General features: G+C 47.9%; 1 protein-coding gene and 2 long non-coding RNA genes across 5 annotated transcripts in view; 1 reads left to right on the top strand and 2 right to left on the bottom strand.

Moving 5' to 3' along the window:
• The window catches only part of TNC (tenascin C), a 73,287-nt gene extending 56,596 nt beyond the window's left edge, over positions 1-16,691 (top strand). Inside the window, 9 exon segments of the mRNA XM_034664389.1 lie at positions 2,101-2,220; positions 4,052-4,195; positions 4,956-5,086; positions 8,320-8,452; positions 10,038-10,189; positions 11,118-11,214; positions 12,134-12,295; positions 14,222-14,385; positions 16,119-16,691. Coding sequence (XP_034520280.1) covers positions 2,101-2,220; positions 4,052-4,195; positions 4,956-5,086; positions 8,320-8,452; positions 10,038-10,189; positions 11,118-11,214; positions 12,134-12,295; positions 14,222-14,385; positions 16,119-16,229 — 1,214 coding nt within the window. The 3' untranslated portion in view covers positions 16,230-16,691.
• A 15,277-nt stretch (positions 16,692-31,968) lies between these two features.
• LOC117803013 lies at positions 31,969-40,651 on the bottom strand. The gene is made up of 4 exons (XR_004626552.1): positions 40,525-40,651; positions 39,340-39,557; positions 38,402-38,517; positions 31,969-33,067 (listed from the first exon to the last, which is right to left on the bottom strand). It is a non-coding gene; the product is annotated as an uncharacterized LOC117803013 (long non-coding RNA).
• Positions 40,652-54,876: 14,225 nt separating this feature from the next.
• Positions 54,877-65,015, bottom strand: LOC105236048. 3 transcript variants are annotated; one of them, XR_004626551.1, is made up of 4 exons: positions 64,782-65,015; positions 61,754-61,836; positions 60,755-61,016; positions 54,877-56,216 (listed from the first exon to the last, which is right to left on the bottom strand). It is a non-coding gene; the product is annotated as an uncharacterized LOC105236048 (long non-coding RNA). The 3 variants fall into 3 exon arrangements; XR_004626550.1 differs by lacking the exon at positions 64,782-65,015 and adding an exon at positions 64,414-64,591; XR_004626549.1 differs by lacking the exon at positions 64,782-65,015 and adding an exon at positions 63,054-64,253 and having other exon boundaries at positions 54,879-56,216.
• Between the last annotated feature and the right edge of the window lie 6,376 nt (positions 65,016-71,391).

Below are 71,391 nucleotides of genomic sequence, written 5' to 3'. Positions count from 1 at the left end.
TCTGCTTCCTTTGCAGGGGGCCATAGAATCGCATGACGTGATTTATGTAAAACATCTGTAAATGTAAATGACTGTGGGCATTAATCCCCCTCCTTCCCTCCCTGCGCCTTGAGGGAACCCTTTCCAGCAGGTGCATCCCAGAGACGGGTAATGGTGACAGCTATAAAGTGACCACTCCCGATTGGGCAGCTACTGTATTCCAGGCACTGTTACTAAACCCTTCGCATTTAAACCATGAAAATGGCTACTATCGTTCCCATTTTACAGAGGAAACAACTGAGATCCAGGGACATGAAACACCTTGGCCAAGGCCACCTAACTAGTAAACGCTGAAGCAAATTTGAACTTAGGTCAGTCTCACTCCAAGCCCTGTGTTCTTCTAAAATAGAGGATTATTTTCCTATTCTAACCTGATTTGTACAGCATACTGTCAGGAGGGGATATAATGAATTGCATTGAAGGAGAATGAAGTGGAAAATTTCTGTTCAGGCAGCCATGTCTCTGAACAATTTATCCTTTGATAGTCCAGCAATTATCCAGTCTAATCCATTAAGGGATCCAAAGAATGGGCCTCATAGGAAATTTTAAAAATATCCTGGTAGTCGAAAAAAGTTGATTATATGCAATTATAACATCCCGTCTGAACCCAGAGTCCTGTCCGCCCTGCCACACAGGCCCTTATTTCCCCCGTAGAAACCTTTCATTCAGGGACTCTCCAGTTGCAAAGGCTAGAAGCCCTCCCTCCCGAGGCCCATTGTCCTGGGCATTTAAAGGAGACTCTGTACAGACAGGCTGAAGCAGGAAGGAGCTGGGAGTAGACCATGGGGGCTCCCAAAAGTACTCTGCCTCCTCCTGCTTCTCAGGCCAGTCGTCACATCTCTTCGGGCTCAGGAGCCTTGTCTTTGAAATGAACTGATGGCAGCTGCCCTCCAGCCTCCCAGGGCCGTTGTCCTGGAATAATTGAGTCATAAATGCAAATGCAAGAGGATAATAGTCCTATTTAAGTTCGTTTCTGAGAAAGGGATGCCGGGTCATCGCAGGGGTTTGTTAAACGGGCCAGCGCCCTTTGTCAGTGCAAGTCATTTGGGAATCATATCGAAGACTCCAGTAATGTTAATAGTCATGTTAGTAACAGCAGCCGCCGTGAGCGAGCGCTGCCCCAGCACATTTCACACACGCACCGTCTAGTTCATCCTTCTAGCAGCCGCTCTCTGACACCTGAAGAAATGAGGTTTGGAGAAGGGCACACAGACGCCAGGCAGAGAAGCCACAGTAGAACTGGGGACCGCCAGCCTCTGGGGCCTGGCTGCACGTTGCCCACCAGCCACCTAACCGGAGCTATGGTTCAAAGCCCAGAAGAGCCTCCTGCAGCCTTGACTCTGGGGGGCTCCCTGTTTTTCTAAGTTCTTTCCCTGGGACAGTGATATGAACTATAAGAATAACCCTCATCATGTGTTCAGCCCTTGCCGGTGTAGATAGCTCCTTCCCACCTATACTATCATGTGAGCATCCGGATAACACTGAGGATAGAGCCGGGCAGAATGAGGATCCCCATTGTACAAGTGGGGAGAGAGAGGCCCGAGAGAACCCAGCCAGCAAGGAAGGAATCATGACTCAAACCCAGGGCGTCCTGGCGCCAGACTCAGGACGCAGAACTGTCCGTGCACCAGGCGCCATGTCCCAACACCAGGCACCATGTCCCAACACCAGGAGCCGTGTCCCAACACCAGGAGCCGTGTCCCAACACCAGGAGCCGTGTCCCAACACCAGGCGCCATGTCCCAACACCAGAAGCTGTGTCCCAACACCAGGCACCATGTCCCAACACCAGGAGCCGTGTCCCAACACCAGGCGCCATGTCCCAACACCAGGAGCTGTGTCCCAACACCAGGAGCCGTGTCCCAACACCAGGCGCCATGTCCCAACACCAGGAGCCGTGTCCCAACACCAGGCACCGTGTCCCAACACCAGGAACCATGTCCCAACACCAGGAGCCGTGTCCCAACACCAGGAGTCCAGGAGCAGTGAGAGAACAGCTGTGGTCTGATGTCTGACCCCACGACTGCCTAGCTCTCCAACATTTCATCATCTTTCTTTGCAGCTCTGGATGGCCCATCTGGCCTGGTGACAGCCAACATCACCGACACGGAAGCCTTGGCCATGTGGCAGCCAGCCATCGCCCCTGTGGATAGTTACGTCATCTCCTACACAGGGGAGAGAGGTAAGGCCATGTCTAAGACCCCCCCAACCAGGAGGAGTGTCTGTTGTACCAATCTCCCTCTTCCCTGCCACGTTTGGCCCAGGATGGCAAAAATACCTGGGTAGCTTGGAAGGGCCAGTGATGTCCTTGCGGCTCTCAGTATAGACTCGTGGGCTGAAGGCCGGGGCTGGATAGGTCGCTGCGGAGGGTCTGGCCAGAGGGTGGCAAGGGAGGCCTTCCCCATCCTCCTGTGCTTGTTACAAGCGAAGAGCTTCCATGTCGTGTTTATACCAAGGAAGGCTGGTAGGCCATTTAAAGGTAAACAAAGGGCACGTCTCCAGCCTGCATGCGTTCCCCCAGCCTGTCCCCCGTCTCCTGCTAGTCTCCCTGCCTATCACCATGAGCCTCCATCTCCGGGCAGCAGCTCCCGTCCCTTAGGAAGAAGGAGTTCAGAATCTAGAGTCTTAAACAAGCTATTTCAGGAGGCACTGGGCCTCTTGGAGGCTACGGAGGAGGCCAGTTGTAACAGATGTGATGGAGAAATCAGAAATTATTGCTCCTCGTCTTTGCAGACATCTGTGCTAATTAATTTACTTAGTTGGCCGACTAAACACGTGTTTGGGGCACAACACACCATGGCCACCCAAACATAAGGTCAAATACAAGAAAGAGAGGGGAGAGGGGAGAAAGAGATTGTCTTTGAGTGAATGAATTCATGCTTCTGTAATGCGTTACCCTAGAAAAAGACTCTACTATCTGAATCCCAAAGCATATGTAAGTTTCCTGTTTCACGGTTCAGAATTGTTTGACTTGCAGTGACAACATGAAGGGGCACCGTAACCGTGCCTGGGGCCTCTGAAAATCTTCAGTCAGCCCTGGGCCACTAGCTAAGAGAGTTCTTTCGGAGCATAGCACAAGTTGGAGAGTGGGGGAAGAGAGATTTGGAGGGTTATTCTTTTTACTCTTCTAGTCATTCATTCATTCATTCATTCACTCATTCATTCATCTCTTCAGTTCTTAAATATTCCTGATGAGCGAGCTCTTCCGAGTCAGGGAAGCTGGTGGTTGTACCCACAGTAAACCAGAGCACAGCTCACAGGGCTTATGGGATTAGTGGGCAGACCTAGAAAAGGGCCTGGTCCAGGAGAGGGAGTTTCATGGATGCTAAACAGAACGATCAACTCATCCCAGGTTGCCCAGGACTTCCCCAGTTCTAACACTGAAGTCCCACACCCTGGGAAACCTCCCAGTCCCCGGCCAGCCAAGGTGGTCGGTCACATGTGATCAGGAAATAAACGCACGCACCTGGCACCATGCTTTGGTTTCCACCATGGACTTGACCCAGTGGGTCTGAGAGGCACTAACCAGGCTCTAGTGTGTCTGCAGCTGCCCGAGTTTTGTGGTTCTCCAGTCTCGTGATTTAACAACATTTGCCAGATTATAAAAGGACATGAGAGTAAGTGAGAGAGAGGGGGAAGCCAGTAACGGGACACGTTCAATCTGGGCAGCCCGAGGCTTGGAGACATTAGCTGCAGCTCTCCTCCAGCTCTTCCTCCAGCTCAGCTGGGAGCTCCCCCAGCCAGCACCATGTGGAAACACCTCCTGACCCCCAGGCCCCTTCCTCCCAATTTGGTGCCTGGAAAAATCTAGTCTCCATATGATAAATCCTTTGTATACGAGGTGAGCACTCAAGAGAGAGAACAGGGTGTGAGTCATTTCAGAAATCAGACCTGCTTTTCTGCAGGGTCACTGAAAGTTTCTGCTAGAAGTAGGTGTGTGCACCGTGTGCCAAGTGTGCTGATGGCTCACACGGGAAGCGGTAACCATCTCAGCGTGCGTATTTCATGTTCAGTGCCAGAAATTACGCGCACGGTGTCCGGGAACACAGTGGAGTACGCTCTGACCGACCTCGAGCCTGCCACGGAGCACACGCTGAGGATCTTTGCAGAGAAAGGGCCCCAGAAGAGCTCAATCATCACTACCAAGTTCACAACAGGTACAGAGACGCCAGGAGCTGGAAGAAGCCCACCCACAGCCTCCATCTTGAACGGTCATACTCTCCAACCCCTTCTTTCTTAAGTCAGATCCTTGCAATGTGATGACATCAGCATCAGCTAAGTTCACCAATGCCCACTCAATCGGGACCTTGAGAAACACACCATTTCCTTTTGAACTGAAGTGACCTTGTTCTCCCCACAGACTAGGAAACGGTTTTAAGAGGAGGGCTTTTTTAAGTGGAAAACCAGTCCCCCTTGGCCCTCAACCCAGTATTTAATGATCGTTGTTCTAGGCAGGGAAATATTTTTAAGAGAAGGATTTTTCAGGCACTTTTTCCTAGATGTGCATTGGGTTTTTATACATTGGGATCTTTTTACAAACTGTAGCAAGCAGAGAAAGAGAAGAAGCGTCCTCTCGGTAGGGATGAACGCCAATATCAGCATTCATCTGTCCCCTTACTGAAGAGCAAGAGGGGTTGGGAATCACGTTCACAGCTGTGTCTTTCTCCCCAAATCCACCCAAGGCCAATCAAGAGTGTGTTGGGCTCAGGAAAATCCGGCCCTTAGGATGAAACGAACCACAGAGAATTCTGTCTTCTGACCCAGCCTCCTCATTTACAGATGGGGAAGGTCTGCCCAAGGTCATACAGATCAACGGTAGGGAAAGGACTTGAAGCCAGGCTTCCTGATAACCCAGCCAAGGGGTTTTTGTCCTAGAGTTGCTGACGTATTTGCTAACAAGTGACTTGTCTTCTGCAGATCTTGATTCTCCAAGAGACTTCACTGCTACTGAGGTTCAGTCAGAAACTGCCCTCCTCACTTGGAGACCCCCCCGGGCACCTGTCACCGGTTATCTGTTGGTGTATGAATCCGTCGATGGTACAGTCAAGGTATCTTGAAGTAGATAGACTCCCCGCTGCTGTTTGAAACTTGTACATGATCCTTAGGGGAGAGAAGAATCACCCCGGGGCTGTTTCTCCATCTCAGTGCAGCCGGGGAGCTGGAAAAAAAAAAAAAATTAACAGGGACTGGATGCCATGCCAGACCTTCTGGATCATATGCTCCAGCCCCCCTGTCTCATTGTAACCAGACTCCAGTTTTGATAGCCCGCCAAGGTCAAGAACCAGGACTCACAAGACTCGAGCACATTTTAGGAGCTGATGCGTGGTCTTTTCGTGTTTTATTGAGCAAAAGCCAAGGGCTTCTTTGGTATCTTTGCCGTATATACAGTCTCGCAGACGGCATCGTTCCATTAGATATTGAAACATACATCACCATGTTTTTAGGACAACTGTTAATGCTATTTACAGCAATTGTTATTTATATTCTCTACCCACTAACATCTTTTCTTTTACTTTCCAACTTGAAATAACTTTAGCCCTTCCTTTCACGCAAGTGAACTTGATCTCAAAACTTTATTTTCTGAACTTGTTATTGAACTTTCCATATTGGTCATGGCACTCTACGTTTCCAAGATCTTTTCCTGATTCCCTGCTCATCCATCTTTCTCTGGCGTGTTGTTATCCACATATCATCTCCTCTTTATCTCTAAGAATATATGTTACTGGTATTTTATTCTACAACCTACATAGTGTCTCTTCCAAGTTCCTTTTTTTTTCCTTTATGTTTCACTGCTGTTGTTTGGTTTGGGTATTTATCTTTCATGTTGGAGACTTCTGCCCAATGTCTGATGGTCCTTTTGTACTTGAGCCAAGAATGAAACAGCTTAGTGGGAGCTCCAGTTGCAGACATGGGGTTTGTCAACTAATGGGGCTCGCTGTAGAGTAAGCAAGTGCCCAGCAATTTTGTTGGGGGACTCCCATGTAGCAGTTCTGTAAGCCTTTTCTCTTGAGCTAGTCCTCCTCTCTAGAGGGTCTTCCAGCCCCTTCAAACCAAGCCACCAGGAGCATAGCCCGAGGAAGAGGCTGGGCCCCCACTGTGTGCATACCTTCACTTCTGTGTCCCGCGTAGCTCCGCTGGGCCTGGTGATTTGAATCCAGAGTCTTCTCTCTGGTTCGGTGTCTCCAAAGAGTACACCTCAGCCTTTCATCTGGACTGGGAAGGACAGTCATCCAGACTGGGGGTGGGGAGAGCTGGAGTCTGTTCCTTATTTATGCTGTTAAACAAACTTTTGTTCAGCCATGCCCCCACACTGGCCTTCAAAGGCCTCTTTGCTTTCGAACACATTCCATTCCTGAACTTGCTGGGCGCTGCGGCGTTCGTGAACCAGCTTCAGGCTGCCGACCCCCCCCCAGCTCAGCCAGCTATCCCCCAGCCCGCTGGGCTCTGCCCCCTCGCTGTCACCCCGCCGTACCCCTTCCCTCCCGTCAAGATTCTGTGGACACCACACACCCCCGTCTGTCTTGTCTGTCGTCCTTTTCATCCTCGTGGGCTTGTACTTTGTACCCCTTCACTCTCACTGTGGGGGCTTTCAGAAGAAAGCAGAGCTAAACTGGCATGTCCAGTCTGCCATGTTTCACTAGAAGCGGACACACATCTCTGGTTACCACCATGGCCCTTCTTTGAGTTGGCATAACAACGAGCTAACTCACTGTGTGCATGGAGGCGAGTCCCTTACGTAACTTCTCTGGGTGTCGTGTTCCCATCTGTAAAATGAGTCCATTGGACTCACCAGCCTTGCAAGTCCCTTCCCAGCAAGCGTTCTAGGACTGAGTTTTCCTCGAGTCCTGAGCCTCATTGCAGTCTTCCCTGATGGCCTAGAAAAGGGCTTTGCACAGCAGCCTAGAGAGCTGAGCGGTAATTGTATCCCCATGTCATTGAATGAACCCGGCTTTATACCTGATCCTTCCCCAGGGACCAGACCTGGGGGCCACATAAAGGTCACTGGGTCCCCAGTGTCAGCCTACTGACTTACCTTCCTGCATGTCCGGTCCCCGACTCTGTATGTTTCACTCAAGAAATCAGCTGGTGTAGGAGGAGAGAGTTCTGGACAGGATGTGGGGAGACAGGAGGTAAGACCAGCCCCTGCCACCAACAAATGATGGCTTGAGAGCGAGTCCATCAGCTGCTCTGGAAGTCAGCCCCTCAACCCTCATGGAAGAAGCAGGGTAACCTCACCTGCCCAGAGTGAGGATGCGAGAGGACCTTGCAGGGGCTTCCGCACTGGCTCATTATTGCCTGCACCTCATCGACCGTGTTTGCAGGTTGCAGACACCATTGGGTTGGGTTTGCTAGTGGTGAGGGTGAATTCCAATCCCAGACACCAAGGTCATCTGCTAAAAGGTGAATTCGCAGGCACTGGAAGCTAGAAAGAGGATTTGAAAAGGAGGAAGACCTCCCGAAAGCTGAAATGAATGTCCTCTGGACAGAGTCGCAGTGAGCAGTCCCAAACTATGGTGGGGGGGGGGGGGTTGGAAGAGGTCTGGCGGCCGAGGCACACACACGCCTCTCCTGGACATCTCTGTTCTAGAAAGAGACATGCAGGGTCGGCTCAGGCTTTCCCTGTGCCGTGCCTGCTGAGCTACTCCAGTCATCCCCTGACTCAAGAGAGCCCCAAACTGACTGCACCAGAATCACTCGGGAGCTTCTTACATACGCACCTGGCAGAGCCCCACTTCTGGCTCTTACGAAGCAGCCAGTCTGGGATGGAGCCCGGGTGGCATATTATTTTAAAGATTCCCAGAGGACTGTGAAAAAGAGCCATATTAGGGACTGCTGGTCTCAAAATCTGAACCTTTTGCCCTTTGTGTGATTCATGTTGCAACCAAGTTAAGCTGGGTTCACTTCATTCACTTGTTCAAAAACCTTCTGGGAATCCGCATTCCTCATCGAGATAAACTTCAGATTCCATAGCTTGGCGCTCAAGGCCCTTTGTAATCTGGTCTTTGTCCACTTCTTCCCCCAGTCCAGGACCCAAAACAAAGTGTGGTTCAGGTAGGTCATTACGTCCTACTCTGCCCCTTCTGGCCTCAGGATCTTTGCTCATGCTGCACTTTCCCCATCTCTGATGTCCCAGAAGTGAACATGGAGCCTGACACAGAGTGAGACTCAGTGGATTCGTTTGAATGAAGAAATGAATGGATGGGTGAATGAATGAATGTCTCATCTGTACCCTGAGGACTTATGTGGCAAAAAACTATTATATTCTTTCTTCTGCCCTTAGGAAGTCATTCTGGGTCCAGAAACCACCTCCTATAGCCTGGCGGAGCTGAGCCCCTCCACCCACTACACAGCCAAGATCCAGGCATTGAATGGGCCCCTGAGGAGCAAGCTGGTCCAGACCATCTTTACCACAAGTAAGGGGTCAGGGTGCAGCGGGGCCTTGAGATCGAACTTTGTGAGACTAGACCGTCCCTCCACTTCCCTGACTATGACGGAATTTTTCCAACAAATCTCTTTAAAAAATCAGTGCCTGCTACTCCCTGAGAGCCCGAGGAATATGGATGCAGGAGGTTGAGGGCCTCGTGGTGAAAGGGAAGGAGGGCCAGTAGGGAGACCCCTGGATACAAGCTCCATCTCCACCACTTGCTCTGGGTGATTTAGGAAAGTTACCACCACTCTGCAAGCCTCGGTGTCTCCATCTATACAATGGGATTCACAAGCATCCCTTCTCACGAGGACCCTGTGCTGTGTCTGAACTCCTAGCCCAGTGTGGGGCCGTGGGCCGCGCTCACTGGAAGCCGGGTCCCATTTTTTTCTCCTTCATCATGTCAGCCTTCACAAAGCCTGTCTGTGGTCGAAATCAAAACCAGTCCTGCCAGCAAGCTGGTAGGATCATCAGGCCCAGGTCTCTGCAGGGGAAGCTGAGGCTCCCAGAGACTCAATGACTCCAGGGTCTAGCACGAGCAAGAGGCAAATCTGGGCTCAGGGGTTCCAGGCCCCAGAGAGCAGCCCTGCGCCCTGCCACCGGGGGTCGTCTGCAGATGACAGATGTGCAAGGCGTTTCTCTGGTGCATGAAGAGGATGCACGCATTCCTGAGGAAGGCAGGACTGGGTCCCTGGACAGCCCTGACCGTGGGATACACGGAGTGCAGCCCCACCCCGCCTCCTGCCCTTCACACTTCACTCTGGTCACTCTGCACACCCCTGCTGAGGGAGCTGCCGAAGCCAAAGCCCCTTTGGCCAGACCTCACACCCGGTGCTGATTGTGCCCTAAAGATGCTCCCAGACCGGGGCCGGGAGATAAACCAGTACACAGCTCGTGACGCAGCCTCAGGTGAAGCTGGTCAGATCAGAACCCTCCATTCTCTGTTCCACCTGCTCAGCACGGCCCCAAGATTGCCCATTTCTATCAAGTTTTACATTTTTTTTACGGCACGTGATTGCACGTGGGGATTCCCCAGGCGTTCTTGTTTGGTCTCTCCCAGGCTCAGAGCAGTTAAATGACCTCTCCAGGGTCCCGAGGCAAGGGAGTGCAAGTTCAAGACTAGAATCCTTGTCTTTGGCTCCCAAATCCTCTGAAGAAGTTGGGATGCATGGTTATTAGATGCCCCGTAGAGTGCCCTGATCCACGGCGAGCCACCAACTGGTGCTAGAGACCTGGCCATCCTGCCAGTACCTGGGTCTTCACCGGGTGCTGCCCGGCCGCTCGAGGTAGATCAAAGTCAGCCTGATACTCGCTCCTCACAGCGGCTCAGCTCTCCTCCCACTGATACCATTAGCATCTTCCAGGAATATAAGCAACTGAGCTGGCTGCCTTGTATCCATAACCTCTAAAGCCTCATTGCACCCCTGCGAGACCCCATCTTGCACATAAGAGAACAGAGCGGGGGAGAGGTTGAGCTGAATGCTCATAGGCATCTAGCCAATATGCTGCAGTCTGAAAGCTCCTGTCCCAATCCGCCTGCTCTCAGAGGGCCACTCTTCCTTCTTATCTCGCAGTCGGACTCCTGTACCCATTCCCCAGGGACTGCTCCCAAGCCATGCTGAATGGAGACACAACCTCTGGCCTCTACACCATTTATCTGAATGGCGATAAGTCCCGGGCTCTGGAAGTCTTCTGTGACATGACCTCTGATGGGGGTGGATGGATCGTGAGTATCCCGACCTCTCAGGCATGGGGTCCGGGGGCAGAGGGTGCAGCAGGGGCGGGGAGGAGGGCAGGTCCTCCCCGTGTTCTCAGACACCAATGTTTGGAGGTTTTGCAAGATAGTGCCTGTCATCCAGAGACGCTTAGGAACCATCTCTGAAAAAAACGAATGGGGAAGAAGCCAGGGATATAAACCAGGAGAAAATAATTTACTTGTAATTTATCTAATCTGATCCTCAAACAATTCTGTGATGCACAAAAATGTTGGTGGTCATGGAGCCCACTATGTGGATTGATGAGCATTTGCTATCTACCACTAAGAATTTTATGTGAATTATTTCAATCCCATTACTGTTCAAGCTGGGTAGTATTTTGTTCAATTAATAAACCGTTTCTTTTTTATTTGAGAGAGAGAGAAAAAAAGAAAACAAGAGCAGGGAGGGGGGCAGAGGGAGAGGGAGAAGCAGCCTCCCCACTGAGCAGGGAGCCTGATGTAGGGCTTGATCCCAGGACCCTGAGATCATGACCTGAGCCGAAGGCAGAGGCTTAGCCGACTGAGCCACCCAGGTGTCCCTAAACTTTATTTTTAGGCAGTTTTAGGTTCACAGCCCAAGTGAGCGTAACGTGCAGAGTGCCCACAGACCCTGCCCCACGCGCATGGCCTCTCCCCCATCAACATCCCACACCAGAGTGTTGCATTTAGAACAAGTGATGAGCCCACCTTGACACATCGCCATCACCCAAAGCTGGGTGGTATTTTTAATCCCTGTCTTTCAGTGGAGGTGGCCTGCCCAGAGTTACACAGCCAATTAGTGATGGACAGAGCTGGGGACTGGCTCTTTTCCCACAGTTCGATGTTCTTCCTCCCAGAAGGATGCCTTCTCCTTCTTCCAATAGCTAAAGCATGCCCTGATTCATTGGTTATATTCCAGGTGTTCCTGAGACGCAAGAATGGACGTGAGGATTTCTACCGCAACTGGAAAGCCTATGCTGCTGGGTTTGGGGACCGCAGAGAAGAATTCTGGCTCGGTAATGCAGCCCTGCGTGTGTGTGTCCCATTTCTGCCTTCCTTGTCATCGTTCTAACCTACAGCAACCCATGGGAGAGAGGAGCCTAGGAGGAAACAGTAGCTCTGGTAGTAGATACGGACTATCAACCCTTCCATGGAAAAGACTTTAAATTCTCTAGGTCATTACAAATAAAAATCTGATCCAGGGAAGGCCAACGACCAGAGCTAAAGGATGAGCATAGCCTGAAGTCGTTCACTGAACCTCTTACAGACTCGTCCTCACCGATATTATTAACTGTTTCTGTCCTGGGCTCCGGGTGCTGAGATGGGCCTTACAGCCATAACCTTGAGCCTCCTAGCACCTGGGCAAGGTACAAAATTGTGTCTTACAAGTAGGAAAAGAGGGATGAAGTCACGTGCTCACAGGAATCTAGCCAATAAGCAGTGGAGCTGTCCCTTGAAATCTCCCCACACAATACCACCAAGCCGTCTTCCGTCCATCCATCCAACCATCCATCCATCCATTCATCCGGCCGTCCATCGGTGCAGCTCGCACTTTCCCACCATCTCCCTGCAGGGGGCACTGTTCCGTGTTCCGGTGCCTGTGCTGGGGAATGTCCACCCAGTTGGCATCCACGGCCTCTCTCCTGCAAGGAGCTTTGGAGTTTAAAAGGAGCTTTCTCCACCTTACCTCCTTTGATCTTCACAATGCGCTAGGAGGTGGGCAGGGCAAAGATGTCACCCCGAGTTTACCTGAGGCTCAGAAGCGTCCTCTCTCGCCTGGCGTTGTGCCAGCGAGGAGCGGACCAAACCGCAAGGCCCGGTCTCTGCGAGGCGAACCTCTTTCTGGAGCCCAACCGCTGCTCCTCCCGGGTGGATGGAGTAGAAGCAACTGCCTCAGTCACTCGTGCTTCTGTAACCCTCACCTGTCCTCCGCAGGGCTGGACAACCTACACAAGATCACGGCCCAAGGGCAGTACGAGCTCCGGGTGGACCTGCGCGATCACGGGAAGACAGCGTACGCCGTCTACGACAAGTTCAGCGTGGGGGACGCCAAAACTCGCTACAGGCTGAAGGTGGAGGGCTACAGCGGGACCGCAGGTAGGGGACAGCCCCGCTCCCCGCCTCCGAGACCTCGAAAGCCTTCCCTGGGTGTTCAGCTCTCTCCTTCCTTCGTGAATCCATCCACTTATCACATCAACACATCTCTGACTCCTGCTTATTACTAGTCCCGAGCTGCAACTGAGAGGAGCTGGGTGGATACTTTGGTCACCAAAACACAGAGTAGGGCTGGGAATCAGAAAAAGCTGTCTCTTTCTTACCCATTTTTAGATACCAACTTTAGATGGATAAACAGTCTGTTGGGGGCCTGAAGACTCACCTAATCCAGTGCATCTAAGTTTATTTAAATTTCTTGTGTGCGTAGGACCCTCCGGGGATCCCGTTAATGGGCCGGTGTGGACACACCAAGATTCTGTGCTTCTTACGGGTTTCCCTGGCCGTGCCACTGTCGGGGATGTTGCTGGTCTGTGGACCACAATTTGAGTAGCAGGCCATCCACTCCTTCCCCCAGCTGCGTGCACCTTTCCAAGGACATCCCCCCCCCCCATGTGGCTGTCCAGCCGCAGCCCACATCCCCCCATGGCCAGAAGCTCACCATCTGCCAAGTGGCCTTCCGGTTCATGTCTGGTGCATAACGTAGCTCAGATCTTGCAAGTGGCATGGCCTTGAAGTGGCCTCTGGGTGATTTTCTGGCTCGACATGAGAGGAGGAATTACAAGGAAGCCACACGCATTCAGGCCTCTGAGGGAGCATCTCCCTTTTGCGGATATTCCGCAAGCATTACGCCCTTCCAGTTCTCACGGATGCTGTTCCAGGACGATGTTGCTATGACACAGATGAGGAAACTGAGACCCAGAAAAGTTGGGTGATTTGCCTGATGGGGACCCAAGGGGCAGGCTTGGTGGCAGACAGGCGTGCTTGGTAACGAGGAGGGATCAGTTCTAACAGTATAGCCATCCTTCCCAGCTTTGGGGTGGCGTCCAATTATGTCCATGAAAACAGAAAAGACAGAAGCTGTGGTACATTTCCAGCCTCTCTGAGCCCCGGGAGGTAACTTCCATTATGGGAAGAGTCTCCAGAGAAACATAGGCCGTCTAAGGAGAGACCAGGCTCTTTCGAGATCAGTGTGGCGGTAGTGAAGAGAGAGAGCCAGGGGCCAGAACTGTTTTCATTCTTGCGTCCCTCAGAGAATGCTGACATTTCATTACCTGGCAATCAATATCTCTTTGAGTGAAGTGGCTTCAGGCAAGAAGGATACTGTTACCGGGTTGGGGGGGCGGCCTGAGCATCAGGAATGCGGCCTCCACCCACCTCTCTGCATTTATTTCCAAAGCCCCCTCACTAGGGTAGCCCTGGGAGAGCTGCATCCTCGGGTGGCTGCCTGCTTTCCCCGGGGGGGCATCATGTTTCACCCATACCTCCCTGCTCTCGGTCGCTTCCTCGTTAAAGAGGCATCTGAGACGCTTTGTACCTCGCTTCAAAATATCAGTGCCGCCTTTCCCCCTCTGAGCTCCGTCATGTAAAGGAATGCAAAAACCGATAAAAGTAACAAGGATCGCAGCTATTATGCAAACCCCTCTACCTTCATATCCATTGATTGTCCCAACAGCACGCTGAAGTGGACGGAATCCCTGTGCTAATTCCATTTTCTAGAAGATTCAAACACTGAGGCTCAGCAAGAGGCTTGACAGGGGCCAGGTCATACGGGGCAGTGAGAGCTGGACCCTCCAAAGCCACCCACAAGGCTCTTCCTACCACATTATGCTGCTTCTAAAAGAAATGAGCCCTTGGGTTGGGGGTGGGGGACTCTCCTGCTCCCTCCAGTCCTGTGTTCGATACTAATTCTGGGGCCAAGGTTCAAGGGAGCCCACCCCAGGATCTTTCAGTCGCCACCCCGGGTCTGCCTTTCCGAGCCCACGAGAAAACCCCGGCTGGACTCCTCAGATCTGTATTTCCTCTCCGCAGGCGACTCCATGGCTTATCACAACGGCAGATCCTTCTCCACGTTCGACAAGGACACGGACTCAGCCATCACCAACTGTGCCCTGTCCTACAAGGGGGCTTTCTGGTACAAGAACTGTCACCGTGTCAACCTGATGGGGAGGTACGGGGACAACAACCACAGTCAGGTGAGCTAACTGCGAGGGTTGGGGGCAGGGCTCGGGACGCTGGTCGCGGGTGACAGGCGGGCAGCCGAGCCCCTCGGTCCCCGCTGAGACCCCGGGGCAGCGACCTCCGGGACATGGTGTCACATCTGTTCCCAGCAAGGAGGGACCTCGGGGACACTGCAGGTCAGGTAAAATCCTCGAGACGGCACCTGTTAACCCTTGAAGATTCCAGAAAGCTCTCCTCAGAACCTTTGTCTGAACTCCAGAAGGAAAGCAGATAAAGTGAAGGCCATCTAGCTGACGTGGGGCGAAAGTGGGGTGTTCTTTTCACCTTAATGATGTTGCCCCCAGGACACTAGCATTTCACTCTAGCATTATTGTGCCACCTTTGTTTCCTCGTCCCCTGCCGCAGAGTGACACAAAGTCCTCCTGGGAAAAAAACAAAAACAAAACAAAAACACCTGCCCAGAAGGAAACTTCTTTTTCCATCCTCCTCCTCCCAATGGGGGCTGGTGTGAGAGGCCACGAAGGAGTTCTGGGAGCCCCGTCCCAGCTCTGGCTCTGCCCCGGTAGCTGTGTGGACTCGGCGAGGTCACGTTCCCGCTCCGGCCTCCGTCCCCAGCGTAGAACGAGGAGGGCTTGCGTCCGGCCTGGCACCAAGTACTCCCCAGAACTGAGTAGTCACAGACACGTTTGCTCACGGGCCGAGCCGGCCATCCTCACGTCCCAGCCGCCCGTCAGAGTCAGAGACTGCCCGCGCTCAGTGGATGTCAAAGCATTAGAATCCTATAAAGGGTCTCTCTTTTCTTGCCTCGTTTCACCAGCCATTAACCCCCCTCACAGCCCAATGCTGCTTAAAGAGAAGAGGGGTCAGAAAATGAGGTGGTGGCCTCCTAGGAGCACTGCTGGAAGCCGACCCCCTTCCCTGCCGGGGCAAGGGGCCCTGGGGGTTTTGACGGGCAGACTCTACCATCTGTAGACTCTGGGAGATTCAAACGTGGCATTAGGGGGCCCGGACACAATATAATCTTTTCTTGGGCAAAAAAAAAAAAAAAACCTTCGGCCCAATTTCCAAGGGTACTTTTCCCTGTTGGAGATGAGGGAAGTCACATTTGCTTCGCACCTGCAACGTGCCCTGCACTACGATTGCTCCCTTACAAAGCCACTGAACCCTCGTAGCATCCTTTCAAGGTTGGCACTATCAGACCCTAAAGGGGGGGGGGGAAGATGGCGATGCTGAGGCCCAGAAAGCTTTGATGACTGGTTAAGGCCATGTAGGTCTCAAGTAAGAGCCTGAAGATTTAACCCTCTATGTCAGGTTGTAAGATTTTGTTCCACCTGTGTTCTCCTGCCGTTCCGGACAAACCCTTATTAAAACACCCCAGGGGAATCCTGGCAATTAGAGACTCCCCTCATATAGCTCGTCCATTCCGTAACCTCCAGTCGTGACCGGAATTCCTTCAGCACTTCCTCCTACCCACGGCAAGTTTCACGAGCCGCCATTTTGTGTCACGACGGCCCCTCAGAGCTCAATGCAAACGCAGGTGGCTTCTGACTGAAATTTAAAAGATTGAGTCAGATTCAGCCAGCAACTTTGAAAGTCCTCACTACCCAGATCAATATAGACTGAGCTATTGATCTACCAAATGGTCAGGTTGAAACAGAGCTCCCTTTGTTCCCGTGGACCAAGCAGCAGCGGTCGGGGAACGCCTTGCCTAGTGGAAACCAATCTGGAGGGCTTCTCTTTTTCACAGGGCGTTAACTGGTTCCACTGGAAGGGCCACGAGTATTCCATCCAGTTTGCGGAGATGAAGTTGAGACCCAGCAACTTCCGAAATCTTGAAGGCAGGCGCAAGCGGGCGTAAATTCCAGGACCAACTAACTGGCTGGGAGAGGAGTAGGGCCCAGAGGAAGAAGCAGATTTTACCAAAGTCTCAATACAACCCGTCCAACCATCAAGCCACACCCGGGTATCTGGCAGGAGATGAAGCTGACCGTGGATCACCGGGCCGATGGCAGGAGCACTGCCTCACCGACCCTGCGAGTACTTCCTTCGCACCAAAGACGACAGTCTCCACTGGTGTCTGTTTCGTTGTTTGAATCGGCAAACATCTTCCAGGGATGGCGTCACGGTGGTTGTCCTTCTCTTGGGTGGCTCTGGGAATGGGAGAGGGGTAGGCTGTACAGTGGTAGTTTGTGGTAGGACCAGCTGTATTTTACACAAAGCTGTATAAGTATCATTATTTTTGTTCGCGATGATTCGGTGTCTGTCATGGGAGGCCGTCCCCACCCCCCCTTTTTTTTTTTTACATTTCATGCAACAAAAACCAGAAAAGCAATACTGTTTCGATTTTAAGGATACGATTAATATTATTAATATAATTATAATGACGATGAAAACTAAGAATTTTTAAAGAGATCTTCCTTTCCAAAACACATCTGGACAGTACCTGATCGTATTTTTTTTAAAATAAAAGCACAAGTACTTTTAAATTTGGCTGTTGTTTTTGCCTTTCATTGTTGAGCCTGAATTCCACCAAAGCCAATGTATTTGAACAGAAGGAAGAATGCTGGGAAGGAACAGTGAGGAGGAAGGGAAGAAGGGAGGGGGGCCTACAGGCTGGGAAAGAAGAAAGCACTTTTTTGAACAAAGCTGAACGAGGTTGGAAAAAGTTAGCACTTGAGATTCAACTTCTTGCTCAGTATTTTCAAGACTAAGAGTTTATGGTTTCAGAGATGCTTTTATACCCCTCTTCTAGAAATTCCATGATATAGATGAGGAAACAGTTGTTATCCAGCAAGAATTAACATGCCCAGAGGCAGACTACCTGAGTTCAGATCTTGGCTCCACCATCCCCTAGTTCCCTAACCTCTCTGTGCCTCAGTTTCCCAATCAAAAAAGTGGGGGCTACTCACGCTTCTTAACTGCATAGCATTTCTGTGGAAAAAATAAATGTCATCCAGACGAGGACCTTAACGTGGTTCCTGGTGTAGAGTAAATGCCAATAAGGACTAGCTGTCTCTACGGCCGCTTTATACATGGCAGGCCGGGGTTCACAGGAGTGCAGTGACTTGCCCGCGGCCACCCACCCAAGTAATCATAGAACTGGGATTTCAACTCAGGTCTCCAGCAGCAGTGTTCTTGCTCTCCCTCGGGACCCTGATGAAAATCCCTCCTTCCCTGGGGCCATGTGTGCCGTGAGTTACGGAATGATCTTACGGAAGTCCAGCTGGATCTGTTAGGAAGATCTCCCCCTCCCACCCCGTGTCCCCCAGCCTCAGCCTGAATGCGTCTAGTGATGGAGGGAACTCACTGCCCAGCACGGCAGATCTGGTTGTACTCGGCAAAGGTTGAATATCCAGTTAGAACCACACATTACACATTTGTCTTTGAAAACAGGGTGCATTGGGGGAAGGTGGGGGTGGGGAGCAATTCCTAGTTGGTTCTCTAGGGGATTTTCAGCAAAGGGATTTATTTAATGAAAATGTTTGGGCTGATAGGCCTCATTCAAATGGAATGTGATGGCTCAGACATGAGGCCGAGAAGAACTTATGGCTCAGGCCAGATCCTCTGCTGCTGAGTTTATCTTGCTTTAATAAATGCTGTCACGTTATATACACAATCGGCTATCCCAGATCATAAGACTCATCGCCTGCAGTTCTGCCATAGCAACACTCGCCTGGCTGTGTAAACCCGAACAAACGGCCTCCCTGTAACAACCAGCCTCTAGCAGGAGGCTTAACCCTCTGCTGACGGCTCCCTTGGGAGGCTCTGCGCCCCGCTGCTGTCCCCTCCCCGCAAATAACAGAGGTAATGAGGCGGGTGAGGCACTTCCCAGAAGCCACGCCGGAGTCAAATTCCCCATCACACAGGAGTCCTTAAACTTGGCCCTGGGAAGGTTGCACATGCCCCCATGTGGGGATGAGCAGGCCTGAGGGCCCGAGCCAAGACACTCAGTGCTGCCCACATCCCGGTCCAAGCATGAGCTCACCAGTCCTAACATGGCCTTCAGGGGCTGACTCTGGCTTTGTCTAAGCAAACGCCTCCATCCTGAAAGGGCTCCTGCAATTCTCCACTGCCGCCTGTCCACCGAGAATGAATTCCCAGGGAGTCTGGCCTTCCCTTTGCCCTTCCTCCAGCTGCTCCCCTCCCTTCTCCCTGCTTGTACCCTTCGAGGCCACCCCACATGAATTCTATCAGGGGACCCCATGCCCTCAGGTTTCTGGCTGGCTATCAGAATGGGAAGTGCTGGGACACTGAAGGCAGGAGACTGGGGGTGGGGGTCAGGGTCCTTATTTTCCAGCCCCACCACTGTAGCATCACCAGGGGGCTGACAGTTTCCCTCCTAGGAGAGGCACAGTGCCTGTCCATTGACCGTCCCCACTCAGCAGTCTCTCCAGGTGTCAGATAGCTGTCTCCCCTCGAGCCCCTTCAGGCCCGAGGATGGTCCCTGCACCACAGCTGCTGCCAGACCCGGGGCCGTGCAAGGCCTTGTGGCTCTCCCCCACCCTGCCTGCACCTTCTGAAACAGTCCCCCTACCCCTGCTTCTCCCGGGGACCCTGACAGACAGGCCCACTCTCCGGGATCCTGGGCACCACTGTTTTCACTGCACTCAGGCCTCCGACCATGGAAGCCACAGGGCAAAATACTCTCTCCTCCTCCCCGTGGGAGTGGGGGCACCTAACTTGAACTCTGCCCACTGGACACCTGCAGGAGGACCTCTAGCCTTGAACAAGGAATGCAAATCAAAGAGCCAAGGAGGCTGGCTGCCCCATGGTCACCACAGTGTCTGCCCACACATCCCTGCCCTTTGGGACAATCCATCCCACCGTCTCCCTCTCTCAGCCTGCCCCTCCCATGCCATTTGCTGCCAACGCCAAGTACGGGGTGGGGGCCCCTGGTGGGTTGTGCTGATTGGCTCTCTCTTCTCCCCCAAGATTCTCTTTCCGCTTTCTGCTTAAAAGTCAGTACTGAATACCCCCCACAGGCCCAGCACTATGTGACCAAAATAACCACGGGCCCTGGTCTCTTGAGCAGCTTCCATGCCAGGGCAGGCCGGCGACAACCACCACAGCAGACAAGCAAACAGGGTAGGCTTGGGGAACAAAGCCGAGACACTCCGAGAATATCTAACAAGGACCTGACCCTGACCGAGAAGGGCTCCCTGAGAAAGGACATCTGAACCTCACTGACCTAAACGATAAGCAGGCATTAACCAGGGAAGAAGGCAGGATCTCTAGAGGCCCTGAGATGGCCAGGCTGTGCAGAAAGCAAGCTAGGAATCCCATCTTGCAGGTTCTTTTGGTCCAGGATGAGGATTTTGATCTTTTTTCCTAAATGCAATAGGAAGCTACTAAGGAATTTTAAGCAGGGGACGATTATGATCATATCTTTTCTCTAAACCATCTTTGTGCTGCGGCCTGCAAGCCGGGAGGGGCCGCAGGGGCGCAGGGGAAAGGTGATGGAGTTTGAGTGGCTATGGGGTCATGGAGATGGGGCATACGGTTCTGAGAGACGTTTGGAAGGAAAACCCATAGGAATTGGGGTCCCAGAGAGCTGCTCCACGTCCACGCCCCAGTTCCGGAACTGCTCTCAGTTCCTGCAGGGGGCGTCTTCTAGATGCAGCTCAGTAGGGGTGTGTGGAGCTGAAGTCAAGGCCCTATGAGCCTCAGGAACCCAGGGGGCTTTAGGGTCCCATAGAACTAGGCCTTGCTCCTCAGACTTTGGATTGGGGGAAGGGGGCAATCAGGGAAGGTCCTTGGAGGTTACTGTGATTAGAATAGAATTAATGCCAAGGCGAAGCTATGGCAGAACGCAAAGGGTGAAGGTGGTGGGGGGCCGGGGGCTTGCCCTGAAGGCTTTATGTCCTCTGAGTGCAGCTGAGAGTTGCCGATGGTGTTTAGGGCAGGAGTGACGAAATCAGCGTTGCTCTTTGGAAGGCTCATTCCCATACTAGAGAGGCATTTGCTCCTGCTACCTTGTCCTCTGGCCTCAGTGGGGTGCTGGATGGCCTCACAGGTGCCCTGCCCCGCAAAACCGCCAGGATTTGGGCGGGTGTGGTATACATGTGGCCAGCAGAGGGCTCCCTCCCCTTGTCCTCCTCCCTCCACTGCCAGTCCCACAAGCGAATTTAAAGCTCTTTACATCGGAAGCCAGGGATGTACTGTATGGTGACTAACATAATATAATAAAAAATCATTAAAAAAATAATAAATAAATAAAATAAATAAATAAAAAATAAAGCTCTATTAAGGAGGGCACGTATTGCATGGTGCACTGGGTGTTATACGCAAGTAATGAATCATGGAACATTACATCAAAAACTAGGGATGTACTGTATGGTGACTAACATAATATAATAAAAAAAAGTATTATTATAAAAAAAAATAAAGCTCAGGAAGGAAGCAGGAAAGGGGTCTCCTCTTGAGAATCACTCCAACCTCACCAAGACTGGAAAACAGATTTCAGTGTGTCTCAGAAACACACACACACACACACACACACACACACACACAGTCAAAATGAGCAGGTCCCGCGTTAGCCCAGTACGTTTGCAGCTTCAGGTAAGGAACTGTTTCAGAGCAGTGAATGACTTCTCTGAGGCTCGCTTGACCTTGAAGTGCCGGAGCTAGGACTGCAACCTTAGATCTTCTGACCCCTTAGGCCAAGTGCCTCGAGGAGCATCTAGCGGCGTACTTATTCCTTTATCCATTCTTCCATTCGGTACACAAGGAACACCCGCCTTAAGCTGGTTCCCTCATAACACTTTCCAGTTTGCAAAGCCAATGGGATCATAACTTCTTTAAAGTAACCCTCTTTGCAGTCAGAGCTGCACTTGAATCTCGTTTTCCAACTACTGAACGATCTTGGTCGAGCTGCTTTATTTTTCTGAGTATCCCTAAATGTTAGAATGAAGAAGATACAACCTGATGAGAAGTTGTGATGCTTTGAAAGAGAAAAATGGACAGCACCCAGCCTGGAGAAAATGCCAACCACAGATTTCTTTCTCTCAAGTTGATAGTTGTCCAAAGCTGAGCCTCAGGGTAAAATACTCAAGTCAGCCAGCAGATGGCAGTCTCCCCTGGGCTTTAGGAGAGCACGCAAGGAGGCATTCCTAGCAGTTGTGTTCACATGGCTGGAGACCCAGGCTCCTAGACGCCTCCAGGGAAACTGCCACCTTCGCTCCAATCCCCTGCTCCGTAAGAGGTTCAAATCCTGCCCAGGGGCAGCAGGGCATGGCAGGCTGTCTCTTCTGTTTCTGTCTCCCCCTCGGCTGCCCAAAACCTTGTGTCAACCACCACAAACCCTCTTGCTTCTCACCTCTTGCAAATGTACACTGGGGTGGGGGGATAGGAATATGGGGGACAAGGAGGGAAGGCTTCAGGCCCACAAGTCCAGTCCCCACCCAGATTCCGCAGGAACCACCACCGTTCTCTGGAATGTTCAAAGGCTCCACTGTAGAGATGTCTCTTCACTGACGTACTTTCCATTACGAATCCCCTATTGTTGGAAGTAAAGGGCAAGCCCACACTATTTCTACTGTCCTGTCGGCTCCTCTGGCTTGCTCGGGCCCTTCAGCCTCAGGACTTCTCCTTTCCTACTGCTTACCGTGCCAGCACAGAGTGAGGCCCTTCTGGAAATGGGACCTAGGTCCTGCTCTCATTGCTACTGTTTGACTGTCTCTCCTCAAAAGCCTGGCTTGGATGGTGATCCCGTTGGATCACCCTGAGCAGCGTGGGCATTGGAAACGTAGCCACGGGCCCTGAGTCCCCAGCCCTTGGCTCCTTGAGTCAGTCTTATACCCCCAAAGAGGTGTAGAGCGACCTTCGTAAAATGCTGAGTCACATCGCCTCATTCCACTGGCCCAAACCCTCCAAGCTTGCCTTCTGGCTTAGAGGGAAGCCCGAGACGTGACACTGGCCTTGGAAGCCTGGAGTGATCTGTCCATTGATACTGCTCGGACCGCCAGCCCGTCTCAGGACGATGCAGGTGCACTGGCCTGTCTGCAGTTCTTCGACCCCAGCAGAGCCTTTGCCCGGAATGCTCTTGCACACGCACGTGCACACACACATGCACGTGCATGGCCGGCTTTCTCACTTCCTTCAGGCAACCTCCCAATATCATCTGCTCCATGAGACTCTCCCTCACCGCCCCACTAAACACACACGTGCGCTCCACGTGTGCAAACCTGTGCACACGCACACAAGCCCTCCCCATCCTCCATACTCTTCTCTTTCCCCAGAACTCATATTTCCACTTGACTCACTGCTGTTGTACTTACTTACGTGTATGACTTCTAGAAATGAAGCTCCGTGACAACAGGGACTTTATATGTGTTTGCCCCCCAGCTGTATGTCCACACCTCGCACGGAGCCCGTTCTGTGGCCTCCCGGCCCTTACACGTTAACCGAATACACGACCAGACCTAGGAACACAGGCAAGCAGCCCTAACTGCCTCGCCTTATTTTCTGTTTAATTCATGGAGTGTCCGCTCTGTCCCCACATCATCCTTTAAAGTGGAAACAAACTCAGAGAAGTGATTTTTCTCGAAGTCGTCATGCAACCAGTATGGATTCAAATCCAGTTCCTGCTCACTCACATCATCACCACAGCAGGTCAGACCCTGACGTGCGGTTTAAAGGGACAGCAGAGGAATTGCTCTATCGAGAGCCCCAGGCAGCGGCCTCTCCTGGGGGGACAGGCTAGGGGCTGAGACTGTCTCACGGCCAAGGAGGGAGAAATCCAGCAGGATATGTAAATGGAAAACACCATAAATATCAGGCATTTGAAAGACGGAGCACAGTGCGTATCCAACCAAAGTCTCTTGTCCAGGGACTTTCCACACGTGGTCCCTTGGAGACTATCCTCCCAATTTTGGACAGAGGCTCTGCCCTCCCCCTCCACACTGAGAACCATCATTTCGCAAGGGTTGATGAATTAAGGGTTACATGAATTAACTTTTAAAATTTACCGAATTGGGAGGGAGACAGAGAAAAAGGGAGAGAGACACAGAGAGAAGAAGAAAGAGAAAGAGACAGAAACAGAGAGAGACAGAGGCAGAGGCAGGAACAAAGACAGAGACACAGAGAGAATTTTCCGGATGGTAGAAGCATCATCATAAACTAAATTCCCCTAGTCATGGGTTCAAGAGCTTTTCCAAAAAGAAGTATATCTATCACCTGACCATCAAGGCCTTCTAAGCAGTGAGCAGAGGAGAGACTGGAGCAGGCCCCAGGTGCGTGAGAGGTGTTTGGTCTACACAGCAGACCCAGCTCAGAAGAGGCTGAAGACTGCACTCCACTTGCACACCCTTCCGGGGAGCATCAGAGTTGGGCTTGAAAAAGCATCGATCTCCACCCGAAAGCCCAGTCCTAAGGCATCAAAGAACTTCCATCCGCATGCAGCACAGGGCTAGGTCCGGACGGAGCGGGCTCTAAGCGGCATGAGAGGCTGGCTTGCTCTGCTGTGTCCAACACTGCGTCCCCGGCACATAGCGCGGGAGCCCCGTAACTGCACAATTCCGATCTCTTTCTTCAGACAGCAGTTTACAAGAACAGCCTGCAAGTTCTCAGGAGGGGCTTTCAGGTCACACCAGACCCAGTGTGTAAGAGGGTTGCCCTCACTTAATAGACAGCTCATTCATCTGGCTGTCACCCTTAGAACGGTGCTCACTCAGACAATTAGATAGTGAAGAGACTGAAAACACCACGTCCTTCAGAGACAAACATGGGATAACGAGCAGGGACATCTCAGAATCTCTCCAAGCATGTCCTGGACGAGAGAAAGCAGACTCCTCCTGTTGGGGGACAGAAGGAAGAACTCGGGTCCCATGGTGACATCTTCATGGGAACAAATGGCACCGAAGTAAGAGAAGAGCTTGTCACGACCAAAACCATCCAGGGAGCAGGCGAGCTATCGGAGAAGCAGCGGGCTCCTGACCCCGGGGGGCTCCTAGGTCTCAAGGTTCACATAGTCACGGAAGCAGTGTTGTAATGTCCCTTCCTGCCCCCAGTGGACTTATCCTTCCCTCTGGCGAAGTTAGCTGTCTCATCCAAGCTGTTGAAAAGCTCCTGCTCCAGGTTTTCAGCCTCCGGCATGGGTCTCAAATGCGGCAAAAGGAAAGCCCATCACGACAGGGTTAAGAGACAACAGAACACAGATATATTTAAAGAAGGCAGCCCCTCCGGGAAACAGGACATAAACACAGTGTTCACTGTTCTCAAAGCCCTTCCTCCAGGGAACGCGCCGGGGAGGAGCCACATTTGCAAGCTGGCAAAACCCTAAATCTCCTAAAAATTCTAGGTTTACTGAGCTTCTTGGAAGCAAGCTCCTTACAGAAAAAGACACCTGCAGCCCCAAGCATGACCCACTGCCGGAGAATCTCACTGACTCCTGGGCGGAGATACTTGCTGCAAGAAATTGCTTGGGGTCAGATTCCACTTTCTAACTCCGCCTAGAAGTTCCAAGAGGCTGGCATAGGGGACATCTCTGGAAAGGAGGGATATCATGCTATCATTTGACCCCCAATATCGCTCTCTCCTTAACCCTTTCTCCCCACTTAATCTAAATGCTAAAAGCGTTCAAGGGGAATGTAAGTGACTTCATGTCCATCGTATGATACGTGTGTTTGATGGCAAGGCTGGAGATTGATTATGTCAAGACCGCTAGACACGGGGCAGGAAAGTGCCTTCCCAACCAGACTCCGGGTGTCCTGGAGGCAGGAATCAGTTTTTGTTTTTTTATTTTTTAATACAGTATGTTAGTCACCATACAGTACATCGTTAGTTTTTGGTGTAGTGTTCCATGATTCATTGTTTGCATATAACACCCAGGGCTCCATGCAATACGTGCCCTCCTTACTACCCATCACCGGGCTAGCCCATCCCCCAGCCCCCTCCCCTCTAAAACCCTTGGTTTGTTTCCCAGAGTCCATAGTCTCTCATGGTTCACTTCCCCCTCTGTTTACCCCCCCTTCAGTTTCCCCTTCCTTCTCCCACAGGAATCAGTTCTTAGCAAACCGTGTATCCACAGCACCTGGCGAGGAAGATAGCCCTATGCTAAATCGATGCATGAATCAATCGATCGATTGATGGTTTCGAGCTCTGGCTCTGCTCTGGAAATAGCTGTGTGACCTTGATGGAGTTGTAGAACATCTTGGAGTTTGAAATGTTTTCATCTATAAATCAGAAATCATAGTAACTACCTGGTATGATTTCCATAAATGCCATGATGCATATAAAGTGTCCCAGAAAACAAACTGAGGGTTGCTGGAGGGGAAGTGGGTGGAGGGATGGGGTAACGGGGGAAAGGCGTTAAGGAGGGCTCGTGATGTGATGAGCACTGGGTGTTATTTGCAACTGATGAATCACTAAACACAACATCCGAAACTAATGATGTTCTGTATGATGGCTAATGGAATTTAAATAAAAAAATAATAAAAGGTAAAAAAAATTAAAAAAAAAATAAAATGTCCCAGAAAGTGTGTGGCATATAGTAGGTAGTCAGCAAACGGCATGTTCCTTCCACTCCCTCGGACCATCCTGCGCACAAGGGAAATAAACAGTAAACATCTGCCTGGCTGATCAATACTTGGAACAAACACGAGGGAACTCAGTTACCTGAGCAGGAAGCCGAGGCAGGTGAGGTCCTGTGCCTTGGGTCAGGTGGCTGCTCCAAGGAAGAGGTTGGGGCAGAAGGAGAGAAGGAAATCCAAAATTCAAGGATATCTTTGCTAATTGTGAGAGACAGCTAAGATTCACATTTCTCTTTCATTTACACTGTGATTTCCTCTTAGACATCCAGCTGCTAAAGGCGAAGTCCTGGGATCTCCTGGAGGATTCGCAGAAGAGCCATGCCTTTAGCAGGTTCTCGTTAGTAAAGCTGGACATATAGACACGGTAAACTGTACCCAAAGCCATTTATTCTTAAAGGACCCACATAATAAACTCTTACTGCATCTAGTCCCCCTTCCCTGCCCCCAAGAATGTATTTCTGCAAACGAATGTGTATTTGATGGGGCAATCGGGAAGTGAAATGCATGTCACCCAGGGTGTCCCCTCACTGCCTTAGCTGCAAGGACAGTAAGGGCAAACTCACTGCTCACTTACTCCAATCATCGTGGCTCAGGTCCACGGCGGATCTATTCCTTCTAGTTTCTTCCACCCGTTCCTGTTCCCTTTTGCACCACAACGGGCTGATTTTGCTTTCCATTTAATCCACAAATCTTTCTGACAAAAAGGTAAGCGAGAAGAATATCAAAGATGTAAAATGGCACACAAATTCCCAATGTGGGCTTTCCTAGCCTGAAAACGGAACCTGAAATCCTGTGAGGTAAGCGATATCGTTGTACCCATTACACAGAGGAGGAAAACTGAGGCAGGGGAAGCTTAGGGAACTTCAACAGCACACTGTTGTGCTTTATTTAGGGGGATCAGAATGAAAACGGAACGTTTAATTTAGAACCTCGTCGTCTGGGACCCATGGAGACGACTAAATATGGTGAATACGCTACAGTTGGTCACGGTCGGGAGTAAACCCGATGTGCCTTCCACCTTCCACATTCCGCGGTCAGCACGGCAGAACCTGACAGTAGAAACAATGCAAGCCAAGAGGTTATTTATTGCTAGAAAAGACCCATTAAGGTAAAAGGGCGCACGCCCTCACGTCTTCTCTGCCCGCACGCAAGGCAGACACACCGCTCCGCCGGCTCCCGCTGACCTAATGCCTCTCCCAAAGTGCGGACAATGGAGCCGGGGATCGGGAGGAGGGAGCACCTGCAGCCCCAGCTCCTGCCCAGGGGCCGGAGGTGACTCACACTGTGTGCAGGCCAGCCGGTCCTGCCGAGCTGGTCGCATAGAGAAGTGGCTGCCCTCACCGGCGGCTTGGAAAACCGTGGTCCACAGACGGTACTGCCCAGCTGTTCTGCATTCCAGAGTCTCCCGAATTCCAGGGGCCACGCAGGCTGTGTTGCCTTTGCACCGAAACACGAAAAGAACCTCCTTCCAAGTCTTACGGCGGCATCGCCGCTAGGGTTTTGGAATGAGCGACCTCCGGTGGAAACGCCATCTTCGCGGGGGTGTGCATGGAAGTCACAGCTTCTCCCAAACTTTCATGACATCATCGATGTGGCCACCGTGGGAGGGGAACCCACATACACGGAAGTGCCCTTGACATGGCCAAGCAGGACCAGGAGGTGAAACTTGTCCTTTCCCGGGAGAGCCTCTTGCCAGCCCGACACTGTGTGCGGAAATCACAGGGGGCCTGCTGCGTCCTCCCAAGCACCCACGTCCTGCTGCCTGGTTCTCCAGCTCATTGCTTACCCGGCCTGCTGTGTCCGACTCTGACACCTTCTACCCCGACACCTGATAGGCAACCAAAGCTTTAGCAATTTTGGGGCCTGCTTTCTGGACTGGTGTTGACCTTTGACCCTCTTTCTCTGCAGTGAGCCCAGCCCCAGTCTGGTACTGGTCTTGTTTGAACAGATCCAACACCAGGTCACACGCACGAGCTGGTGGGCTTTAGGCCACACTGGCCAGGCTGCCAGAGAAGGCTGATGGAAAGACACATATCATGGGATCATGGGAAGGAGTGACCACAGGGAGGCTCCTTCAGACAGGATGGTGACATTGGCAGCTCGCCCGTTAGTAAGGCACAGGGCAACTGTTAGCGCAAAAAAGGCTAGGAGTGGGAAACAGCCTGCTAAGGGACATGGCCTCAGCAGACATTCCAGCGCCTTCCCTGGTCCCTGACGTCAGTGCAGTGGCAGGGTCACGTGCTCTTCTGCAAGCTCCCCTCTCAGCCTCTCCGCTTTTCTGCCTCAGGCCTTTCCTCAGACCCTGGGAAGCCACTCCCATCTCACACAAGGACATTTTCCAAGTGGGAGGTGGGACAGGCCCGGGGACCTTCCACCGAGGAAGGACAGGAATGAATGGATGAATGCCCCAGGTTCCTCTCCTTTCACGGAAGGAGGCACGTTCAGCATGCCTTCTCACGGGGCCCTGGTGGGACTAAGCCACAGTTGTCCACAGGAGGACCCGAACAGCACAGCCCATGCTGGCCGTCCTTCGTCCCTGTCTCACCCTGCTCTTGCCCTCACTCCTGCACCCAGGGAGCATCTCTAAGCTCTGGCCTCTGGCTCTGCTTTAGGCCAGATGGGCTGAGGCAGAAACTCGTCAGTTATAGTGAGACTCGGAAGTGCTGTAGAAGGTTATGTCAGTGAGGTTAGTACGAGCCAGAGGGTAAAGAGGCCACAGAAAGCTTTAGATTTCAGACTCCACTGCCTGGGCAAGTTGGTAGAGCGTAGCCCGGGAATCCTGTCAATGGGCCTTTGGGTGGCAGCGGCGTCTGGGGATCTGGCCTCACCAGATGGAGTCTTTGGGCCTCCCTCCGCTGAGCCGCCGAAGATTCAGGGAAAGGACCGGGATGGGCAGGGACACTGACGCAAAAGGCCGCTCACCAAAATGGGGCCACCAGGGAAGCCACAAGGTGAAGGTGTGACTCAACCCTTCTGCCAGTGCCCAGAACGCATCACCAGCACGTTGGATTTGGCATGAAAATAACCGCAGCTTTCCTGAGCGCTGCCTATTTTCAACTGCTAAGCAGTTTTCATAATGAGCTCATTGTGTTCTTAAAACAACCCTCTAAGTCATTCTCCCCATTTTATAGATGAGGAAAGTGAGCTCACTAGGCACTTGAACCAAGATGTGAATCCAGATTTCTTGGATTCCAAATTGCAGGCCCCAGCCAATCAACCACCCTGCCAAAATCCAATGGTGCTGCGGTCCAGGCTCAAGGTCAACAACTGACCTTGCAGATGTAAGCTCGGGGACTGCAGGCGGGAGGAGCTGGGAGAGGAGTCAGAATGCATGCATAGCACGGGTTCACCAGCATTGCCTGGAGAGCGATGCTGCCTGTCCTCAGACTCACAGTGACATTGACCGTGTCCTCTGTGGTCACATTGCAACTGTCCTTCCATTCGTGTACAATGTTTCTCAGATACGTCATCTACTTCCAGGGCCCAGAGAGAAAGGACTCCAGGATGGGGTCAGCAGGATGCTTAGCTGTCATTTAGAAAAGAACCTACAGCCATGCTTATATCTGCAGGCCACGCTCCCATTTATAAAACATATTCTAGTCCTTGCAATCACAATACCGAGGATGGGTAGAGCAGGCCATATGACTCCCGTTCCAGAGAGGAGCATACAGGATCAGAGAGGCAGGACAGTGTGGTAGAAATACCAGCCCCTGGCCTCAGAGTGGGGCATGCCTGCTCTAGCCCGAGCTCTGCCCCTGACCGGCCTCACCTCCCCACTGGTTCCCTATTCACCTTGGACACGGGCGTTGCAGGCTATGTGTTGGAGAGGAAAGAGTCCAAGGGAAGGAGCCTGATTCCCTGGACAACGCCACAGAGCAGAGATCAAATCCACCAGTGGCAGTGTTCCGTGACGTGAAGCAGCAAAGCAATTCTATAGCATTTGGCCAGAGGGCTCATGGAGTTCTTTCTTACAGCAGTTGGCTAACCTTGGCTCACGGAGCCCCTGCGGTCAAGGCAGTTTTCTCCTCTGACCTCAGTCCGGTGGATTCAGCAGCATTTGGAGCTTCCATCTGGTGCTTTCCAAGCTGGACTTCACTGACTGCACATTCTTTGGTTTCTATGATGTCTATTCCCAGAGACGGTCCTTGCCCACCGCTCTTGAAATCAGCGAGGCAGCAAAGCCAAGCACCACCCAGCTCTCCTCCCTGGTGGAGAAGAGCCAACCTCATCAGAGAATCCAAAAGCCAGATCAAACGGCACCAGACCCCGTCACAGAAGACCCTGTACTGACCTCAGCCGGACTTCTAATTTGCTATGTCACCCGGAGCTCATTTCCTCAGTTCTTGGTCTCGCTCCCCCATCTCGAGAACTACGGAGTTGCCCTCAGGGACACCAAAGCCACCGCTCACAGTTTATGATTCGAACCTGTACATTCAAGGCTCAAGAGCGAAAGACAGGGGTTAATTACTCAAAGCTGGGAGATAATTCATGACGGTGACTTCCCCAGACTCTAAGAGAACAAAGATTTTATGGAAAAGGACAGAGAATTGTTGAGGCAGATGTCATGTTTGTGAAGGCAAAAGATCAGACTGTTTCCATTCTGAGCCCATCCCGTTGCTGGAGGGGTAGCCAAAGGGAACGGAGAGGCCACGGGCTCAGATTTGGAAAGACCTCGTTCAAATCTTGCTGTTATTCCTAATGACGGCATGTTGGCAGGAGCTCGCCTCTCCGAGCCTCCATGTCATCACTGGCAAGGCGGCATCTCTCACAAAGTTGTGGTAATTACGTGAGACAGTGCAAGCAACATGCATTGTAAGCTGTGGCAGGGAGTTCCCTGTATTGTCATCAAGCCAGGGCGAGGGGGAGGGATGGAGGCTTTCTTTCATTCATGCATCTAATCATTTATCTCAACACTGTGTGTCAGGTGCTGAGACGAATAAAACATAGCCCTTGACCTCAAGGAATTCAACGTCTGGGTGGAAAGACAGATGCATATACAAGTTAACTGATGCCCTGGTGTGATAACTACCTCATGCATGTATAAGAAAGCCAGCACCACCCCTTCCAGAACATGCCCTAGAGAGACATCCATGGACAGCCAGAGAAACATGTACAGAGATGCCCACTGAAATTTTGGTTACAAATTTAAAAAGTAGAAAAAAACTAAATGTCCCTCAGGAAGAGCAAATAAAATGAAGCACACATAAATCATTAACACGGAGTTTCATTAAGATTGAGTGGGAAATGTAGTTATCAGGTTATACATACATTTGGTACCCTTTGGTTGGACTTTAAAACCACACACCAAATATACTGTATTTTTCACAGATGTGTGTCATTGTGTGTATAAAAGTATTTTTTTAAATGGACTAGAAGAGTCCACATCAAACTTATGAACCTGGTAGCTTCTGGGGAAGATAGGAAGGAAATGGGTCTGGGGTAAAGGTCAAAGGGAACAGTAATTACATCTGTAATGTTTTGCTCATGTTTAAAAAAACTAGAAACAATTATGATAAACCTTAGCATTTATTTGTTGCTTTAGATAGCATTAATTTGTGTGATGTTATGCTTTATACTTTTCTGTATTTTTTAAAATTATCAAAATAAAAGTAATCAGAATATAGCAGTGGGTTATACAAAGAATGATGAAAATGTCCTTCCCTCGGTTAGTCTAAGCTGACCTCAGAGTAAGTCCACGCTAGAGGGGGGTGTCCAGAAGACAGGATCAAGGCTGGCCAGTGGTCCCAGAGGCTCACGGAGAGTGTCAGTTGATCACGTTGACACTGTCTGGGGGTCAGCATGAAACTCTGGTTTGGAGAAATGAATAGCTAGTGTTCACTCCCGGATTTACCGCTTACTAATATAACAAGGTCACAACGGTAATTACACATCAATTCTGAAATCCATCACCATCTCTAATGAAGGTAGTTCCTCATGCTAATTCACAGATAAAAGGTGGACTTTAAATTCTATATAATTTATACTCTATTCCAGCCAATAGTTTAAACAAACTCTTGAGGAACTTCTCAGTCTCTCTGGGAGAACAAGAACCAATCTCGAAGTCACAGTTTTCTGCCTGCCATCCCCGACTCCCCTCCAAGATGGTGCCTGGGCGTGGTTTATGCAACCACACAATGGAAGGGCAAGCGTGGGGCCTGCAGGCACAAAGCCAGATCAACACTCGTGTCAGAAGCAACACCCTTGACCTACCCAATTGCACGCGGACCTGCTAGTGCTTGCACCTGAAGTCTGCAGCCAGTGAAACTTGAGGTCTGCTGTGTGTGTGTCTCTCTCTCTGCTTGGGTGAAGTTGGGCACTCCTTGGCTGATTCAGGGCCACGTCCTCGAGAACTTTCTGAGGCCTGGCAGTGAATCCATTCAGCTGCAGCCCAAGTGGTTTGTTATCTCTGCAGCCTTCTGTACAGAGCTACCTCAGTTCTGCTATGATGGATCTTTTAACTGGCACGCAGCTGTCTGCACACACAGGAACCAAAGGCAGCTGGATACGGCTAACCCTCCAAGCCTCTCTGGGCCAAAGAGACACCATGTTGCCATGATTACTTTGAGATGGCTGCCCTGATGGTACCATGTCCTTCAAGGTGGCTTTGCTGGGTAGCCCCCCAAGCAGAGAGTTTAGCAAGAACCACCCTCTGTTCTGGATGTTTCTTTCATTTATCTAAAGTGCTTTTCTTTTCTTAGCCAAATGCCCCCATAGGTTGTTTCAGTCCCCTCTTCTTTCCCCCCAGTTTTCTTTCCATAAAACCCTTAGCTGCTGTGATAGTTAATTGTACGTGTCAATGTGGCTTGACCATAGTACTCAGATATTTGATCAAACACATCCAGAAGTTGCTGTGAAGGTACTTTTCAGATAAGGTTAACATTTAGACTTTCTTCAAAGCAGATTGCTCTCCATAATGTGGGTGGGCTGCATCTAATCAGTTGAAGGCCTTAAGGTAAAGACTGATCTCCCTCGGGGAAGAGGGAATTCTGCCAGCAGACTGCCTTCAGTCACAAGCTTCGGCGTCAACTCCTCCTTGAATCTCTAGCCTGCTGGTCATCCTTTCCTTCTTTATAAGGTCCAGTTTGCAAGGCTGTGGTCTTACTGAGGAGGTCAGGTACTTCCTCTGGGATGAGCTTGAAGGAGGTATGAGGCTGCAAGGAAACCATGGCTAAAGGGGAGAAATTTACATTTGTTATTATAAATTTTTATGGCCATACAGTCTGTGATCTTGGACAAGTCTTTTGGCATCTCTGAGCTTCTATCTGTCTCACAAATTTGCTCAATTAATCATGATATTAGTAGTAGGATTAGTAGGAGTACTCCTTTAGGGGATCCTTCTGGTCACAGTGTGAAGCTTCACGGAGATCGTGAGTGTCAGTGTTTGAGGTTTTGCAAGGGTGGGGGTCAGATGATGAAGTCGGTGTTTGTGGGCCCCAGTTAGGGTTGTAGGGAATGGATCTGCGTGAGCTAAGTTTTAGATTGTCACATCATGGCTGGGTCACAAAATCCAGGCGGAGGGTAGAGCTGGGACTAGCATGTGGTCAGCTATGACAGGCCCAGTGATTTGGGGGCAGTGCGATCACAGCTGAGAGACAAGAGAGTAATTATCAGGGCCTTCCTCCCATAGCTCTTTGTCCCAAAGGATGTGAACACAGCAAGCTTGTCTTTGATTAAAAACAACAACAACAGCAACAACAATCCATGCAGAAGCCAGCTTTACCTTCTGCCCTGCCAGGTAAGAAGCAAACCTTCTAGCAACTTCACCCTTGGAGTCCGAGAAGGACGGGAAATTCCCCTGGAAGCCCAGAAAGAACCGAGGCCAAACTCTGGGCTTTTTCTGAGCAAACATTTTGAGAGAAACCAAAGTGATGATGATGTGGAAGTACGGCCGGGGCTGTCCCCTCGAACAGCAGCAAGGCTGATGAAAACACAGGGATTAGTACAGATGAATCATTGCCAGTCCTCTCCCTGACAGTGTGTGCTTGGGGCAAGCCGATAAATACCGGATCTCCGAAAGCGCTGACGAGTTACCCACCAGGCCTGGGAGGTAGATCGCTTTTGAAATTGGTGGGAGGAGAAAGCGGGGAGTGAAGACACGGAGGCGTACCCCCCTTCCAGAATTCACATTCTTCCTTTTGGTAAGATCATTTCCTACTCTTTCAGAAGTGTGGGTGATTCTAGAATCTAGATGAATGGTGCCCGCGATCCCAACCTTCCGTTCTTCCGGTGTGGGTGGGAATTCATGGCCTTCTGTGACTCTTGCCCTTTGACAAGCAAGAAGGAAATGCTCGGAGGCAAACTTCCTTGCTTTGGGTTAGTAACGGTGAGGCCAAACTAAAGGTCTTTGGAGCACGGCTTCGTACAGAATCTAGGGTGAGCCAGGCTTTAAAAGAGGCAATATTCCCTTTGGTCTCTTGCCCGTGGTGGTGGATACACAAACCTACACATGTGATAAAATGTGTAGAACTAAACACACACACGCACACGCACGCACACGCACGCACAGAGGAGTAGAAGTAAAACTAGGGAAATCTAAATAACATCCTTGGATCGTGTCAACCTCAGCATCTCGGTCTCAGGATTCTATCACACCACAGCTTTGCAACATATTAGCACTGGGGGAAACTGGGTAAAGAGTATACAGAATCTCTGTATTATTTCTTTTAAGAAAAAAGAAAACAGGTTTGGGACGCCTGGGTGGCTCAGTCGGTTAAGTGTCTGACTTGGACTCAGGTCACGATCTCAGGGGCCTGGGATCGAGCCCTGCATCTGGCTTCCCAGTGAGTGGGGAAGTCTGCTTCTCCCTCTCCTTCTGCCGCTCCCCCTGCTTGCACAAGCTCTTGCTCTCTCTCTCAAATAACTGAATAAAATCTTAAAAAAAAAAAAAAAGAACAGATACAGGTTTATTGAGATCAATTCACAGACCATACAATTTCCTCGAGTAAAGTGTGCAGTTCCGTGGCACGAACTTGTACATTCATCACCATAATTTCAAAACATTGTAATTATCCCAATCAAGAAACTCTGCTCCCTTTCTCTGTCATCTCTTAATACCCCCATGACCCAAGCCCTAGGCAACTACTGATCTACTTTCTTGTCTCTATAGGCCTGTCTGTTCTGGATATTTCTTATAATTGAAATCATACTGCAGGTGGTCCTTGGTGACTGGCGTCTTTCACGCAGCACCTACAGTAGTGTGCATCAATATTTTATTTTATTTTTTTAAGATTCTATTTATTTATGTAACAGAGAGACGGTCAGCGAGAGAGGGAACACAAGCAGGGGGGTGGGAGAGGAAGAAGCAGGCTCCCAGCAGAGGAGCCCGATGTGGGACTCGATCCCGGAACGCCGGCATCACGCCCTGAGCCGAAGGCAGACGCTTAACGACTGCGCTACCCAGGCGCCCCTATTTCCTTTTTTTGATGAACAAGGTTCCACTGCATGGGTAGATCACATGCTATTTATCTGTTCATCCGTTGATGGACATTTGGGTTGTTTCCGTTTGGGGGCTGCTAGGGATAATGCTAGTGGGAATATTCACGCACAGGTTTTTGTGTGGACAAATGTTTTCATTCTCTTGAGCATATACCCAGGAATGGAATTGCTGAATCGTATGGCAACTCTGTGTTTAACCTTTTGACAATCAGCCAGACTGTTTTCCAAAACAGCTGCACCATTTTACATTCCCATCAGTGGCGTGTGAGGGTTTCGATTTCTCCACACCCTCACCAACACTTGCTACTTTGGGTCTCTTGCTTTATTTTAACCACCCTGGGACAGGTGGAGTGCTATTTCACCACGGTTTTAATTTGTATTTCCCTGATGGCTGCTGAAGCTGCACGTGTTTTCATGTGCCTCTTGCCCATTTGTATATTCTCTTGGGAGAAACGTCTTTTCAAATCTTTTGCCCACTACTCGCATTACTCATCTTTTTATTACTGATCTCCGTATCAGTTCGTGCAATTGCACATGAATCTACAATTCTCTCAGGACAATTGTATTTTTTAAAGGAAAGGATATTGGGGAAGAATAAAAGACAATTCAGGGAAAAAAGAAAAAGGCAGAATTTCACCAAAGAGGATACACGGACAGCAACCAAGCGTAAGAAAAGGATGCTCGATGTCATTAGCCATCAGGGGAAAGTGAATTAAAACCACAATGAGATAGAGCCACACGACCATCAAATTGGTCAAAATAAAAATTAGTGACCAAACCCAATGTTAGTGAAGAGGCAGGGAATTGGGGTCACTTGGACATTGCTGGTAAGGGATATAATGTACCCCAGCCACTCTGGAAAACAGCCTGGCAGTTTCGTTGAAGAAATAAACATGCAACTGTCATACAGCCCAGCAACTGCACTCTTGGGCATTTACCCTTCAAACATGAAGACTTACGGGGGCGCTTGGGTGGCTCAGTTGATGAAGCCTCTGACTCTTGATTTCAGCTGAGGTCATGACCTCAGAGTCCTGAGATTGAGCCCCGTGTTGGGCTCAGGGGGGAGTCTGCTTCTCTCCCTCTTCTTCTCCTCTGCCCTCCCCCTGCTTGTGCTTGCACATGTTCTCTCTCAAAATAAATAAATAAAATCTTTAAAAAAAAATGAAGATTATGTTCACACAAAATCAGATGTCCTTCACTAGGTGAATGGTTAGACTTCGGTCCCTGCAGACCATGGAACTCAGTAACAGAGAGGGACAGACTGACTACTGATGCACTGAACAACTTGCAGGAATCTCCAGAGAATTAAGCTGAGTGAGGAAAATAATCTCAAAATGTTGCGTACTGTATGATTCCACTTACGTAACATTTTGAAACAACACAATTATAGAAATGCAAAACAGAAGTTTTGCCAGGAGTTGCTAGGAGTCAGAGATGGGATGGGGGGAGTAGGGCAGGAAAAGGAGGTGGGGGTGTCTATTAAAACGGCAACACGGATGACAGACCTATGGAAATGTTCTGCATCTTGATTATACCAACGTCAGCGTCCTGGCTGTGATTCAGGACTACAGTGTTACAAGGTCTTACAAGGGAGAAAGTGGTAAATCCGGTAATGGGGCGCATGCCCGGGATCTCTCTCTATTAGCATTTCTTACAATAGCGAATTTACAATTATCTCAAAATAGAAGCTTAATTTAGAAAAAGTGGGGGGGATCCTACGTGGCTCAGATGCTTAAATGGCCAGTGCTTGATATCAGTTCAGAAGGTCATGATCTCAGGGTCCTGGGATTGAGCCCCGAGTCAGGCTCCGCACTCAGCAGGGAGTCTGCTTGAGGATTCTCTCTCTAGCTCCCTCTGCCCCTCCCACAGCGCACTCTCTCTCTCAAATAAATAAATAAAATTTTTAAATAAATAAATAAACAGAAAGGTAGTGTCTTTGTGGATCTACTTATAGTTCTCCCAATTATTAAATTATTAATGTGTCATTTGGGGCAAGTTAACATTGTCAGTTTTCCCACCTGAAAAAGGGGGAGAATATCTACTCATGATGGTGGTAAGGGTCAAATAAAAGTAAAAGTGAAAGAACTTACTGCTAACAAAGCAACCGCTACTTCTACCATGGTAACTAGAACGTTCTCTGACATCAACATGCATCCCTTAGTGGGTGCCTCGATGTCAGAAATGCGCACTCCTCATCGTGTGACTTCTTCATGCATAAGGTAGCTACCATGAGAAAAGTGCCAGAATCCACCAGGTCATACTCAAGCATAAGTGAAGGTGTTGCTGACACGAAAGCGTTCGGGTGCTTCAAAGGACTCAAGATGGGAGGGAAAGAGGACAAGATCTGGGCACTCCCCAAGGCCCCTCAGAGTTCCCGACTTAGGAACTGCTGGTACCTGGGCGCAGGGACTTTTGACCTACCTGCCTGAGCGTGGATTTGCTCTCAACCCCGTGGTCTTGGGAAGGCCACCACTCCTCCCTGTCTACCCACCAGGCGTAAGCATACGCCCCTTACAAAGTTGGTATGAGGACTACCTACATGGCACGATTCAGTGTTTCCCAAACTCCGGTCACTCCCACATCTGCAACCCCATTTCTACCAAATTTGCTCACCATGACTATTGTCATTTATTTGCTATTTTTTTTCCTTCAATCAATTCTCTTCTTTGCTTAAATAACCTTACTTGCTAAAGGAAACAGAAGTGGATGCATATTTGTTCACATTTAACATCTTTGAAAGCAGGCATGTTTCTTCCCCTCGGTGATGTATGATGGTTTAATTAGTAGAATTATTTTTCCTTTCTTAATGGAATATAGAATAATGTTGTTGATATAATCAGCCACATTTTAGATTCTATTAAATAGGGAATGTCATTTCTTTAAGTAGAAAACCAGAGTTGCTTATTAAAAATAGAAGGAGCCATTTAAATAAATACATTTTTAAAATTACATTTTAATTTAATTTCAGCTAGAGTGTGCTGCCTGCAAATATCGTAGCCTGAAGTCTGCTCCTGGTCTATTAAAAAAGGGGAAATTTAGCAAGCAAAGAGGGTCACGAATAACTTACTAGCACCGGACTGATAGAATCTTCATGATACGATGCAGTACTAATCCCACGTGATGAAGAGTCTGGCCGTGCACCCCTAAAACTGTGTCCATTAGCAACAAGACCTGGACAGAGTCCTAAAACATTGAGGGGAGGAAGGAGAAACTGAATGAAATACACATCATAGCATCATATATATAAATTAAAAGCTTACCCATTCACCATAAATGCGACACATGCTCAAAAATATACACACATTTTTAGGATGGGTGTGGGGAGGATGGGAGAAGGGAGTGAGGGTGCAGGGAAGAAAAATAATATTATAAAATAAAAATTAAAACAAGAAAGCTGTTTGGACCAAATATCATACGATGCCCTGAGATAAAGTATTTGAGTAACTCAACTATCCATATAAAAAATAAATTATAATGTGAAGTTCCCATCAGTAACACATAGGTATACAGTAGGTTCTCAGTGACCATCGACTGCTTGCCTTTAGGGTGATCTACAAAGGCTTTCTAGAGTATCTTCGATAATTCAAAGTGGCACTGAATTCCCAGTGACTGTCCCTAGGTAGATGTTCCTTAGCAGACCCCTGAATTGGTCACCGTCCCCCCACCCACCCCCACACACATCCTGAACTCCTCTAATTCATCACCCTTCCACCACCAATCATCACCCCTCCTTCAAAACCATGGGGCCTCTATAGCCAGCATTGTCCCCTGAAACGGGCACACAGACCCTAATGAGTTGATGCAGGTAGACACTGCTTAGGAATGGAGTCCCTCCATCCCCTTGTACAGATGGGAAACTGAGGCCAGAGAGGGGCAGAACCTTGGAGGAAGCACACAGTGAATCAGAGGCAGTCCCATAACTAAGCCCAGGTCATTCTCCTTTCACATGTACACACATCCTCCCCTTCTCCACATAGGGTCTGTAATGTCCTTTATCTGACTCACCGATAAGCCAGTGGCAAGACCATCAAGATAGGATTTCCACCTTCGGGGGGACAGACATTCATGTCCAGGGTGCTTCTCACCAGCCACTGGGGCACCGAGACATCGGGAGGCCAGGAAATTACATCGAGGTCAATGAGTGCCCTCGCAGAGGAGACAGAAGTGATTAACAGCCCGTGGTGTCATTTCTTAATGCCATTATCACCAAGATGATCTAGTCTCTGGAAGAGAATAGAAAGTCAGGCCTGTGGGCTGCTTAGCAAGTTGGCCTCAGAGAGGGGGTGGGTGGCAGAGGTAGCAGAGAGGGGTGAGGTGGGCAAGGGCATGAGCCCTTTTATGAGAATTGTCTCCTATTCTCAAGGTATATACTACTATCTCCTTTCTACAGATACCAGGAGACTCAGGCCACGTGACTTGCCCAAATCCATCAAGCTAGTAAGGGGCTCCAACAGTGTCTGTTCCCCAGGCCCTGGTCCCTTCCCTACACAGCTTCCTTAGACGCCAGAGGAAAGTAAGGCGTTCTGTACAGGCTGAAAAAGAGAGCAGCCCAACTTTGAAAGGGAGAGTGAATCCAGAGGGATTTCACATGCCTCTATCAGTTGGCATAGGTCTCAAGTGAAGGGTGTGATTTCCACAAGTGGGTCGGGGCGGACGTTTGGGGCAGTGAGAACATAGTGCGCACGCCTGGTGCGCGGCCGCGTGTTTGGGTGGGAACGTCAGGCGAGTCACGTGGAACAGAGGCAGGGCAGCGTGGAGGACGGCTGCGCGCCACGGTCCTCGGGCTCGGGGGTCGGTGTGCGCCACAGCTGGCCCTGCAGAGCTCTGCGGGGGAGGGGGGATTTGAAGGTGGAGCACGGCTGGAGAAGTTACCCGCCATCCTCAGACCCTTTGTGGCTGAGGGAGGGAGGGGTCCAAAACACAGGTATGGGGTCAAATTGACCAGTCTGAGTCCTAACCCTGCCCTGAATTAGCTACGATCTTGGGCAAGAGGCTCATCGTCTTACCTAACACTTAGAACAGGCCTGGCACACAGTAAATGCTTCATGTAAGTCGATGATGGTGACGATGGTGACGATGGTGACGATGGAGAAGATGACAACAAAGGAGGAAAGGAGGGGGAAGAGGAGGTGGGGGAAGAGAATTTGTTGTGGTATAGAGCGGAGGGTGACTCCAGGAGTCAAAACTTACTGAAGAATAAGGAGTCACTAAGTCTGTGCAGCTAGTAGGATTCCGGAAAGGTTCTGGAGACATGGTCAGGAATCCCACCATGGCCAAGACGCTTGTCTTCTGCTTTGCGTGTTCTGTAATAATTCCCAGTACCTTGCTGCGGCTGTAATGAACACGCTGTGGCTGTAACGAACACGGAGCAAGAGACCCCACACGCTAATCACCATGCTAGGTGTTCGAGGCCTGAATATGAATTCGACCCAGCCCTGCCCTCAAGGAGCTTACAGTCACAAGAGAGGAGGCAGGGGAGGGCACAGACATATAGGCAATGACCTAAAGCAGAAAAGCCGACCAACTTGACTGCTAGGATGAGCTTCAAATGAAAAGCTGGAGAGCTGGGTGCTGGGGGTGGGGAGAGGCGGGGAGGAGGGGGGGGGGGGGAAAGGGCACTTCTGACTGGAGGTGGGGGTGGGGGGAAAGGGCACTTCTGCTCCGGGAAGAGGGAGCAGAGGCTTTGGCTCACTGAAGCTAAGAGAAGACTAGAAAACACAATGTAAAAAGAACAGAAATTGGGCAGTTCCGGGGTGCTGGGTAGCAGGAAATAACCAGTCGTTTTGACCAGGCCTTAGAATAAACATACAACTCTTTTTCCATCTTTGTCTCTCATGCTCAGGATTCCAAGTCCTGAAGTCCCTCCTTTGGTTTCAAGAAGGCAGAACATGAACTTCTATCCTGCGAGCAGGTTCATTGCCAGAAAGAAAAGCTGGTGCGTGTTGCCAAAAGAGCAGAAAAGAGACAGATTACCAAAAGCAAGTCCAAGCTCAGGGAGACACAGCTAGTCTCCCAGCCAGTCGCCTCTGATTCGGCTCAAAGAGCCAAAGCGCCCGCTGTCAAATCCTCCTGCCTCCCCTAGACATCCCTTCCACTAGGAGTAGTGGGAAGATCCAGTTCTGGCCAATGAGAGATAGACAGAATCCAGTGGCTGGAGCCCCTGGGTAACCTCTTGGAAAGGAAATGCCCCCTTCAGGATCTGGTCCCTCCATTCTTTGCACCCCAAAACAGTCGTGGTACCTGGAGGAACAGCATTCCCGTCCCCTGAAACAAAGCAGCGCTCTCAGGCTACAGCTGGAAGGGAGAACGAAGGAGCCCGGGTCCAGGACTCTGTTAACTACTTACTTTGGAGTGGAGACAGAATGAGAAACTCAAGCAGTCTGACTGCAGAACGCACGGGACAATTAGTTTGACAGGTGTTTGTGGTAGGGGCTGGGGGGCTGGCCACCTCCTTTCCTTGGAGCTCAGCGAGCAAATGGCAATGCAGGAAACCTAGCCTGACCCCCAGAATAAATCACAATTCCCCCATTTTATAGGTTTGTGGTTCCCCAGTCTGTTCCCTCTGGGCAATTACCACAATTAATTGTGCCTGTTTGTAGAATGCTGTGTCCTTTGCCAGATTCTGAGCTTTGCAAGGGCCCAGTTATATCTGTCTGTGTAGATCTGTGTTGTATCTGTACTGTAGCTGCGTTCATCTCTCTCTCTCTCTGTATCGTCGATCTAAAACCCTTGCACCCCCGATGCCCAGCACAGTGCCGTGTGTCACAAAGGTCCTCAGCCCTTTGCTAAGTCAGTGAATGAGTGAATGGCTGAATGAATGAATGAGTTGAATGAAAGCCCCGAGTTGAAACCATATCTTCAGGCTCCTCTACCGCCTTCATTTCTACGAAGAACAAGACATGAATGAATAAACGGGGGTTCCTCAGGTCTGCATAAGAGCACAGACAGCTCTGAAGATTCGGGGGCTGATTATTCAATGTGTTGTGTCTCCAGGGATTTCCTCTGAGCGTTGCCTGGCTTCTCAAAGTGCACAGAGTTCCTCTTATGTGGACAGCAGGTTGGTCCGGCCCGGAGTCTGGGGATCGGGCGAGGTGTGGCTGTTGAGGGTCACGATCGCTTCCATTTCCCCGATGGCCCTTCCCTCTCTACCCCCTCCCCCCGCCGCCACCACCGCTCCATCCCTGGGGTCGGTGGCAGAGAGCAACACGCCTTTCCGCAGCTCTGAATCAGGGCAGCTGGTGTATCATGCACAGTCAAAGCCACATCAAAGGCTGGAGTTGGGTTGGCGGGTCTACACTGAAAGCCCTCAGGACCCACAGCTCGGGAGGCATGGGGCTCCTGAGGCAGCCTCTGGCTCCCTGGGGGACCAGGTACTTTCCTGAAGAGAACACATCATTCAGCTCTTCCTGTGCTTTTACTGTAAACTCTTGGTTTATTACGCACCTAAGAGGAAGGACAGAGGGGAAAGAGAGACAGAGACACAGGGGAGCTTTGATCCGAAAGCAGCACAGCAAAGAGCAAGAGACATATTCAGAGCTCTGAGCCACAGCACCCCCCCCCCAGGCAGAGACTGAGGCCCAGACCTGGAAAGTAATTGTCCCTGGAGCAGGAAGCTCACAAGGCAGGGGTGAAAATCCAAGCCTCCTGGTGCTTTGCCCAGTGCTCTTTCCACACATCCGGACCGCCGCTCTTCCTGACTCCCCTTGAGAATCCAGGGCCTTCAGGATAAGGGACGCCCTCAGGAAGGAGGGGAGGTAGTGGTGTGTACTAAGGGCCACGCCGCTCATGGCCTAAAAGACACACTTCGATGTTCCTCCAACAGACCAGGGCCAGTCACTGCATCTGGCATCTTAGAAAACACAGAAATAAAAAGCCAAGGGCTGTGCCATCAAGGAGCTCTTAGTCCGATGGGGGAGACATGGACGACCCCGGGCCGACTGGAAAAAGGGTTCGCCGTATACAGAGGAGAGATCTGAGTCAAGTGGGAGAAATGCCGTGCACCAGGCATCGGCAAAGCTTCCCTGGCCTTTGGGGTGAGCGTATGTTCGCCGGGGGAAGAACGGTTACTGCAGGCAGAGGAAAGCACCTAGCAAAGGCCTGGACGTGGGGACGTAGGCGGTGCCATCCACACAGACCCCATCACACCTGAGAGGCTTAGCCTGTGCGTAGAGGCCAGTTGCAGAGAACTGACCGGGGAGGACATTCCAACCAGATGCCCCCAAAGCTGGGAGTCTGCCCTTGTTCATTTCTGAACACGCAGCATAGGGCTGGACCCAGAAGAGCTGGGTGCTGAAGGAACACCAGTGGGTCCTGACTGGGAAAACTTTGGGCCTTAATGTGGTGTATAATGTTAACAGCATTGTCTCCTACTACCTGGGAGTTTGTGCAGAAAGCACCTATAAGGCAATACCCATCAAACCTATCCAATGCCCCATATTCCAAAGCCTCGCAATTCTGTGTTAAGACTTGAGAACATTTGCCCAAGATGCCCCATGACCCACTCACAGGCTTTATGAAAACGTTTATACTTAATTCTTCTGAGGGAAAAAGTAATCGAAGCATTAGGCACTTTTTCGAGAAAGAATTTGCCAGGGTGCTCTGCTGTTCTTCACCTCCAGCTTGTCATAGGGAAAGGACAGAGGATGCCCTTTCCCCCACCTCAGCCCCAAAGAAGAGTCCCTCAAGGGGCTGCACAGAGAGCTTGACCTGCGGCCCCTGCAGTGGGAAGGGTTTGAACTCTGGCCGGGAAGGGAAGTACGATTTCCTGGGCCCTTCAATCTCAACTCATTTCACTCTCCGTTTATCTAAACTTGAACATACACAGAACCATTCCGAACGTCTCTGCACCACGCTTTTTTCAGTCATCCAAAAGACCTGGAGAGCTATCCTTGATGTTGCATTTACTTCTAGTTCATTCCGTTTTAACTGCCATAGGCATGCCCTCGTGGTTTATTTTCATGCCCCCTGCTTTATTTTCTAAAGCACAAACGGACTGCATGATCAGTGCAGAAAACTCGAATATAGGAAAGGGGTTTTTTTTCTTTTAGAGCCTGTCACGAAGAGCAGTCATTTGGACAAATCAATCTGGGTGCAGCGGGGTTGTTGGATCAGTGAGGGGGAAACGGGAGGCAAGGGGAGGAATCCTTGAGATAACAGCGTTTTGAGATGACAATGACTCGGTCATATAAGTGACGAAGGAGAGCCAGGCTTCAAACGCCCCCGCTCAGACGCCAGATGCCACACTTTTTCACATTATCATGGAACATATCCCCCGATCCAGTGCTGCCAGGACATCAAACAGGGTGTCAGATGGATTGAATGCATCGGAAGGGATGGATTTGAAGTTTATGCTAGTCACTCTTCTGCTTAGATATGGAAAAAGAAATCGCTTAGAAGAAATGTGTTCTGGGCTCCCTGAGTTTCATAAGTGTGGACGACACTGTGAGGCAAGAGGAAATCAGGAACAGAATCTTGTATTATTGCGTCAGAGCTGTTATTTATGGAGACTAATTGTCCCCAGAGCAGCTCGCTCGGAACAAGAGGGGTCAGTTCATCTAAGGAGGTCAGGGCAGTTCTCTCGGGAGCTGATGGCTCAGCGGACCAAGTTGCTGCTCCCTGAGATCTGAAGTGAGAAAGAACTCTAAAAGGTGGAAGGTGAGGACAGGAAGGCCCATACCTCATCAGAGGTTCAGAGACAAGCAACAGGCACTACAAATAAAGCTATCTTTAGAAAAGTGAGACACAAGCTAGCCCACATTCACAGTTAACACAAGGAAAGCTAGCTTGGGTATAGCACTTGGGGAAAACCGTAGCGATGTGGACAAAAATGCCCAGGCTTGTGGATGTGACCGAAGAGGACGATTCCTTCTGAAGACAGGGTAAGATCTGCAGCCTGGGCGAGGAGCTGGGCCAGCAAGCACCTCGCAGGGGGGACTGGAAAAGCCCCCTTGGAGCTCTGCAGGACTGAGCTACCACAGCGCCACCGTGAGGTGGGGAGAAGCAGGTGCTGAGAATCCGCTCTTCCCCAGGGCTTAGAATTTAGAAAAAGAATTAATCCTGCGTATAAATACCCAGTAATGAATTATAGAACTTTACATCAAAAACTAGGGATGTACTGTATGGTGATTAACATAATATAATAAATTATTATTTAAAAAATTAATCCTATTGGAATTGAGTAAGCATCTAAGGTTCTTGGAAAATCTGGAGAATTAGGGGAGTCTGAAAAAGAAAGAAAGAAAAGAAAGGAAAGAAAAGAAAGAAAGAAAGAAAGAAATACTACATTTCCGGCTAGCGGGCATGTGGGTTCACAAGCAGTAAGGACTGTGACCCTATTCAAATCCTGAGCATCTCAGGGATTTTAGAAAAATCTTTTCCCCAACCTATCAAAATCTGTTTTGACAGACTTTCCCTACTTTGTATTTCAAAAGCCAAAGAAAAGTGGGAAGTTACTGCCTCAAGTCATCCCACCCCAAATTAAGTTTTTTCTTAAAAAGGATATTTGGTCATTTTTGTTAGATTTCATGCATGTGTCATTCATTAACATTGGATTATGACATTCTTGGATTATTTGGTTCTTAAAATCAAAACGTGGAGAGTGGCAGAAGAAACAAAAGTCAAAAGCATTTAGCCCCAGGACCTAACCCACTTCTGGGATGATTTGCATAGTGAAGCATTTTGCATAGTTAGGCAAAAATTCTGCTTGTGTGGGAGAAATAAGAACACTAACCATTGAAGGTCTCATTTCTTCTTACCTTCTTTTGCCCTCTGCCCTCTGGCCATGCATAGGTGATGGAGAGAATTTATAGTAGGAAGTCTAGAACTGATGCTGTCCTATGCTCCAGCCGCTCAGCTGGCGTTAGGCAGAAGGGTATTCATGCAGCTGGGTGTGAATTCTTAGCTATTGGTGAGCTCTGTGACCTGGGGCAAATTGCTTAAACCCTTGAAGCTTGTGATGGGTACAATGACCAGGTGGACTTTATCATCGCGTTGGCTCTGGGTGTTCTGGCTCTGGTGTATCCTTGGTGGACACACAGTAAATAAATACCAGATGAAGGAGCTTTGCCTCCCCAGCTGCCTCTCCTCATTCCTCTCATTTCTGACTCCACCCTGGAAAATCCGTGTATGGATTACATGCTAGGCATGAAATGTTAATGATGGGTGGTGGGCAGCTGTGGCCAGCATTCCTAAGAACTTAAGCCTTCCTCTAGGTATGCTCTTGCTGGGCATACCCAGCCCCCACACAGCCCTCCCCACAGCCCTGTGGGAACCAGGCTCCAAGTGGGGGGGGGGCTCTCCAGGCCAAGGCGCTGTGAGATAAGGTGGAGATCCCCAAATGCCTCTATCTCTGCCTCAAGCAGTCCCATAGAGCTAAGTAGCTCTGACATTTACATTGAGTGTGGGCTGAATATCTTAATCTATGTTAATATCAGTCAATGAGACATTTGAAACGTTGAGAGGTATTCTCGCAATGCCCTGCCTTTGAACTGTCTCCTAGACATGTATATATCTGTTCTCGCCCTTGATTGCTATAACAAACTCACGAGGTTCCCTGGACAAGGTCCAGGTATCTCCCCTTTGCAGGTGAAGAAACTATTTTGTCAAAAGGTGAAGCATTTTGCTCATGGTCACAAAATACTAAGTAGTAGGGCTGAAGCCAACCCCAGAGGCTTCTTCTTTACAGGGACTTACTGGGTCAAGGGCTTTCTCAGTTTATACATCCGTCCATGTCCCTGGGTATCGGCCGTATGATTTATTTTAGTGCCTAGTCATTGTATCCTGTCCTATGCTCCATGGCTTACCTATCCCATCTCACTGCTGAGTGCATCTCCTAGTAGGCATGAGATGATTAAACAAACATGAGCGGGGGGTGGGAGGGGGAGCAGTAATTGCAGTCCTTTTCATTTTTACTTCAAAGTAAGTCTTGGTCCAAGTGACACACCCTCGAAGTCTGTAGTCATTTTTGCTAGTGCTCTTCTGAACCATGAAGAAAAAGGAGAATCTCCAGGACTAAGTCTCTGATTTCTTTGGCGCTCCCTTGAAGTCAATATCCTGGATCACTCACTATATTCTAGGAGAGAATTCTATTAACCTATTATTTTATCTAAAATCAGAAGACTAATTACTTTGGTGAACAGGAAGACATCCTCATGAAGATATTAATTTTAAATACAGAAAAGTACAAAAATGAAATCAGCCATAATTCCACTGTCTGTGTGTGTGCGTTTCTGTGCTTTCTCTTTTCTCTGCTTCTGAAACCTGTGGCCCTAGCTCTGTTCCACTTGCACTCACATGCCATGGGCAGGAAGACCATAAAACTTCCGGTTGGCTTCTCTCTACTCGTGAAGTGCAGTGCAACACCATCGCTTAGGAATCTTATCTGACCAGAGCTGCAGAGAAACTGCTATATCAAAATTTCCCCCTGGGCTTTTTGTAAGCATCATTGGGTCCATGCTCTCTGATGGTGCCCCCTTCTTTAAAAGACAGGCCCTAGAGGACTGCTTTTCCCCCAGAGACTTCCATTTATCGGGCAAAGCTGAGTTTTTACTGGTCACTTAAGGGAGAACGCCATCGTGAGGGAGTATCTGTGTGTCTCGAAAGGGGAGGTGACCTGTATAGTGTCTGGGGATCCAGATTTGAGCGTTTCAGGCAGATTGCCCTAATAGTTTGGGATTAGAGGACGTGGAAAGTCTAGTGTCCTGGGTGAATGTTGATGAGTCAACAGCTGTTCGATCAGCAAGAAGGTTTGCCCAGCTGAGCAATCCATTGTCCTGAGAAGGATGGCATTTGTCCACATGAGCACCCAGTTGTCCAGAGCAGGATAAATGGGTTTAATGAGATCCCTGAGGTTCATGATGAGGTCATTTGTTGGTCTGCAGCTTTATCTGCTGGGACAAGAATTTACTGGGACAAATGGTAAAGTCACCTTGGGCCTCAGCGTCACCTCCCGATCACTGAGCTCTAGGAGCACAAGTATCTGCATTCACTCTGGACACCAGAGGATGAACCAAGAGAGGAAAGACTGCTCCGTGAGGGATCTACTCCCATGGTGGAAAGAGATCTTGCTGGGAATGCTCCATGGAGGGACACGCCAAGTGTGCACACCGATTGAGTTGTCTTAGTGAATTAATCTTGGTGTTCATGTGAGAGTATCAGGGTGTGCTGGAGTGGGGGGATGTGCGACGGTGTGCATGGGAGTGTGTGTGTGTGTGTGTGACACAGAGACAGACAGGGAGACAGCTGGGGGAGGGGGCGGTAATCAGGAAGTATCTTCAGTTTGTACCTCTCACTGGCAAGAAGAGTTGAATAATCACCAAACTCGGCTAACCACAAGACTGGAGGAGGAGATGTGTGGTTTAGTCCCCAAGGGGACATTTGGCAGTGTCTAGAGACATTTTGGTTGTCTCATCTGGAAGAAGAGTGCCAATGGCATCTAGTGAGGAGACACCAGGGATGCCGTTCAATGTCCTGCAGAACATAGGACAGCCCTTCCCCCAGCTGCAACAAAGGATCGTCCAGCCCACAGCATCAACAACATCAAGGTTAAGGAAGCTTGAGCTATTAAAAAAAAAAAAAAAAAGATTCACACTGAGGACATAAGAAGGAGGGGAGAAGCAGGGGTCAGAAGACTGGAAAACAAGGACAGGGTGTCTGGGGGACCCTCTGGAAAGAAGTCAACTTTCAAAGGGGGTTAGAACCATATTGTATGCATTGTTAGTGATCTTCTTCGGTTCAACATTGTAGTGAGGCATTTCCCTGCATCACTAAATATTCTCTGAAAACATGGCTTTTAGTGGTTTAATAATATCCACCCATATGCCTAAACCGTAATTTTTTTACTATTTCCTTTATTTTTTACAGTCAGAGTAGTTCCATTTTATGGAAATGTCAGTAATAGAGCAAGGAACACTTGAATAAACATATCTTTGTGAACATCAGATTGTTTCCTTAAATTCTGACACATAAAATTGTTACATGAAAGGATGTACACATTTTATGTGTTTTGGATATGCGTTGCCAAACTGGCTTCCAGAAAGATTCCTCAATATACACTTTCAGCAGCAATGGTTGAGAGCACCCAGAGTTTACTTGCAACCCTTATGCTAAAGGTCACCACCATAGAGATACTTCCCCCTGACCCCTCCCCTTCCTTTTTCCAAAGAATGTGTCTGTTTACAAACATCGGACCACTGTGAATGTCTCAAGCTTCCAAATCTTTAATTCTCTCTTTTACAAAATTGTTGGAAGTCATCACAAGTCGAGAAAGCAATCATCTCCCTAGTCGTATCCTAGAAATGTGACTATTTTAGTTTTACTTTAAATTGAAGTGATTCATCTGAAAAGAAAAAAGACAAATTGGGAAGCCCTCCCCTCGAGCTTCCAAAATGGGAAAGGTAAGATCCAGAGAAAGGACAAGATGGATAGTTTCAGAGGAAAGGTGAAGCTGCAATCCAAACTCTTTATTCTTCTTGGTCCAGTACTATTTCTGCTGAGTCCAGCTTCCAAGAGATAATTTTAAAAAAAAAGAAAGAAAGAAAAAGAAAAAGACCTCAACATTTTTACAGGTAGGGCACTTGGGCTCAGAGGAATTCAACATCTTAATCTTGGTGACATACCTAGTAAGTGGCAGAGCTGGATTCCAGACAGTTCGACCTGACTTGTGTAGTTGGTATGGTCATCTGGTATGGTTGTGAGACCTCTGATGATCCAGAAAGCCAGTAGCTACTGTCACTTATCCATCGAAATCCTCGGGGGAGGAGGGGGGGAGATAATGTTTTCTTTCATTCGTACATGTATTCATATAGACTGTAATACTGTGTTAAACCTGCATGAATTAACAGAGTCTTTTTATAACAAAGTAATTTATGTGTGCGTACAATGGTACTATTTTTCTAGTAGCCGCAATCCAGAACTGCATTGGCTTCGATGGTGGCCGATAGCCACCTGTGGTTCTGGAGCCCTGGAAATGAGCCTGGTTCAAATTGAGCTGCTCTAAGTGTAAACTCGAAGACCTGGTATGAAAACAGGAATGTAAGCTATCTCTTGAATAACTTTTTCCATTGATTGCATGATTGGGTTACATGTGATATATTATTAGAATTAATTTCACCTGTTGGTTTTGCTGTCTTTGGCTACTAGAAATTTGAAAATGCCTGTGTGGCTCATGTTCTGTTTCTCTGGGACAGCCCTGGGTGTATACTGCTTGCTGATTCCATGATCAAGGCATCTTGACTATCACTCAGTGAGGAAGGCCCTGAGGGAGGGTGATTTGACTTTTATCATCTAATCTGTGCATAACACCTAGAATCCTGGATTGTGAGTTCTGGAAGGAACGCTTGGCAGAGACTTCTAATTGTTCTGCAGTATCCGTTCTCCTCAACTCTCAGAGTGAGGGAACTACAGGTTTTAGCTGGCTCTGTAGCAGCTAAGAATAAAAAGTGTTCCCCAGTCAACTTGGCAGCTGGATGAGGCCATATGACAAAGTTCCAGCCAACAGAATGGGAGTTGAAACGGTATGTGCAGTCGCCAGCTTGTATATTTAATCATTAGAGGTGGTGTGTTCTTGGCTCTTTCTATCTCCTGCTTTCTGGAAAAACAAAAGGCTCCTGGGTCCTTGCGGATTTCTTGAGTAAAGGCACTTTGCAGTACATGTGGAATGCGTACTCTTGATCAGTGAGCTTTGTGTGTTACTGCGTCTTCAAAGGTGGAATATATGGGTTGGCAACCAAGGGTCTTGAGACCTCTACCAAAGGAAGAAGGACATTTCTATCCTATTTAAATCACCGTTTCATTGAACTAATTTAGTCTTAATTAATGCAGAAGCTGAAGACCATTCCGCTTTAACACATCTGTATCACAGGGCAATCACATAACAGAGAGGACCAGAGGATCCAAATTCACACAGCAAACTAGCATGAGAGCTGGGTCTTGAACCCGCGGCTTCTAACTGTTTACCTTTCCATACCATGCATTGTGCTCTGCTTGCTCATCCAATTACAGTCCATAAAAATGCGTTCTAGAAGATCCAGTACATCAGTGAACTATTTGCTATTGTCTCCCAGAGATAAGAATCTCCATTGGCTCATATAATTGCTGTTTTAAACTGCTTCCTTAGCCGGGGGTGTACTGTATGGTGACTAACATAATATAATAAAAAAATCATTAAAAAAAATAAATAAACTGCTTCCTTAAAACCTCCATGATTTGTGTCAAGTACCAGCAAGGGACTAGCAGCTTCCTTGAGCAAGAGACAGCCATAAAATAAACTTAGCAATGGCATCTTGCTGGAGGCACCAAAACAATGAAATGTAATCTTCATATCACTTGCTTCCTCCCTGCCCTTTAAAATCCAGATAAAGTGGCTCAAATCCTGATCTCCGTACTCCATGGAAAAACAAAGGCTAAAGTTTCTGTGGATTTCCTGGGGAAGAGGGGGTAGGCAGGAGGCGGGGATGGCATTCTGATGGCTTCCATCTGCATTCCTGGTTCTGCAAGTGCTGTTTATTCTACATTTGCTAAGACCCAGACAAGAAATCCAGCTTTTCCTCAATTTCCACACACATACACACACGCACACGCACATGCATGCACACACACACACAGCATCTTGCATAGCGCTGATAGGCATGACATACTTACTTGAAGACTTACCTAGGAGAGGGGCACCTGGGTGGCTCAGCCGGTTAAGCGTCTACCTTTGGCTCAAGTCATGATCTCAGGGTCCTGAGATGGAGCCCCAAATAGGGCTCCCTGCTCAGCTGGGAGCCTGCTTCTCCCTAGCCCTCGCCTCCCCCCCCCGGCTTCTGTTTTCTCTCTCTCTCTCTCTCTAATAAATAAAATCTTGGGTATTAAGGAGGGCATTTACTGCATGGTTCACTGGGTATGAATCATGGAACATCACATCAAAAAGTAAGGATATACTCTATGGTGACTAACATAACATAATAGAAAATTATAATAAATAAATAATAAATAAATAAAAGGATTTACCTAGGATATAAGCAAAAGGTTACATACCAACAAGTTAGATCAAGCATTAGATATGTCCCTTGTGAAACTTTCTTACGTCCACCCTGCCCCAAGGGGCCCCGAGGGAATTCCCATGGGATGCTTTTTCCCAAGGTCACCGCTGGGCCGTAGAGGCACCCTGTCCACGTGTCATAGACCAAGGGAGCGTGAGTTGGAGAATAGAGCACTAGTTTGTCGCAGCCCCCACTGCCCCCCTCAGCCAGCCAGCATCAACAATGGCACCCCACAGAGCCTGCAGCCAATGGCTCTGGCTTCCCCCTCTCCCCCGGGGTAGTGCTCAGCCACAGAGCATCTCTCTAGTCCTTCCTCCCCCACTCCTTTATATACCCAACCTCTCCTCTTCCTCACTAACAGATAGAGACATCCGTCTAAATCCTCTTATATTCCCAGTCCGGACGGCTTAGCCATGCTCCTTCATTGCTTTGGCTCCTACCAAGCCCCTTGGCTGCAGTCTGCCCCTGGGAAGGAAGCCTGGTCTTGAGCGAGGCGGCTTTTTCTCGTGGAGGCCGATCGCAGGCGATGGCTGACAGCTGAGTTCTGTCACCCAGCAGGATTCCCCACTGGTCAGGAGACAGTCCGTCGGTCCTGACAGATCTGGGTGGCAGGTGTCTGCTGGCATTCATTAGATTTTGCCCCTTGCGCTGCTCGGATGCCCTTCTTCCTGTAAGTTCGAGGACTTCAGGATTCTAAAAGGTGTATGGGGAAACTCCAGCTCCCACACACTGCCGTTTGTCTGGGACTTTAAGTGATACTCACCATTCCCTGCTCTGCTATGCGTTTGAGATTCCTCTCACCTTCTGCTACTCCTGGTGGCTTAGCTAATGGCATGATACATTCGTTCTGGAAGGGTCTGAGGCCATAGCCGCCATGCCCTTCTTACTGTCACTGCTGCATTTGTCCAATTACCATCTAGATGGCATCCCCTGGCCATCCCCCAAATCAGATATGCCATCGTGGACCACGTGCAGGCCAAACATTCCTTCTTACCCCCATTGACCAATTCCTCCTCCTGTGATGAGAATAATTATCCCTATCACGGTGGCTCCTCTTCTTGCCTGATGGTCCCTTGGCACAAGGAGCCCAAAGCACCCTAGAAACAGTTGCAAGATAGTTTAATGGGTCTCTCCCTGTGTTCCCTTGAAAGTAGTCTCCTTTGAAAACCAAGACCTCTAAACACTCAGAATTCAGATTTGCCATAACATGTGCGTAAATTCTCCAAGCGAGGATACTCCCGTGGCTACACCTTTGGTTACGATTCCATACGTTCTACCGCTGAAGACACAGTAGCATGCAAAGGTCGCTGAGTTAGAGTATGCATTTAGTATGATTTTGCTTTCTCTCATTGAGGATTTTTACAGAAATTTAACGAACTTTGCAAATAAAAATATATTTTATAGTTACCATTCATAGAGCTTTTCATTCCTTTCTGTAGATCCAAATTTCCATCAGCTATCATTTTCCTTCAATCTGAAGAACTTATTTTTTTTAACAGTTCTTATAATCCAGGCTACCACTTTCGAAACATATTCTTGTCACATACAGAAGTATAGGTTTACTTTCTGTTTTCTTCCAGCACTTTCCATCCTTCTGGCGTGCATAGTTGCTGATGAGAAATTGGATTTATGTATTTGTTCTGCTATACATATTTCTTGGCAGTTTTTAAGATTTTTCTCTTTATCCCTTGTTTTTAGAAATGTAATTAATATGTTTCTTAGTGTGATTTTCTTTGTGTTTTTCCAGTTTAAGATGTGTTGACCGTCTTGGATTTCTGGATTTACATTTTTATCAAATTTATAAAATTTCCAGCCTTTATTCTTCTAATGTTTACCAATATGTAGAAATTTAATATATGACAATTGTGTTTTTCAAACCCATGGCAAATATATATACATACATATATATATATACATATATATACATACATATATACATATATATGTGTGTGTATATATATATATATGTATATATATATATCTCCTATGAAAGAAATGCTTTGGAACAACTGGCTCTCTTTTTATGTTTCCTCAACCCCACTCCACTCACAGCAAATTAATAACCTCGTGTAAAGAACAGACATAAAATTTTTCAGTGAAAATAAAAGGATAGGTGTAGAAACCTAGTATAAAATATTCAAGCTATGGCCTTAGCAAAACTTGCATGTATTTATAGAAAAATTACCGGCCCTGTTAAAAATTAACTATTGGCCAACTGGGCAGGCATCCCCTGGCCATCCCCCAAATCAGATATGCCATATATAATTGTGAAGTTTACAGCAACCAGGCTCAAAATATTTTTATAAGCTGCTCTTTGAAAGAAAAATCGTGAAGATCGTGTGTCATTTTAATGTTCCCTTATATTTGGCACAGCTGCAACAAAAACTAAACTAAAAGCAATAATTTTTAAGACAAAATAGAAATATATTTCTCTCTTGTGCTTAGGTTAACAGAGCGGTTCAAGGTTTCTACAGAGGCTTGAATATCATCACATTCCCAGACTCCATCACTTTCACGGCTCTGCTCTTCTCAACACCTAGCTTTCAGCTTGTCATCCAAGATCCAAACCTTTTTCCATGTCTCTATTTTATCTTAGCCAGAAGGACAAATGGGAAGGAGAAAACCATGTCTCTCTCTTTAAGAATATTTCCTGAGAAAAATGTCAACACCAATTCCGTGTACATTCCATTGGTAAGAATTTAATAATGTGGCCACATCCAACTTTCAAAGAAGTCTGGGGAATGAAGTTTTGTCCTGGGCTACTGTTTTCCAATAACTTTTACATGCTGCATTATTGAGGAAGAAGGGGAGGATGGATCTTAGGAGACAAGTAGCCTTTCTGCTTTTCATTCTCTCCTTCAACAGAATAGTTTGGCCACTGATATATAAGGCACTGGTGACAGATTCTAAGATGTGGGAAGAACAAACATACCATCCTAGGCACGTCCCTCCCACGTGAATCGTACAGTCGAGGGACTCGATGCAAGTTGAGTAACTCAGAACGTGTGTCTTCTATGCCCTTCCCACAGCCTATTTGCAATCACTTCTGTGTGTGATGATAGTCCGTTGGTTTAATTCCTACAAGTCACCACTGTCATCGTTAAGCTCCATGAGCACTCAGCATCACATTAGGCACCATGAGAGATTCTTTCTAATTAAAGCAAACTTCAGAGATCCTTCATCTTTTGTGGTTAAGAAAACTGAGGTCCAGAGAGAAAGGGACTTACCCAAGGTCCCTCCTCCAATCTCTTTGTTGGCAAGGACTCAGATGGCTATCTGAAGTCACTGAGCATCTGTCAAGACTGAAATTCAAGAAGTAAAGGCTGAGCTTCCCTCAGGATTCCCCTGCTGTGTATGAGTCATAGGGAAAAACCCCTGGGGACCGCCGCCAGCTAACGGATGCCGCTGCTATAAAAATGTAGCCCGCTCGGCACTTGAACTCCACTCTTCAGTGGGAACCGATGCCACCCAAACTGCTAAGGACCTTTTGAACCAGCCTCTGTGCCTGGAAAGAAATCATGCTCGAGAGGAGGAGATCATGCTGGATTTCAGTCCCCAACACTTACCAGCTGTGTGTCCTCGAGAACACTGCTTAGCCTCACTGAGCTGCACGTTGCTCTCTCTACCTTGTGCATGACTATCCCTGAACTGGCGTACGAAAGGGATCCACCGAAATGCCGTAGAGAACATCCCTGGAGCACCGCAGCTGGTACATGGTTCATGTCATTTTCTTTCACTTCCAGGGAGAACTTCCTCTACCAAATTAATCTGGCTAATTTCACCGCTTCAAATCCTTCGGTGGCTCCTAGACACTTCCAGAAGAAAGTGAAAACCACTTGGTATGATTTTCAAGCTCTCCTCCTTGAAAAAAAGAGAGAGGAGCTTTGGCAAATCAAAGACGGAACTAACACATAAGTCCACTGACTCCTGTCCCAAGATCTCTGAACAAATGGCTATACTAGTTATTTACAAATAGCTATTGAACAAATAACTATAGTAAAATGGAGGGAGTTCTACGAGAGAGATTTATATACAACACAGGGTTAGAAGGAGGCTCGTTGATCATAATGATGCTTATGTCTTCTCAGCCACTCTCTCCAGGGAGCGGAATACATCCTAAAAGATAAATGGTATCATTGCTCGGTGGCAGAATTGTGGGTGGTTTTTAATAACTTGTTATCAGTTTGAATATTTTCCAATTTTTCAACAGCAAAACATTTTTTTCACTTGTGTAATGAAGGTAAAATGATCATGACAGTAGCATGTTGTCCCTAGCTAAAGATTAGGCAGGTGAAGGAAGTGATAAAGGGAGTGTGAGGGGTGCCTGGGTGGCTCAGTCATTAAGCATCTGCTTTCAGCTCAGGGCGTGATCCCAGGGTCCTGGGATCGAGCCCCGCATTGGGCTCCCTGCTCCACTGGAAGCCTGCTTCTTCCTCTCCCACTCCCCCTGCTTGTGTTCCGTCTCTCGCTGGCTGTCCCTCTCTCTCTGTCAAATAAATAAATAAAATCTTTTAAAAAATAAAAATAAAAAAATAAAGGGAGTATGAGTGAAGTCAGACACTAGGAGACTTAATGCCGAGATGAACCCAGTGGCCCTTTGGTATCATAAACAAGTCCATGTCACACAGAGGATCACCGACTGTATTTTGTCTCAAGTCTCAAGGTCATTTGTCGGTTTCTGAGACGCTATGGCTATACCTTGAGGCAGGGCTTGTGGTTGAAGGGCATTCCCCAGCTAACAAGACTAGCTAACAAGAGATTAATATCTGAGATCTATTAGAAAATCATGCAAATCAACAAGAAACAGCTGCCCCCAATATAAATATGGCAACAGGATGTAAAGTCAGTTTCAGGAGGGAGACCCTCAACAGCTCAGAAACTGATGAAATGTATTCAAAATCATCAGCGAGGAAAGAAACACAAATGACATTTGTGTCAGGAAATGATAAATGTTTCACGCTAGCAACAGGAAAAATGATAAACATTTCACGCTAGCAACAACTATAAAACTATGTTTTAAAAACTTTGTTGGCAAAAGAGGTGGAGAAATTGGAATCCTATACACTGTTGGTGGGAATATACGACGGTGCAGCTGCTATGGAAACCAGCATGGAAGTTCCTCAAAACATTGAAAATAGGATGACTGTGACTGTGGAATCCGGCAATTCCACTGCTGGGTATCTATCCAAAAGAATTGAAATCGGGATCTCGAAGAAATAGCTGCACTCCCATGTTCACAGAGGCATTATTCACAATATCTAAGAGATGGAAACAATCTAAATGTCCACTGATGGATGATGAATGGAAGAAAAAAGTGGGGTGTGTGTGTTTGTGTGTGTGTGTGTGTGTGTGTATACACAATGGAATATTATAGCCTTAAAAAGAAAGAAATCCTGCCATATGCAACAACATAGATTAATTTGGAGGACATGATGCTAAGGGAAATACACCAGTCACAGAAGGATAAATACTGCATGATTCTACTCATATGAGATATCTAGATGCAGAGAATAGGATGATGGCTGTTAGAGGTTGGGAGGAGGGGAAATGGGGAATCAAGTTTCAGTTGTGCAAGATGAGTCAGTCCTAGACACGGTGCCTATGGTGAGCAATACTATATTGTGCAGTCAGAGAATCTGTCTCATTTCACTGTAAGTGTTCTTATAAAATAATAGTAAGAATTACCCAAAGAGGCACAAGAAAACTTTTGGAGTAAAAAAAAAAAAAAAAAAGAAAAAGAAAAGAAAAAGAAAAAAAAACTGAATCAGCAGGAATGTGAAAATACCAATGTCCCTGTGATGGGCCATCCTGGGGGACAAAGTATCACTATTTCACCCTATTACATAGACACATACCCGCAATGTCTTTCCAGGCTATGAATGCACAAGAAGTCCTCACACAGGCTCATCAGAGAACATGCCTGGGGATGTTTATCACTGGGGTTTTTTGGGGGCAGGGGGAGGGGAGCAAGAAAGAGGAAGGGATGGAAAATAATTTTGATGGCCTTCCCTGGGACAATGGGTAGGTAAGAGTAGGTAGCTACACGCCATAAAACGCCACAAATTATCAGGCAGGCGTTCAAAGGAATGGCTTAGATTATTGTCGTAGCAACATAGATAGATCTTAAAAACATTGCCCTTCACTAACTGGAATTAAAATTGTTAAAAAGAAGTAAAATAAAATAAAAATATTCCCCTTGATGGGGGATAAAAGGGAAAACGAGAATGGATACATTCGTGGAGATTCAAAATATGCCCATATATTTTGAGAGGATGCATAGGAAGAAAGAGAGGGTCATAAACTTTAATAGCACCTCTTTGGCCTCCCCTCCTCCCACACTCCCGGTGTGTCTATACTTTCCATGCCAATAGTACTGAATGCTAGTAGTTCCACCAACTCAGCATGCTATTTCACTACTGTCTTAGCCTTCGTACCTGCTGCTCCTTCCCCCAGCCTTCCCCTGTAGTTCATGGGGGATGGGCACACCGAATCACCCTATCGAATCGTTAGAACTCAGAGCTTGCTACGTGGGGCGGGTATCGCTGCTCAGCAAACAGGGCTCACTTGAACTCAGTTTGGACACCCTCATCAGGCCTGCCCTGCATCTCCAACCTCCACCATCCCTTCCCAGGCTTTTTGCTCAATAACTCCAGGTTGTTGAGTACTTCCTAAATCCCAACTCCACACTGCTATCTAGAAGGCACACAGTGATGGTCACAATTCTGGGAGCTCAATGTGGGAACAGGATTGGAGGGATAAAAGTTCCATATGTTGACTTTCATTTCACCCCCCACCCATTTTCTATAAGATACCCCTTCTTCCAATGGTACCTGGTACCCACTTGTCCAGAGCCCCCCTGATTGACTTCCTTCAAAAGTAAACCTCCCACGATGGGCCAGGCCATAGGAGCATGGATGTTGGCTGCTGTGGTTGGTGAGGGTGATCTGGAGGTCCCTTTGCTTTGACAGATTTTCAATCACTTTGCCTGTTTTAAGGCTCAACTTCATCCTATTGGGAAGTCCCAGAGTCCAGAATCTTTTGGGGGCTCCAGAGTGTACCTCTCTTTGCTCCTCTGTGTTTGCCAGCTTACGAATCAGACTTCTTGGGGCTGCTAAAATCAATTGAGCCCAGTTGTCCACCTGCTTTCCAGCTTCCAGTGTTCTTACCATCCCTTCCTCCCCCTTTTTGTCTTTGAGAGTTGATGCCCTACGTTATGCTAAAAGCCCAGTCACTGCCATTTTTTTGGTGTTTCAGGAGAGAACAGTGATAAACGAATATGTTCAGTCTATCGTCATTAACCCAAAGCAGCCCATTTTTACATAACTTAAATGATTTTTTTAAAAAGATTTTATTTACTTATTTGACAGAGACAGCCAACGAGAGAGGGAACACAAGCAGGGGCAGTGGGAGAGTAAGAAACAGGCTCCTAGCGGAGGAGTCTGATGTGGGGCTCGATCCCAGAGCGCCGGGATCGCGCCCTGAGCTGAAGGCAGACGCTTAACCGCTGTGCCACCCAGGTGCCCCGTACATAACTTAAATGATTTTAAAAAGTCTTGCTTGGTTTGAGACAAAATGGGAAAATTGGTAAGATTCACCTCCTGTTCTTATCTTGACACAACAGATCTTAAGATGTTAGAGAAAACCTTGATTTCATTTGACTCCTCTCTTTTTCAGGATAAAGACAAGACTCCCCTCTCTAGTATTCATTAAAATCATTTTATTTGTGAGCAATGGAAACTATATCCAGCAGACACATACAAAAAAAGGCTGAGGGTAGATGAGTGCATTGGCAGAAAGAATACAGAGATAGCTCAGTTGCTACTTCTAGGCAGTGGTTTTCAATGGATGCTCCCAGGCTTGCATCATCAGGATGCCTTGGAACTTCCTGGAAAGCAAATCCTCAAGCCCAGCCCTAGACCTACTGGATCAGGAACTCTGGGGACAGGACCAAGCAATTTCTGTTTTAACAAGGAGATTCTGGGGCGCCTGGGTGGCACAGCGGTTAAGCGTCTGCCTTCGGCTCAGGGCGTGATCCTGGCGTTCTGGGATCGAGCCGCACATCAGGCTCCTCCCGCTATGAGCCTGCTTCTTCCTCTCCCACTCCCCCTGCTTGTGTTCCCTCTCTCGCTGGCTGTCTCTCTCTCTCTGTGAAATAAATAAATAAAATCTTTAAAAAAAAAAAAACAAGGAGATTCTGATGCACACTCAAGTTTGGGAACAACTGCCCTAGAATCAACTATGGCCAAGGACACAGCAAGATAAGGAACAAATCTGGTCACTCTGTTGCATTCCATTATATTACCTGAGAAAGAATGACTATAAACTGAAGACCTGCTCCATTGATATCACACTCCAAGCTCCCAGTACTTAATAGTACTCCTGTGGAAGAGACAACTAACCTCAAATGGGTCTGTGTTAAAAATGGCTCCCCTCCATTCATGCTTTAGTCTCCTGGTTTTACTTGCTCTAGCCACGTCCTATACGTGAGCACCTATTCCGAGACAGCTGACCCAGATCTTCGCCATCCTCTCCATTGGGTATCCTTGGTGCTACTCATAATTGCAGACTGGAAAATAGCTTTGTGCCGAAGGTGTGGCTGATAGCCTTCCAAAGAGCTTTGCTCTCAGGAGCTGGAGCTTCGGTTTTTCTCCAAGAGGTAATCTACAACAAAGACAGTGAATCTCTCACCTCTGGTTTGACTTCATTCCAGCCTTAGAGAATACAGAGGGAGATGGACCCCAGGGGAAAATCTGACATCGATATCTGAGTTACCGTGATTCAGAGAAGTTTCTGAGACATTTCAAGAGAATAGTTGAGAAGTCATGAGTAAAATATAATGTTTCCCCTCCCCCACAGGGCATTGCAACTCCCGCTTAACCCAACATATTCAGATTGCTACTAAGATTCTACTGTTCCGAAGATCCAAATCCTGAAATGTGCCCAGCAGTGTGCAAAGCTTTTACATATATTATGTCAATTCACTTATAATGTACAACCTCCAGAGTTTTAACCTCCTTTTAAATATAAAGAAGCGAGGGCTCAGAAAGGATAGACAGTTGAGCAATGCCGCACAGCTGGCAAATCAGGTTTAAACCCGTATCAATCCTGCGATATCTATGATCTTAACCAGCTGGCACACCGGCTCTATGACCACACAGAGGGAGGTTTCAAATAAACCAGTTCCCAGTTCAGACAGGACTGGGTCACTCCAAAAGCTGTTCAGAATTTTGGGGTGCCCAGAGCACACTCCTGATCTCCCACTCAACAATCTTCTTTATCTAACACATTACTGCATGTCCTTTGAGAGCCCATATAGGGCTACCTCCTCTGGGAAGCCTTTCCCACCAAATCCCAACGCTGAAGCAGTCACTTATTTTATACTGCGGTTATTCAGTTACCTGTCTGCCTCTCCCACGAACCTGTGAGCTCTTAGAAGGCAGGACTGACCTCATGGCTTGCCTCGCTAGCACCTAGGACAGGGCTAAACACATAGGATATAGTTAGTAGTTGTTTGTTGCTTCAAAAAAGAAAGAATGAATGGATAGGAGGGTGGTGGGTGGATTTCAAAGGAAAGTGTTAGCAGCAAATACGTGTCTCTAGTATTAATAGTTCAAGTGTTAATTAGGGCAAAACCGAAGTGATTTATCCGCAAACACCGGTGCCTAAGCCCGGTGAATCTTGCCCTAGCTGTCTCTGAAATTCTCTATCATTCTGCCTGTTGCTTATCTCCCCCTTCTCTCCCTTCTCCTTCTCTCCCCCATCCTCTCCCTTTCTCTCCCTCTTCCCTTTAAATGCCTACAAGACAGAATGGAAACCATACATGTAATATTTTCATTTGTTGTAATATATGATTCAGATATAAATAATGTTCCCCATTCTTAATTTCAAAATCCAGTGGATGGAACATGTTTGTAATGTCTAAAAATAAGATCCAAAACACAAACACCCACAACTCTCTCCCTTGTATTAAGAGCATACACTAAATTGGTTATTTCTTTCTTTCTTTTTTCTTTCTTTCTTTCTTTTTTTTTTTTGATGAGTCAGTGACTATCAATAGGAAAAAAATTATCCACCCTGTTCAATAGTAGGAATTTACATGATTTCAGTACCTACGAATCGCCAGCCATGTCTTAATCATATATGTATGCTAGGTTAATCATAGGTATAATATATAAATTATTAATTATATATATGTATATTATAATATATAATTGATACAGCTATATTCTTATATAATATGTATTCTCCATTTTCTTACTTTCATTTATAGGGAGACAACTGAGACTCAGAGAGGTTAAATGACTGTCAAATTATCACCCAGTAAGGAAGAGGAGGTGGGATTCAAACTCAAGGCCCATGCTTTCTCACTGGATTAAACATTCTCTCTCATGCAAAGAGACCGTATTGGTAAAAGAAAGGAAGAAGAAACGCCCCGCAGCTAAAAACAAAAACCTAGGATTAAGGAACACTTTTTTCAAGGCGAATACCAGATCCTCAGCCACGGTTTTGTAAGAACGGGTGTAACACTTGCTTGCTGACACTCTATGATTCAGTTCTGCCGTCTTACTCGGCTCTTTGCGAAATTAAACCACATTTTAGAAAAGGAAACAATATCGGACTGATAATAATTTCTGTTTGAAATCTGATCATTTAAAACAAAGGTGAAGACCAATGGAATGACATAGATTTTTATCTCACCTTCTAGTCACAGAAACGTTGAGTGTCAAAAACACTGAATTCCAAATTCCAGAAACAAAACTTTCTTTGCTGGCTCTGGAGGTTTCTCATGCTGTTTCACAACCTACATGCCCCACACCCCCACTCTCCCAGCCTCTGCTTCCTCTTCCTCCCTCAGCCCATGCAGTGAACCCAAAAGCAAGTTACGGGAGGGAGCTCGGTGGATAGGAGCCCAGGAGTCCTTCCCTGCACGGGGCACTCCTGCAAATCTCCAGAGGCCACCTTCTCGTGATTCTCTCAGGCTGCTCTGGGCTGAGCAAGCAAGGAGGAAACCAGGCAGGATGTTAGCCCCGCTTGGGTTCTGAGAATTGCTACTTGGCCATAGTTTTCTCTGGTTTGAACCAAAGAAGCAGGAAGGGTAGAAAGTTTTAGAGAAGAAAGTGTTCTCGGGGAAGCCATCAGAGTGAAAGCAGGTGGGGTCTGCGGGAGACCTCGGCTCTGGCCAAGGCCAGGTCGGCTGAAGCTGCCAGGCCTCCCCTCCCGCCCAGACGATGGGGAGTCTCGCAGTCTCAGCGTTCTTCTCTCACACCCCATTACTTTCCGATTGCATTTTGCACCTTCATGCTTAAGAGGTCGCATGTCCCATTGAATGTGAGTCTTGCGCAAGGCCAAAACTAAGCCTGTACTTTTCTGCTTCTGACAAAGTTTTAGAGTGAGTACAGTCTGTGGTTGAAGATGGACTATGGATTTAGACAGATCTGACTTCAAATTCTGGGTCTATCTATCACCATGCATGTGCCTTGGTGCAAACCACAATCTTCCTTCATGGCACTCTCTCCTCTGACTTCTATGTGAGAATGACGTCCTGATCTATGTCTTCATTTCCTACTGGCATAGCCGACTGCCCGCTAAACACATCCACTCAGAGGTTCCTTCATGCCTCAAATATGAACAGACAAAACCATTATCTACTCTTCCCCCTGCCCCCAACATCCTTTGTTCTGCTCTTTTGCTCGGCCTATGGAAGCCCAGTCATGTTCAATCAGAACATAAATCCTGCTGGTTCTTCCTCCAGAGTTCTACAATGCACCCTTTCCTTCCTCATGAGTTCTTATCAGTTCATGGAATTTTATTCCCCCACCTGTGTACTCCTCTCAGACGAGCCCTTCAACCACAGCCAGAAAAATCCCCTTGACCAAAATACCCTTCCACCACCACCTCCACCACCATTGAAAACCCATCAATGGCCTTCCAACCAAGAAAAGAGTACACACTCCTTGGCCTGGCACCCAAGGCTCTTTGTAATATGGGCTCCGCTTCTTCCAGTATCGTCTCCCAGGGCTTCCCCACCTAAGGCTTCTGCTCCCATCAGAACACTCACTCAATATGCATGCATTGATTCCATTCACCGAGCATCGGCAGAAGGCCCACTTTGAACCAGGCATTAGGGACACATGCGTGAACAAGCAGACACAAACTCTTTGCAGCACGGTAGAATAAGCAGACAGACAAACGACAAACTGTGAACTCCTGGTTCGACTTGGTAGACTGACCACAGCATTTACATGTTTTCCTTCCCCCTACGAAATGGGCAAAAAAAAAAATGTAAGATATAAGTGGACAACAAATTATAGTGAAATTTTGGAAGACGGGATATAGACAGACGAGCAACAATCCACTTAGCAGAAGGCAGAAGACGTCAACGTAAAGGCCTAGAGACATGTATGCTGACCAAATTCCGTCTCGCACCTTGCTGAACACCTGGAAGGCGAGGTTCTCAGAGACCTGATGCCCCAGAGAAACAAGAGGTAAGATGTGAGCCTGCCTCTCTGGACACAGGAAGATTAAGACCCTTTGATGGTCTCCTTGGTCCCACAGAGCCTGATGGCCACCCTGCGGGGAGAAGACAGAAGAGCTAGTGTCTGGAGAAACAGTCGGAAGTAGCTCCAGACTCCTGTTCATTAAGCACGGGGCAGAACAGAGATGAGGCCTGGGCTGAAAATGTTCCTACCGAGGGGCGTCCCCATGACATTGCAGGACTGCCCTGATAAAAAGATGATCCTTTAAGTTCCTAGATGGGGGGCCGGGAGAGAGAAGAAGACAACATGCACACATTTACAAAGAAACAGAGTTGCAATCAGGCATCTACCAGAAATTCTAGAAGCTGGAAAATAACTGGAGAAAGCCTCCCAAGCTCTGGGGAAGTTTTTATTCTCAAATCCATGACTTCAGGACACTACCAAAAACAGGGGGTGCATATAGACGTTTTCAGACATAGTAAGACTCAGAAAAATAACCTCCCATACACTCTCTTTTTTGGGAAGTTACTTGAGAACGTCCTCTAACTAAGCAAAGGAATAAAGCCAGAAAGAGGAAGATGCAGAGACCCAAGAAATAAGGGGTCCAAAACAGGAAAGCAGTGAAGGGGAATTCCAGGATCCTAGCAGGCAGGACATGGACAGAACAAGAAGTACAGACAGGCTCGGCATGGAGGCCTCCAGGACAGGAGATGCAGGAGAATAAAAATGGCACACATTAATATCTGAAATATTTTAGCATTGAGAACCGGGGATTGCAAACTCCCCCCCATGGACCAAATCCTGCTTGCCGCTTGCTTTCCTCCATAAGATTTTATTGGAACATGGCCACACCCATTCATTTCAGTCCTGCCACTAGCTCTGCAACATAGTGTCCTTGACTGAGTTCCCTCTGCAACAGCCGAGCTGAGTAATTGCAACAGACTGTCTAGACTGAAAAGTATAAAATTTTTACTATGGGACCCTTTGCAGAAAGATTTTGTCAACCCCTGTTTAAAAGGGGATAAATATATATGTGTGTGTGTGTGTGTGTGTGTGTGTGTGTGTGTGTGTGTATGTGTATAACCGATCTGATAGAATAGGTTAAAAAAAAAAGATAAGAATAGGTATAGAAAGAAAAAAAACACAAAAAATGGGGGTTAAGAGCCCATTGTAAACTCAGGAAATACAAAGTTGTACAAGAGAAGAAATGATCCTAGGATAGTACTTGAACTCTGAAGTGAATAATATTTGCATTATCGTAAAAACATACACACTGATTCTGATTCATTCACAAATTATGATAGAAGTATTAAGGAAAAAGGAGAGGAGAACTGAGATGTACAAAAGGCCTAAATTGTCATCTCCTATAGCAAGAAGTCAACAGAAGTCTGACATTCATAAATCAAGAGATTAATAATATAAGCATGTTTGCTGGAAATACAGAGGCATATGCCATAAGAAATAATGAAAGAGTTAAAAGTAGTTTGTCTGGCGAGCAGGACAAAATGCAGTAGGGATTGGTAAGCAGGGCACTGATGTTTTCATCATAAATCTTGCAAAATCTTTTTTTTAAAACTGTGTATACATATTATTTGATGAAGTAATAATTTTTCAAAAATACACAATCTCAAAAATTACAAAAGACAGTAGAAGGTTAAATGCTAGCCAGCTAGCCAGTTTAGGTGAAAGAACCTCCCAGACAGAAGGATTAGCATGTGCAAAGGGCCAGGGGAAACACTAAGTATGATGATTTAAAGGAGTGACATTGGATGGGACCGGCTGAAGTGGAGAGTGTAGATATGGAAGGATTAAGAACCAAACTAGCAGAGACAGCAAGAAAGAGACCAGGATGTCACCATGAAACACCTCAAAGGCATTGCTCAATCGCAGGCTTATAATATCATCAATGGATTCACAAGACTGTGACCAATATTTGGAGAACATTTCTTCCTTTCATAAGGAAGATTTGCGCATAAAAAACAAACTCAGATCCATGACCTAACAAAAGAAGTTGCTGTATAATCAGAAAGTTGAGCCAGATGGTATCTGTTTCCTTCAAGATGCTACGTCAAGTTCTTCTAGAAGCAGCGAGGGGACCTCCCAATATCCTTGCCAGCTTTGGAAGTGACCTGCCTTTCTCAAGTAAACTCTTGCTCCCACACCTGCCTACTCCATCCCCTTAATCTTTCTTGGCATTCTGGATGTAGGATTCCCTTCAATCTCTTCGTGAGCTCCCATTTGCCACTCTTCCACCAAATCCAAAATCTTGGTCTTTGCCATCACTTGACTGACTACCTAAGTGCCCTGTTTTCCACTCCATTAGCATTCTGTTCCAGAGGTCTCAAAACAGACCTGGATCTTTCAAGGAAGGACCCAAGAGATGTTCTCTCCCTACCTTCATGAGGAAAATGGGCCCCAGGGAAAGAAATGATTTTCCCCAACATCAGGTAGCAAATTGAGGGCAGAATCAGGATCACGATGTAGTTTGTGTCACTTTTGGTTTGTGAGGGCCTCCCTTCAAGACTTCAGGGGAGACAGTACCGAGGTTCCTCAAGACCTTAAAAATAGAACTACCGTATGACCCAGCAATTGTCCTACTAGGTATTTATCCAAAGGATACAAACATAGTGATTCGAAGGGGCACCTGCACCCCAATGTTTATAGCAGCAATGTCCACAATAGCCAAACTATGAAAAGAGTCCAGATGTCCATCGACAGATGAATGGATAATGAGGATGTGGTATATATACACAATGGAATATTACTCAGCCATCAAAAAGAATGAAATCTTGCCATTTGCAATGACATGGATGGAACTAGAGTGTATTATGCTAAGCAAAATTAGTCAGTCAGAGAAAGACAAATATCGTATGATTTCACTCATATGTGGAATTTAAGAAACAAAACTAATGAACAGAGGGGAAGGGAGGGAAAAATAAAATAAGATCAAAACAGAGAGGGAGACAAACCATGAGACCCTTAACTCTAGAAAACAAACTGAGGGTTGCTGGAGGGGAGGAGGGTAGCAGAGATGGGGTAACTGAGTGATGGGCATTAAGGAGGGCACTTGATGGAATGAGCACTGGGTGTTATATGCAACTGAAGAATCACTAAATCCTGCCTCTGAAACTAATAATACACTGTATGTTAGTTAAATTCAATTTAAATTTTAAAAAAGGAAAAGAAAAGACTTCAGGTAAAAAAGCCACTGCACAACACTAGGCAAGAGCCTGATATTGGGAAATTCTCAAAGATGAATTTCCTCTTTTTCCCCCTCTCTCGCAGAGAATTTTTTCTCTATTAAAGAAATAGCAATCCACATTTGGGGAAATGTGTTCTAGTTGTATTTTACAATTCATGCGCTCGGGTTAATGTGTGCCCGGATGTAATTATTTTTTGTGAAATAGCAGTTAAGACTCTGCATATTAACTACCAACTCTTTTAGAAGTAGCAGGAAGCCTCCACGTTATTGTTGTTGACATTTTCTTGTAGGAACTCCTAAGAATTAATTACAAATTATTTCTATTGTGCTGGGATGAGGCAGCCTGAATTAATAATGTGTCCTAAACATTAATTCAGTCAGTGATTCTCAGTCATTTTGGTTTCAAAACTCCTTAGCCTTTCAGAAATTGAGGATCCCGAAAAACTTGTGTTTGTATGTGTTCATCAATAAATATTATTCAAAATAAAAACCGAGAAACTTGACTTATTCATTCATTTAAAATTACCAATAATAAGTTGCATGTTGACATAAATGATATTTCTGTTTTTAAAAAAAACACGATCTTTTCAAAAAATAGAAAGGTGGACTTGATTTTCCATTTTTGCAAATCTCTTTCATGCCTGGCTTAGTAAGAAGCAGCTGGAAAGTTACATCTGCTTCTTCATTCAATTTTTTGCAGACATCCCACGTCATGCAGCCTCTGGAAAACTCCACTTATACTCACCAGTGAATGAGCTTGAAAAAGGCCAAAAACCTCTTGGTATTGTCGTAAAAATAGCTTTGACCTCATTTCATGGACATGCTCGAAAGGTGCCAGGGATCCTCAGAGGGCCCTGGACCACATTTTAAGAACTGCTCGTTTAGGGGTGCCTGAGGACTCAGTCAGTTATGCATCTGCCTTCAACTCAGGTCATGATCCCGGGGTCCTGGGATAGAGCCCTGCATCAGGCTCCCTGCTTGGCGGGAAGCCTGCTTCTCCCCCTTCCTCTGCCTGCTGCTCCCCTTGCTTGTTCTCTCTGTCAAATAAATAAATAAAATCTTAAAAAAAAAAAAGGACTGCTGATTTAATTAAAATTTTAAAAATGTATTTATTTATTCAAACGTTTGTGTTTTCACAGGACGGGATTTACTAAATCTTCCCAACCAAACAAGGAGGAGATATGTTTCTATCCCATTACACATACGAACATGTTTGTTAGTAAAGACATTGGTGAATTTGTTTTTAAACATTTAGGTGCATAAGCCATGATTCAGGGTCTGTGGGACTCGTTGGGTGGACACCCAATGGCCAAAGTGATGTCACGCAAAGGTGAGGGACTTACCTTACTAAGTAGCTCTTGAATATTCATTGTGGGTATTCATTTGGATCCATCACTCATTCATTCAATAGCTTACCCCAATTCTATGTCATCTGTGTGACATGTAGAGACCTATTTCAGGAAGCAGTCTATCTTATTTTGGTGCCTCCTCTGTTCTCGTTTGTGCCACTTTTGAGGGGAAGGCGATGCCCTATACTTGGCGTCTGTTGAGCAAAACAATCATGCGGACAACAGTCAGTGGAGCAAACGTCAACATGCCCTTTGCTGAGTGCCGGGGTTGAGGGCGAAGAGGACGACAGCAAGGAGGGATGTGTACGGTATCAGGACTGAGGTTGGGCACTGGTTTCCAGGCCCTTTCTGTCTCTGTGATTTGGGCAAGTCACAGGACTCTGTGAGCCTCAGTATCTCTGTCGGTGAAACGGGGATGACAGTGCCAGCCTCCCAGGTGGCCGGGAAGTTCCTATGGGGTGATGCATGGAAAGTACCTACCGCCGTGCCCGGTGCCCAGGGCGAGCTCTGGTAAGTGACAGACCTGACCATGTGGATCATGGGAATAAGGGTGCAGCAACACCCCATTGTTGGCCCAGTGGTTGACTCAAGGACCACATAGGGGCTACAAGGCAGAAGCCACAGCCTCCCTTCCCTTCCGTGTTCTGGCTACAAGAGCCACCTTACAGATCCTCAGTCATGCCGGGCTCCTGCTGCCTCAACATTTTCCTGAACGCTATGCCCTCTGCCTGGAAGCACCCTAATCTCTCCACGCTCAGTTCCCCGGTGTCCCTTGTGTTCCACAGCAAAGCTCTCCAGGTTTCCAGAGACTCCATAAACAACCAGGAAGGTTTTCCTTGACACTCCTGCCCCGTCTCCTCAAGGACACAGTCCACCCTGAACAAGCCACTTGATCAGCTACTCCGCTTACCCAGAAAGTGTGCACGAGGGCCCCCTTTCCCACACAGCCCCCCATAGTTCGGGTTTGGTTTCCCTCTCCCCCCTGCTGTTTTTCTCCCTTAAATCTTGTTTGGGACCTTTGTTCATTAAAATGACTGATCTCTTTTGCCTACAAATAAAGAGCATGCTGGTAATTCATCAAGTTTCTCCGCATAATTCTTGGACGTTACTCCGAAGGTGATGAGCCGTAGTGAGACTGCGTGACTTGCCCAAGTTCCCACCGGTCACAGAGCCGACTGTAAGCCCTCCGCGTCTCCCGCATGCAGCGGCAAGCTAGCAATTAGCACAGTGCAATTCACTTTTGTTCTCAAGACTTCAGTTTTAGCCCATTGAAGACCCCTGGCTTTATTCCAGCGTATCGAGAATGGAAAGGAAACAGGTGAAGAGCGGCACATTTAAACCACAGCCATCATTTCAAAAATAAAACAGCTCCTGTTAAATTGAAACCGCAGAGAGAGAACTGAATCTCCACAGCGGCTCCCACAGTGACTTGCTCATCGCTGCCTCACACCTTCCCCCTCAGACTGTCCAGCTCTGTCCTGCTACATTATGTTTTTAGCCCACAACTGGGGCACCTGGGTGGCCTTAAGCATCCAGCTCTTGGTTTTGGCTCAGATTGTGATCTCAGCCTCGAGAGATCGAGCCCCGCGTTGGGCTCCGCACTCGGTGGGGAGTCTGCTTGAGATTCTTTCCCTCTTTCTCTGCCCCTCCCCCTGCTTGCTCACACTCTCTCTAAAATAAATAAATAAATAAATAAATAAATAAATAAAACCCCCACAGCTCTAAACTTGCCATTCTTCCCAAAAATCTCTAATGTCCCACCGCTGCCCACAGCCTAAAATCTCAACTCCTTACCCTGATAATTTGCATCCTTCTGGCTGCCTCCCACTTCCAAAAATTTCCCCTTCTCTCTGCGACGCCACCTCCTACCTACGAATTGCCAGGTAACCCCATGCAAGACTGTCTTGATGAAGGGAGCACAAGTTTCTTACCTCATTGGTACATAGACCAGCTTTGTTTTTTTGTTTGTTTTTTGGTTTTTTAAAATTTTTTGTTATGCTATGTTAGTC

Source organism: Ailuropoda melanoleuca, chromosome 7 (assembly GCF_002007445.2).
Source record: "Ailuropoda melanoleuca isolate Jingjing chromosome 7, ASM200744v2, whole genome shotgun sequence".
Classification (NCBI taxonomy): domain Eukaryota; kingdom Metazoa; phylum Chordata; class Mammalia; order Carnivora; family Ursidae; genus Ailuropoda; species Ailuropoda melanoleuca.
Note: the sequence above shows the minus strand (reverse complement) of the source record. Positions and strands in the feature narration are given on the sequence as shown.